General features: G+C 33.9%; 6 protein-coding genes across 10 annotated transcripts; 3 read left to right on the top strand and 3 right to left on the bottom strand.

Moving 5' to 3' along the window:
• Positions 1-12652: 12652 nt before the first annotated feature.
• Positions 12653-15035, top strand: LOC105960125 (uncharacterized). Its single transcript, XM_088814596.1, has 4 exons — positions 12653-12833; positions 13620-13918; positions 14091-14529; positions 14638-15035. Exons 1-4 carry the CDS (start codon positions 12653-12655, stop codon positions 14886-14888), a joined length of 1170 nt encoding a protein of 389 aa, XP_088670722.1. The 3' UTR covers positions 14889-15035.
• A 3229-nt stretch (positions 15036-18264) lies between these two features.
• LOC105960116 (uncharacterized) lies at positions 18265-24540 on the bottom strand. 5 transcript variants are annotated; one of them, XM_088813799.1, is made up of 17 exons: positions 24055-24540; positions 22698-22799; positions 22551-22617; positions 22272-22456; positions 21850-22110; positions 21346-21429; positions 21195-21242; positions 21039-21106; positions 20894-20951; positions 20530-20788; positions 20136-20257; positions 19635-19715; positions 19479-19553; positions 19173-19227; positions 19010-19070; positions 18793-18943; positions 18265-18699 (listed from the first exon to the last, which is right to left on the bottom strand). In XM_088813799.1, the coding sequence occupies exons 1-17, from the start codon at positions 24523-24525 to the stop codon at positions 18499-18501; spliced, it is 2349 nt and encodes a 782-aa protein (XP_088669925.1). In that variant the 5' UTR covers positions 24526-24540; the 3' UTR covers positions 18265-18498. The 5 variants fall into 5 exon arrangements, 4 of the variants coding, with proteins under 4 accessions (XP_088669925.1, XP_012839746.2, XP_088669926.1 ...); XM_012984292.2 differs by having other exon boundaries at positions 19419-19553; positions 24055-24517; XM_088813800.1 differs by having other exon boundaries at positions 22320-22456; positions 24055-24517.
• Positions 24541-32071: 7531 nt separating this feature from the next.
• On the top strand, positions 32072-39884 carry LOC105959735 (smr (Small MutS Related) domain-containing protein). Its single transcript, XM_012983877.2, has 11 exons — positions 32072-33120; positions 33543-33568; positions 34529-34639; positions 35565-35644; positions 36722-36951; positions 37546-37622; positions 37729-37785; positions 38593-38660; positions 38745-38851; positions 38946-39016; positions 39421-39884. Exons 1-11 carry the CDS (start codon positions 32592-32594, stop codon positions 39541-39543), a joined length of 1479 nt encoding a protein of 492 aa, XP_012839331.1. The 5' UTR covers positions 32072-32591; the 3' UTR covers positions 39544-39884.
• Positions 39885-40924: 1040 nt separating this feature from the next.
• LOC105959754 (protein EARLY FLOWERING 4) lies at positions 40925-41579 on the top strand. The gene has a single exon (XM_012983900.2). The coding sequence runs from the start codon at positions 41023-41025 to the stop codon at positions 41368-41370; it is 348 nt and encodes a 115-aa protein (XP_012839354.2). The 5' UTR covers positions 40925-41022; the 3' UTR covers positions 41371-41579.
• A 4860-nt stretch (positions 41580-46439) lies between these two features.
• ROC7 (rotamase CYP 7) lies at positions 46440-48546 on the bottom strand. Its single transcript, XM_012983888.2, has 7 exons — positions 48379-48546; positions 47751-47829; positions 47537-47584; positions 47444-47467; positions 47179-47361; positions 46914-46989; positions 46440-46772 (listed from the first exon to the last, which is right to left on the bottom strand). Exons 1-7 carry the CDS (start codon positions 48448-48450, stop codon positions 46634-46636), a joined length of 621 nt encoding a protein of 206 aa, XP_012839342.2. The 5' UTR covers positions 48451-48546; the 3' UTR covers positions 46440-46633.
• Positions 48547-49839: 1293 nt separating this feature from the next.
• On the bottom strand, positions 49840-54435 carry LOC105959727 (phosphoinositide phospholipase C 4). The gene is made up of 9 exons (XM_012983864.2): positions 53751-54435; positions 52994-53190; positions 51754-51889; positions 51427-51672; positions 51114-51328; positions 50910-51027; positions 50630-50782; positions 50455-50541; positions 49840-50354 (listed from the first exon to the last, which is right to left on the bottom strand). Exons 1-9 carry the CDS (start codon positions 54066-54068, stop codon positions 50061-50063), a joined length of 1764 nt encoding a protein of 587 aa, XP_012839318.1. The 5' UTR covers positions 54069-54435; the 3' UTR covers positions 49840-50060.
• Positions 54436-72089: the final 17654 nt, after the last annotated feature.

Raw genomic sequence — 72089 nt, 5'->3', positions numbered from 1 at the left:
CCTTGCCATCAAATGATGCCACAGAAAATAAGAAAAACAAGTTGCACGTCGACAACAACAGAAATGAAGCACACAAGTTACACATAGACAGCAACACAAAGAGAAATAACACCCACATGACTAAGGCAATCACAAAAGATGGTCACAGAAGCTCACACAAGTCAAATAGGGTGCATAAAGTAAAGTTAACGGTTTCGGACAACAAGGCCATCTTAGGCTACCTCCATCCCCCAGATTCTTGCGACACTAAGCGGTTCGGGTAATGGGGATTTGGTGTAGTAAGTAGCCTGAGTTAAATCAAGCTCCAAAATATATATATATATATATATATATATATATATATATATATATATATATATATATATATATATATATATATATATATATATATATATATATATATATATATGAGCGGAAGTTTTCTCAAACCACTGCAGATCTACCACAGGTTTTTCAGGATTTTACGCAGAAACAAGAGCGAGTGAGAACGTAACCGATTTTTACAGCACGAGTATGTTAAGAACAAGTGCCGAATTGATGCTCTGATACCACTGTTAGGTAGAAGTTCCAATAGTTCTAGCAATAAATTCGTTATAATAGAAAGATGGAAATAGATAGAAAGCAAGGATAGCTCAACTTAAAACTGCATGTATAAACATCGGTTCAGTTCCCTTTTCCAGTGTTCAGTTCAGAAGATTCAAAGTTTGGTGGCGATTCCAAAACGGAAACAAGCACCAAGTAACTGCCACACACCTGAAACCCTAGATTTACCTACTCAGATTGAACGGTCCGCATCATTAAATCTGCTACTCGGAGGCAAGGACATCCATTGTTCGGAAAGGCCTGCGATGGGTGTCGACGAAAAACGACAATGGTGACGAAGTACTGTAGAGAGAGGGGGTAAGAATAGAGAGAAACGACACAGTTGAGAATGAATTGCTAGAGTTGAGAGGAAGAGTGAGAAAGAACAATGTGAAGGACCAACATCAATCACCAAAGATGGACATAATCAGGTCAGACTTAAGCAGTGGGCTTAAGTTGTTTAAGCTCAATTCGCTCAGTTGGGCTGCCACAATTATATAAGACCGGCCATATCCAAAGTTTATTTGTGGGCACAATTCTCGACCCCCAAGACATTAAAAGTTAAAAGCTAAGGACTAAGGTCTCGATTTTTTTTTGGGGCAAATAGCAAAAAGGGACATTACAAGAGACTTAAATACACATTGGTCCACAAAATAAACAGTCTTTCAAATAAACTCATCCCCATGTCTTTAGTCTAAAATACCCTCCATAATATAATTTCTATCATTCCCATTCATTATACTCTAAATTCCTTAATATTACACATTGACCCCATATTTAAACAAATATATCACATTAACCCCCATTTTAATAATTTTTTGAAAAAATATTTTTTTTCTAAAAATAATTTTTTTCTGACTTTTTTTCCGCCAGGTCAACCGCCATTGACCGCCGGTCTTCGACGTTGACTTTTTTGTTTTTGATTTTTTTTTTAAATTTTGTTTATTCTTAGAAAAAAATATTTTAATTAATATTACTGTCTTGACTGCTAAATTACTATCTCATACAGTAATATTACTGTTTGGGACAGTAATATTATGAATATTATTTTCCCGAACAGTAATATTACTGTCCCAAACAGTAATATTACTAATATTACTATCCCAAACAGTAATATTACTAATATTACTGTCCCAAACAGTAATATTATTGCAGTAGACAGTAATATTACGCTCGTATACAGTAATATTACAGTTGAAGACAGCAAAAATGCAGGCCAAGACGATAAAATTAATTAATACAGTAATATTACTGTCTCAGACAGTTAAATTACTATTGGAGACAGTAATTTAGGACAGCAATATTAATTAAAATATTTTTTTTTAAGAAAAAACAAAATTTCAAAAAAAAAAAACAAAAAGTCAATTAACAGTTAAATTAATGTATCCGACAGTTAAATAACTGTTGGAGACAGTAATTTAGCAGCCAAGACAGTAAGATTAATTAAAATAATTATTTTAAGGAAAAAAAATCCAATTAATAGTTAAATTATTGTCTCCGACAGTTAAATAACTGTTGGAGACAGTAATTTAGCAGCCAAGACATGAATATTAATTAAAATATTTTTTTAAGAAAAAAAAAGGTCAATTAACAGTTAAATTATTGTCTCCGACAATTAAGTAACTGTTGCAGACAATAATTTAGCAGCCAAGATAGTAATATTAAGTAAAATATTTTCTTTAAGAAAAAAACAAAATTAAAAAAAATTAAAAAAAAAAAAAAGCAATCAATGCTGGAGACCCAACAGTCAACGGCGGTTGACCTACCGGAAAAAAATTTCATAAAAAAAAAGGTCAATGCCGGAAATCGGCGATCAATGGCAGTCTCTGGTGGTGGCGGGTCAAAATTGAAATTAGGGTCAAAATTGGTTAATTGGTGAAATTTGGCTAAATTTGGGTGTAAATCATGAAATTAGAATTGAATTGGGTTTCAAGGAATTGGGGGTAATTTTGGTATATATAAAAGGGTTTTCATTATTTGTAAATAAGTTTGAATGAGCTGAAAATATTTGAAAGACAAAAAAGTTGGATGTCCTTTTTTTTTTAATTAAGTGCCCTTGTGAGGCGCCTTTTTGAGATTAACCCTTTTTTTTTTGTTATATATTTATATAATTAGGATTATTAGTGAGAACCCCCAACACATTAGGATATATTAAAGTGGATCCACACCCTTTTACAATATTAGTGAGAATCCCTTTAATTGTTTAATTAAATTAATATTATTACAATTATTAAATATTATACCTATATTACCCCTAATCACCAAATCTTATATTTACAAAACCCTAACCACATCATCTGTCACAAACAGATATGCTGGTACTTTTTTTTTTTTTTTGTTCTTCTAGTTTTGGAAGTATTCCTGCAATCCTCGTCGGAAGACCACTCCACCACTGTTGTCATGGAATCGATGACCTCGAGGAGGATGTCGAAACCTTGGGCTGCATTTTCATGTGAGAATCGCGCCCGTCGATGCCCTACCGTAACCTCGGATGCCGTTAACATAGGCAGATCTGCTTCGTCCGTTATGTTCGGTATTGTTTGGGAGGCTGATTATTCGTTCAATTAATTGTAGAATGTATGTTCGTTTGTTGAAATTGTGTTCATGTTACTCAAAAATATATAGTTGTTTTCGTTACAGTTGTAGTTGGTTTCGATAATGGTCGTTGTTGGAGTTCTGGTGTGATTTGTTTGCTTTTGTTTTAGTTGATTTTAATAATTTGTAATTGATTTAATATAGTTGTTTTCGTATAGCAATATATTTCCGCACAACAATATTGTAGTATTCATTACTTTTTAGTTGGTTTGAATAAATAGATAATTTAACAAATAGTTGTTGGAGATGCTTTGATTAAACAATTAAGTAATCTTACAATGAAAATAATGTAATATATAATTAATTTATAAATGGGCGTATAGTTGTTTTAATACCAATTGTTTTTATAACAGTTGTTTTATTGAAATATAGTTATTTAACAGAAAAATTAAAAAAATATATAGTAAAAGAATATTTAAAGAAAAATATTAAACAAATTAAAAAGAATTTAATTTTTTTTTATTATTTTTTAAGGACAATTAGTGAAACCCCCTCTAGAATTTTTTTAATAAGGATGGATCCAGCCTATTTTTCTTTATTAGTGATAGGTCCAATTTTTCTCTTATTCCAAATTTACCCTCCCTACTAACTACCCACTACTTTAATGATTTTATAATTTCTTTTAATTATAATTTTCATTTATTTATTTATTTATCTTTTATATTTATTTAAAAATATTCTATACTTAAACATAATTAATCTTTTTTTTTCTACTGTTGGATTTGCAAATCAATTATAATATTTTTGAAAACAACTATAAAAATTCCGAAAACAACTATAAAATTTTCGAAAACAACTAAAATATTTCTTAAACGACTAAAGTTTTGTTTTTCGTTTCTCCTGTTTTGGCTATTTTGTTCATAATCAGCTATAAAGTGACCGAAAACAACTATTTTTCTTTCTCGTTTTTTTATCCGAATCAACTTTAAGAAAACTCTAAAACAACCATGAAAAATATTTGTTTTCAATGGCAGGTTTACCAAATAAGATCAACTAAAAATTAAAAAAACAACTATAAAAAAAATTGAGATCACCTATAAAATATCGAAAACAACAATAAAATCTAGTTGTTTAATGAAATCAACTAAAAATTATCAAAACAACTATAAAATTAGTGAAAACAACTACAAATTTTCAAAATCGAAAACAACTACAAATTTTCAAAATCAACTACAAAATAAACAACTCCAGTTTTAGAGAAAACTTCTATAAATTCATTTCTTCTACTTTGCCATGGCTGAGATAGGAGTTTTCTTCCAGAGATATGGCCAACGTACAACTCCGATCATATGAGTTTTCTTCCACAGATCTTCATAGATTTCGAATGTGCTATGCATAAAATAATCCCCATGTCCGCAACTATTTCATACATAAAGACAAACACAAAACAATTCAATAAAAAATCAAATTACAACAAAGAATAATATCCAAAATATGTAATAACATTAACAAATTGCTGACTTTCTATTTAAACAAAAGCAAGACTCAAATCACAAAATTAATCAACAAATATGACATGATAGAAATCGAATCCTACTGTAATTTGACAATTGAATCAAGACAATAACACCATAACAATTAATCAAAAAAATCAATCAGTTGCAAAATAAAACTAATTAAATAATGAAGGAATTTGATAGACAAACCTAAATAATCTCGCTTGCTTCGATACAGATCTCGTCGTCACCGACGTTACACCGTCATGAAGGCTAAGAGGTTGTCGATGTCAGATCGGATTCAAGTGACGTTGGAAGTTGTCCCCAAAAAACGGCGGAGAAATTGATTGGAGAAGAAGCCTCGTCGTCTTCTTCACAATTGCCCTTGACCATGGGATTCGCACATAAAAAGGCTGTTGGGGGAGAAGAAGATGGTGAAGAAAAATAGAGAAGATCGTGGGGCGGAGGTGGGGGAGAGGTGGCTGGGAGAGGCTACGTGGCGGAGGTTGTTAAGTGTATATTTTTACACTTTATCGTATCTTTTTATTTGGGCTTTTGGTGTGTTTTAATGATAATTGGTGCTTAAAAAGTTGATTTATTGTATTTTAGGTGCAAATTGACGAATTGGCAACTTATGGGGTGAAAACTGCAAATTCAGAGAAAAAGTGGGCCAAAAGTGAAAAAATAGAAATTCTGGAGAATTAAGAACCGGACGGCCGTCCGGATTTTAAAGCCTATTCTCGCACGGCCGTCCGGATTGACGTATTGGCGCAGTGAAAGGATTTTAATTGCACAAGGAAACTGCCTTCTTCCCCAAGTTCTTCACCCTATATAAGACCAATCCAAGCACACAATTAAGGATCCCTTTTTGACGCAATTTCAAGAGCAACAAAGCAATAACGAAGACGAAGAATTCGAAGACTCCAAGCATAGATTTATCGTCTATGATTTATTTTATTTGCGTTTTTCCTTTAATCATGAGTAGCTAAATTACTTATTTCTAGGATTTTATTTGGAACCCTATGTGGGATTTATAAACCCTTTTCTATGATTTTATGCAAGTTTTAATTCCGGATTATTTCTTCTACTTGTTTCATTAAGTGCATGAATTTGATCACCTTGTGTGCTTTTATGTTATTGTTAATCGCATGAATCGGAAGATCGGGTTAATAATTAGAACTGTGGTAGAAGAGCCTTTGTTGTATTAACATAGGAATATAGTTAATCTCTTAGGTAGCCATTATTGAGATTTGTGCTTAATGCTGTGTTCTAGAATTCACTGCATAGGAATATAGTAATTGAATCTAGAGTATTAGAATCGTAATACACGCGGAAGCGGGTTATGATTATTTTAGCATCTCAGGTTAATAATCCGGGTTAATTGCTTGCATAATTGAAGGAATTGGGGGAATAATAATCACATAGGGGGAAGAATAAAATCCTAGGCTTGCTTATCTTGATTAAATCTTCGTTTTAAATTGCTTTCTTGTTTTTGCTTGCTTTTAATTTAGTTTAATTTAGTTAATTCTCTCTAAAATTCGACTGTGTAGGGTGGGCTTGATAATAATTGGTAGAATTTAGCGTCTAGGATTAGATAATTAAATATTCCCTGTGGGTTCGATATCCGGACTTTTAGTCCACTATATTACTTGTACGATACGTGCACTTGCGTGTAGGTTTTCGACCAACAAGTTTTTGGCGCCGTTGCCGGGGAATATTTTAATTATTTATTTTATTCTAGCTCTAGATTTGAACAATTTTCACGATTCACCCATTTAATTTTTGTTTTATTTTATTTTTGTTTTAGGTACGGTGTATGCCTAGGAGACTCGATCTTGCTAGAGAACCGTTTGATCCCGAAATTGAACGCACTTTTCGAGCCGCTAGGAGACGTCAACACGCAACCAATACAATGGAGGACGAAGAACGCATACGCGCAGAGGGTAATTTAATCAATGCCAATGGAAACCAAGTCCAAGACCCACCCCCTCAACTTCCGTTACAGCCAGCACCTAGGCCACGAGCACTTCAAGATTACATAATCCCAACTCTAGACGGATTCCGCCCGAGCATCCAATATCCACCCATTGAGGCGCACAATTTTGAGATCAAGCAAGGCCTTTTGACGATGCTCCAAAATAACGGGCTATTTAGTGGGTTGGCAGGTGAAGATCCCCATCTTCACATTGTCAATTTTCTAGATACCTGTAATTCCCACCGTCAAAACGGTGTTTCCCAAGAGGCGCTTCAATTAATTCTCTTCAAGCACTCCCTACAAGGAAGAGCTCGCCAGTGGTTGATGTCCCAAGCCCCCCACTCTATCTCGTCGTGGCCTCAACTCCTCAACCTTTTCATGAAGGTTTATAGCTCACCCGAGAAGGACGAGAGAATTCGACGAGAAATTCACAATTTTGTCCAAGAGCAAGGCGAGCAATTATACGAGGCATGGGAGAGATTTAAAACTCTTTTGCGGCAGTGTCCAACACATGGAGTCGAACAATGGCGGCAAATCCACATCTTCTACCAAGGGATTAACCAGAATGCACGAACGGTCTTAGATGCATCAACCGGGGGAAATTTTATGAGTCAATCGATACCGGATGCTTTCATCATGTTGGATCAAATTGCTCAAATCGGTTTGCCAAGTCAAGCGAAAGGACGGTTAGTGGAGCTAAGAAAATTCCCGGAGTGTTGGAGTTAGATGCAATTACGGCCCTTCAAGCTCAAGTGACCCAAATTGCTCAACAAAATCAACTCCTTCTGCAGCACATCAAAGCAAGTCCACCACAACAAGTCAAAGCAATCGAATCTCCATGTTGTGAAATTTGCGGTGGAAATCACTACACGCTCCAATGCCAACAAGATGTGGAGTCGCTCAACTACGTCAACAATGCGCCTCGCCAATTCCAAAATCAAGGGTGGAGATCACAAGGGCAATATGGAGGAAATCAACAAGGCCAAGGGTATCAAAGACCTCAAGGTCAATTTCAAAATCAAGCCCTTCCCCAACAAAGCTATCAAGGCAACAATCCACTGGCCCAAAAATCAAGCACGGAGGAGATATTGGCCCAATTCATGACTGCTACCCAAGCCTCGCTGCGGAATTTGGAGAATCAATTCGCTCAATTCGTTGTGAATCAAGAGAAACGCCCGCCGGGAGCATTGCCATCGAATACGGAAGATCCTCGAAATCAAAAGTTCAAGACGTGCCAAGCTATCGATTTCAAGATCAAGAAAAAGGAAGAAATTCAAGTCAAGCCGCAAGTCACTGTAGCCGAATGGGTCGAGCCAATCCCATATCCACAAAGATTGCTAACGAAAAAGATCGAGGACGAGACGTGCCAAGCAGTCACCTTGAAGAACGGGAAGCAATTGGAGGAAGCCCCACGAAAAGAGAAGAGAAACACGGTAATCGAGAAGCCAAAAGTAAATGAGGAAAAAGAATCAACTCATGAAGAGCCACCATCAACGGTGCCTTCACAAGCCCATCCAATTCCTTATCCTCAAAAGTTTATAATGAAGAAGCTCGATGCCGAATATCAAAGATTTTTGGACAAGTTGAAGGAAATTCGCATAAATATTCCTTTCATTGAAGCACTTCAAAAGATGCCAAAGTGGGTGAAGTTCCTCAAGGACCTCGTGAAGAAAAGTAAGAAATTGCAAGGGAACGAGATGATCCAACTCACGGAGCAAATTAGTGCAATTCTTACTCGGCCTCTTCCACAAAAACTCGGCGATCCAGGTAAGTTTACTATTCCTTGTACTATAGGAGGTAAAAATTTTAGGTCACTCATTGATTTAGGTGCTAGCATTAATCTTATGCCTTATTCCACTTACAAAAATCTTGGGTTATGTGAGATTGAACCAACGGCTATAACCCTTCAATTAGCCGATAGGTCTTTAGTTTACCCAAAAGGTATTTTAGAGAACGTGCTAGTGAAAGTGAATAAATTTATTTTCCCTGTGGATTTCGTTATACTTGATATAGATGAAGATAGGGAGATACCTCTTATTCTAGGAAGGCCGTTTTTAGCCACGTCGAAAACTCTAATTGATTGCGCTAGTGGTGATCTTACAATGACAATGCACGATCAAACGATCAAATTTAACGTTTTTAGCGCTAATAAAAATCCATGTGATAATAATGATTGTTATGCGATTGATCTTGTGGATTTTACAAATCATGACGATTTTGACGTTTTGATCTTAGACCATGGGAAAGGATCTTTGAGTTCAGGAGATGGTGGCAGAAAAGATAGTCGGACGGAGCAAGTTTATTGTGCAAATTCAATTTCAACACCTCTAAGAGATAGTCAAAAGAGTTGGGGTGCTAACGGTGATGAACGTGCAATGAGGATGAGACCACCAAAAAAATCAAACGAGCATCATGGGGGAGAGGAATTCAATTGCCAAGTGACTTCGGTCACGTTAGCTTGAACAAAGAAGCAGACAAAGTCCGGCTGAAGACTGTAAACTTAGCGCTTCTCGGGAGGCAACCCGAGCTTTCGTTTTTATTTTTTTATGTTATTTTAAATTTTTAGTTTTGTTTTTATTTTATTTTTCTAAAAAAAAAAAAAAAAAAGTTTCAGGGGCACTAATAAGAAGTTTTTATTTTTCAGGGACCTAATTGAAATTATTCACACGGCCGTGCAAGAAAAAGGCAGGAATCTCACACGGCCGTGTGAGATTTTGGTGATGCTACTGCCCAAAATCGCAAAAGGGCACGGCCGTGCGGATTTTACACCTAAATCTCGCACGGCCGTGCGAAATTTGAAGAGGCTACTGCCCAATTTTGAGAAAGGGCACGGCCGTGCGGATTTTTCACCTAAATTTCGCACGGCCGTGCGAAAAAAAAAAAACAAAAAAAAAAAACAATTTCCATAATTTCAAATCCTCTCTCTCCCCCACTTCGAACCCTAGCCTTCCTTTTTCGAAATTTTCCCTTTTCTTTGACAAATTTCACCGAAAATTTACCAACTACACACATATAATATGTAATCAAGGTGGTTTGTTGTTGATTTGCGCCGGTACCCGAGCTTTCGGATGATGAAGAAGATGGTGACGCTCATGCGCAAGGTGGAGTTGGTGAGCAACCCGACGATGGTCCCGATGCTTAAAAACAGGTGTTTTCTATCCTTAAACTCAGGGCGAATCACATTGAGGGCAATGTGAAGTTTAAGTTTGGGGGTGGTTAACTACTTGTGTTCTTTTATGTGCGCTTTATTTGTGTTTTAATTTTTTGTTTTAATTTGCATGCATTAGGTTTTATTCGTTTCTATTGTTTTTCTCGTTTTTCGGAAAAAAAAAAAAAAAAAAAAAAAAAAAAAATTGCTTGAGTCGAATGCATCTATGATTTATGATGATGAGAGATGATCAATGTTTGATGATGAAATTGCTTGTTTTATGTGATAAGGATTTGATGTTTGTTTAGCTTTCTATTCAACGGGACTTAGAAGCGAATTATTGCTAGGAATCACATTTTGTGCATTGCTTTTGTTGAATGTTTTGTATTCTAAATTTGGAATTAATTTGTGCTAGATCATGCTATGTTCGGTTTTAAGACTCACCTTAGGAAATTTATGATACGAAGTATTGAGTAGTAAGTGATTTGGGATATGATTTGGGCCTTCTTCGATATTAGTAGAGTAGAATAATTTGGTGAGTATTTGGAGTCAAGCATATGCATGTAAGTATAAATTTTCTCTATTTTTAACTTGCAAATATTGGATACTTGAAGCAATTGTATGATTTGTGGTTTTTGGTAATGGTGAGTGACTAAGTGTTGTTGAATTTTGAGCTTGCGAATGCCTAAGAATTGTCATTATAATTACAAGTTCTGAAAACGTGAAGTTGGCCATTGATCTATGTGATGAGATGTAATAGTTGTGTTATTTGCTTATCGGTAGATTTTGCTTGAGGACGAGCAAAAGTTCAAGTTTGGGGGTGTGTTAAGTGTATATTTTTACACTTTATCGTATCTTTTTATTTGGGCTTTTGGTGTGTTTTAATGATAATTGGTGCTTAAAAAGTTGATTTATTGTATTGTAGGTGCAAATTGACGAATTGGCAACTTATGGGGTGAAAACTGCAAATTCGGAGAAAAAGTGGGCCAAAAGTGAAAAAATCAGAAATTCTGGAGAATTAAGAACCGGACGGCCGTCCGGATTTTAAAGCCTATTCTCGCACGGCCGTCCGGATTGACGTATTGGCGCAGTGAAAGGATTTTAATTGCACAAGGAAACTGCCTTCTTCCCCAAGTTCTTCACCCTATATAAGACCAATCCAAGCACACAATTGAGGATCCCTTTTTGACGCAATTTCAAGAGCAACAAAGCAATAACGAAGACGAAGAATTCGAAGACTCCAAGCATAGATTTATCGTCTATGATTTATTTTATTTGCGTTTTTCCTTTAATCATGAGTAGCTAAATTACTTATTTCTAGGATTTTATTTGGAACCCTATGTGGGATTTATAAACCCTTTTCTATGATTTTATGCAAGTTTTAATTCCGGATTATTTCTTCTACTTGTTTTATTAAGTGCATGAATTTGATCACCTTGTGTGCTTTTATGTTATTGTTAATCGCATGAATCGGAAGATCGGGTTAATAATTAGAACTGTGGTAGAAGAGCCTTTGTTGTATTAACATAGGAATATAGTTAATCTCTTAGGCAGCCATTATTGAGATTTGTGCTTAATGTTGTGTTCTAGAATTCATTGCATAGGAATATAGTAATTGAATCTAGAGTATTAGAATCGTAATACACGCGGAAGCGGGTTATGATTATTTTAGCATCTCAGGTTAATAATCCGGGTTAATTGCTTGCATAATTGAAGGAATTGGGGGAATAATAATCACATAGGGGGAAGAATAAAATCCTAGGCTTGCTTATCTTGATTAAATCTTCGTTTTAAATTGCTTTCTTGTTTTTGCTTGCTTTTAATTTAGTTTAATTTAGTTAATTCTCTCTAAAATTCGACTGTGTAGGGTGGGCTTGATAATAATTGGTAGAATTTAGCGTCTAGGATTAGATAATTAAATATTCCCTGTGGGTTCGATATCCGGACTTTTAGTCCACTATATTACTTGTACGATACGTGCACTTGCGTGTAGGTTTTCGACCAACAGAGGTGCACACGGAGAGAAAAAGAGAGAGATGTGCTGGTGAAGAGAAGTGAGGGGAAACATAGGGTTTAAAGATAATTAAGGGTAATATAGAGATATCCCTAAAATTCGGATTTATGGTAAATTGAAATATATAATGAGGGGGTTTTCACTAATATGCAAAATGATGTTATATCCATCCTAATATAACTAAATGTATTGGGGGGTTTTCACTAATAATCCCTATTTTTTAAACAAGAAACAAATAAAAAAACCGAAAATGAAAATTAAAACAATACATCAAACTAGTCGATAATGGGTAGAGAATAGTTGGAGGGTAAATTTGAAAATATAAAAAAAATAATGGGTCTCTCACTAATAAAATTAGTTTTAGCCCTTGCGCAACACTAATTAATTTTGATTTTGATTTTGATTTTGATTTTGATTTTTTCCACATAATTATTTATTTATTTGCTCCAAGGTTCTGCAAATCGGACCTATTTACTGCTCGCGATTATTCATTCACCGATTTTCTTCCGTCAACTCGAAGGTACGATTTCATCGATTTTCATTTTGTGTAATTGCATTTGATTATTGTTTTTGTACTTGAGATTGATGAAAACCCTAGGGATAGCTTTATTTTCTGTTGTTGATTGATTGTAGTTTGCCGGGCTGCCATATTCATGATTATGTATCAATTTATGTGTTACACATATTTGACTCATTATCCCTATTTTGACTCATTAATAGCGTATTTTATACTTTATCTATTAGACTCCACTAAAAACAAAACATCTCATAATCTACATGATCGACTACATCTATCTATCTATCCACATATATATATATATATAAACACCCCATGAACGTACAGTACTTATTCGCAACTCATAAATAAACACGAGAGAGAGAGAGAGAGAGAGAGAGAGAGTATGGAGAATAATCATCAAGATTATGAATCTGCGTACCAATATCCACCAGGTTATCGATTTGCACCAAAGGATGAAGAGCTAATCACCGAGTACTTGGTCAAGAAGATCAACAATCAGCCGATCCCCATCGACGATATCAGAGTTGTCGATTTTTACAAATATAATCCTGATACTTATTCAGGTTTGTTCTTTAACTTCATTACTAGCTAGATCGATATTTCTTTAATTTTTCGTTCTTGTGTTCATTATATGATTATGTTGATGAGTTAGGGTTTACTCAACGATCTTCGCCTAGGGTTTTATTAGTTACGTATATTTCACATGCATGCATGCATGATCTCCTTTCTTTTATATATATTTATTTATTTATTAGTAATTTTTTGCTTTGTTTTTATGATCAGATCTAGTTGCGTTAGGGTTTAACTAATGATCTTCGTGTAAATATGTACCCTGAACTTCGTCTAAGCAGGATATATCATTCCTGATAAATTAGGGTTCCTAGGCGAGTTTTAAGAATTCTTGAAAATAGAACCCTATTTGTATTGTATAATATCACATAAATTCATTCTAATTAACACGATTGAACAAGATTTTTTTATTAGGGGTTAAGACTTTTTTAGAAAAACGACTTAAATCTTGACGAAATTAAGGTAAACCAAAAGTTTACGGGGTTCAAGGCAAATCCCACACTTTTTTTTTTTTTAAATAGTCATAGAAATATTATTGAACAAGTAAATATATGTAACATATTTTTAAATATAATAAAATAAAATATAGTATTTCAACTTATCAGAACTCTTTGAAGTTAGAGATAACAACGTAGATTATTAAAAAAATGCAAATATTGCGGAGGAAAAAGTTTAAAATCTTGAAATATGTGCATGTTCTGGTCTAGGGTTTGATTGATTAAATTTCTACATGCAAATATATTGAACGTGAAAATTAACCCATGTGTTTATATATATAGGTGGATATCCAACACTTGGAGATAATGAATGGTATTTTTTCACATTGAGGAATAAAAAAAACCCGAAAGGATCGAGGCCCGATCGGACGGCCAACAATGGATACTGGAGGGCTAGCGGAGCAGATACACCTATTAAAAATATTGATGGTGTCACTATTGGATCAAAGAGGTCTTTGAATTTCTGGGAAGGATTACATCCAAATAGGTCAATTAAGACTGATTGGATTATGCACGAATTTATTGCTGCTACTAATAATCAACAACCTTCTCGAAACAAAAGGGACAGAAACGACACGAAGGTACGTACGTGTATATATATATATATATATATATATATATATATATATATATATATATATATATATATATATATATATATATATGAAATTAAACCATGTGTGTCTAATGATTTGATTGTTAATGAGTGTAATTGATCATTAACTTTCTTTTTTATTTATTTGAAATTTGCAGTTTGACGATTGGGCGTTGTGCCGTATTCATAAGAGAGCTACGAAATTGGATAAAAAAGCAGTCGCTGCACACGGCCGCCAATTTGATCAAGAAGTTCAACAATTAGTTGCACCAGCACCAGCACCAGCAAATCTACTTCCCGGTTTCGACATTCGTGTGCAGTCAGAAAATCTACTTGCACCAGCACCAGCACCACAGAATCTACTTCCCGATTTCGACATTCGTGTGCAGTCAGAAAATCTACTTGCACCAGCACCAGCACCACAGAATCTACTTCCCGATTTCGACATTCGTGTGCAGTCAGAAAATCTACTTGCACCAGCACCAGCACCACAGAATCTACTTCCCGATTTCGACATTCGTGTGCAGTCAGAAAATCTACTTGCACCAGCACCAGCACCACAGAATCTACTTCCCGATTTCGACATTCATGTGCCAGAATATCTACTTGCACCAGCACCAGCACCAGCACCAGCACCAGCACCACAGAATCTACTTCTCGATTTCGACATTCATGTGCCAGAATATCTACTTGCACCAGCACCAGCACCAGCACCAGCACCAGAGGGCGAGTTGCCGTCGGATTTGGCATTATATTGGAGTAGTATATTGGAGGGATTACCGATTGAAGAAGGAAAAGAACCCGCAAGAGAGGCGGCTGATTTGCCGTCAGAAGATTCAGCCAAGGAATTTGCAAACGATGATGCGTTTTGGAGTAGCGTTTTGTATGATGATGAAGAAGCTCAGGGCGAGGCTGCCTATGCGGTCGCCGAAAAGACAGACATTTATAAGTTTTGAGTGTTCATAATCCAAATCGAAGAGATCATCGATCACTTGAGTCGTTGTTGTTGAACCGTAATAATTCATGTTTTCTTAAGTATAAATCCAGTGTAGATTCGAAGATTCAATTCCATGATGTAAGATACGCTTCTCGTTGATTCAAGCATGTTGGTTCTTGGAAATTCGTATGTATGTACTATAAATTTCTAACAAGTGGTATGAGAGCACCATGTTTTGAATCATTGGGATTTCTCAATTTTGCTGAATTTTATTAAATTTCGCATTATGTGAAATCTAGTTTTTTATGGATTTGGTTCGCTAAGTGATGTCCGGATATTGATTATGAAATTCAATACAATTATGAAATTAGATTTTGAAATTTCAATTTCACCCCAGATTTAGGGTTTCTGTAACTTCAATTTGGTCCCCGAAGTTTGGTTATTCTTGATTTTGACTGGGGTCCATTTGAAAATATTTACAAATCTGATTTAGGGCCCAAAGCTTCCGAAAAGTTCATCTAAGTCCCCAAATTTAGAGTTTCTTTCAAAACTGCAGTACATTTTTTGCAAATATATTTCCACACACAAATTAAGTGTTTCTGAATCTCTGGTCCGTTTTCTCTCAAAGACTTTTCTTTCGAAATTTCAATTATGTCCTTTAAGTTGTAAGATTTTCTGGACTCGGGGCAAGCGCAATTTTTAAGGAATAAAAAGTTGATTTAAGGTTTTTTGGGCTGTTTAAAATATTTCAATTATTTTGAGGGACCGAACTAATATGTGAATTCTTTTATATTCATTTAAGGTTTTGTTTGGTCAATAAAGTGAAATTCATTTTGAATTTCAAATTCGGTTTTCTAATGTTAATTTGGGAAATTTTCAAATTTTAAAGTTCATGCATTATTAGGCTTAAATGTTTTAATTAATGGGTCGAAATAAGGATATGAATTAATTTATTAATTCAATATGTTTCTGACCGATTATAATTCAAACATTAACGAATCAAAATATGAATAATGGTTATTAGTTAACCAAGTAAGTTTTGATTCATTCGGGATTTGAGTCGAAACCCCTGTTTTAAGTCTAAATTGAGTTACTAATATAGTCCAAATCCATATAAACGTAGATTTATTTTTAAAATTTATTTTGGCCTCTAAATTAAAATAAGGTTGAATTGTATGCCCCACATCATCTTTAGCTCAAATTCAATATAAAAATGGATTCGAAGTTTTCAATTCATACTCATTTTTTATGAATAACCATATTACTGAGTTTGATTCGAAAACAATACAGCGAGGCAACCTTAGTGTTGGATACACACTGTTAGCGCTCAGGTGATGTCTTTAGAGCCTTAGCGTTAAACAACGACTTTAAATTTCTGAATAATTTTTTGGGTACATCTAATGACTTGTTATTAAGTTGTCTGACTTTTAAGATAACTGATTGAAGCATGAAGCCACCAAAGTGACCTCTCTGTGGAGATTAGCTTATCGAGAATGTTAAGATGTTATGTGTATTTAAATTCATGCGAATATTTAACTATACCCAAAGGTAGGTTGATATTTGGCCGAACCACATGTGCAACTGTGGTAATAAGTGCGTGACAATTGTTAAGTTTCCATGTGAATAATAAGTGACATCCAAATATGGGCTCATTATTTGACAAGATTTATCGCTAGCACTTGATTACTACAACAAGAGTGTCACTTACAGTTAATATTACTGTCCAAAGACTTGATATTAATGTTGTGCTAGGCATCTTGAGATGTACTCCATAATTATTTAAAATTGAAAAGTCACCTTTGGATTATAATGTCAGTATATTGGTTTTATTTACGTTATCTATTTAATTTATTTATATGCTTACACATTATCTGCCTATAATACTTTTGTGCTTAATTGCACAAATATTTGTATTATTACCTATTATGGTGCATAGACCTTGATTTTTTATTTTGAATAGAACAATAGAAGAACCTAGAGTATATCGTCGTTCTATTTATAAAATTTAAGATCATTACGTGCATCAATTTTAATATTTTCTTTTGGGTGTAAGGTTTGATTAGGGGCTATGTACTAGAGGGTTCCTTAAGGATACGTTTTATTTGAAAATAATAAAACTGAAACAAATGAGATTTTGACATATCTTGTTATAATAATATATATAGAAAGGAACATAAATGAGCACACATTAAGTAATAGTGGCTATGTTTGTTAACGTTTTCAAATTCTTTTCACACTTTCCCCGAAATGAAAATTATGTTTCTACACTATTTTCAGAAACTTTCCCCAAAACAAATTCAAATATTTCTCTCTCTAACAAACATGATGTGACCGCTACAGTGAAAATTGTCTTCACTAAAATACAAAATCAAATCACTTTATCTTTGAAATTCTTCTTCCAAAATACATTTTCCCAACACCTTTCAGACATGATTTGACTTGCTACAATACAAATTATCTCCTCTCAAAACACAAACAAACTTTATTTAATTTTCAAATTCTTCTCCCAAAACATCTTTCTCCAAAATAAAATGGAAATGGAAGCTCAAAAGCTTACCAAACATAGCCAGTCTATTCTTATAGAACTTTAGTTAGTGTGGTTTCGCTGACTTAAAAGTGGATATGGTTTAATTTATTTTTCTCCGTGAACGGTCAATATAAGGTTTGTCGTAAAACATAAAGAATAAAACTTTGACCGTAAACACGAAGAATAAATAATTAAGGAAGAAAAGACTAAGTGCTCGATTGTAATGTTCCAGCTACACAAATATTCGGAACTTTGCAAAACTAGGGTTGGACAATCTTATTGTTGCGGAATTTTACCTCAATTTGAGGCTTTGTGTAGGAAATTTGGGGGTAGGGTTCTGCGTGCGGGTTCAACATATTAGGAGTAATGAAAAAGGAATGCGCGCTGGTGAGATTGAAATAGAGGCAGAGAATGACGTGCCACTTCACGTCATATTTTTCGCCCAGATCAACATAGAGTGTAAGTCATGTTGATGTTTAACGGCCAGATCGCGTCACGTGCGCTACACGTGATATTTCAATCCAAGTTGACTAACGAAGTTGACGGAAAAACATAAATTGCTAAAACTGGTAAGTTCGATGACATATTTCACGGACGAAATCTTTTTGGACATAAATCGTTTTAGTGGCAAAGTTCAGGGACATAAAATGTAACTTTCCCTATTTAATTTTATTTTTTATCAAAATTAATTTGTCAAACTTTGTCTTAACCAACTTGTTATCTATAATTATCCATTGCTCTATTTTATTTCTACTAATCAGCCGAATAGGAACAACCCTACTAATTTATTGATTTATTTCGACCAAAAGTCAATTCAATATGTTAGTACCATAATTTAACTAAAAAAAAATTGTTGCCCAGCAAGACCTTGTAGAAAGTTTAATGTCAATGTCATCCAGAAATTAGGATACACACAATAAAAGGTAATATGTGCAAATTCCTTAGTATCAATCAACATTCAATAGCAATCAATGGCTGAGATCTCACCAGATACATACAAACAACATCAAAGTACAGTACATACAAACAACACAGAGCAAAAGGCTAATAATACCAAAATAGACTAACTATTCAATCAAACCAATAGTCACTGTTGTTGTAATCATGGTAGTGGCTTAATCAATTTTGAGTTATGTAAGGCCCTTTTGGCCCAACCCTGACTGTTATGCTCTACTGATCTTGCAAGTGCATCACAAGCTTCAGCAAGTTCGTTTTCCGCAATAATGGGATCGTCTCTTTTAAGGGCAAATATTATCTCGACGAAATCTTGGTCTACATAAAAGTGATAGACATTGCTAAAAACCTGTCGAATATCCACAAACGACTATGTATCAAAAAACATATCCAAAGAAGAAAAATAAATCGAAAAAAGAAATGTTACTTCAATTGTTCTCACCCTTTTCAATTTCGAATACACTGCACCCTTCACACTAGGGAACTTCGAGACCAACTTAAAGATGAATAAACCTTTATCAGAAAGAGAATCTTTTACAGCCAAGAAAAAAGATTCCTCGACAAAGTCTGCCTCTGGACTGATTAAACCAGAACTGCGCAATAAAACAAGTCTGATGAATAAAATGATGACAAAAAAAAATAAAATGATTTTTGATTACCTTGAGTCTGATGAATCCACATCAATTATAAGTAGATCAACTTTGAAAGAGTTGTTTCCTTCTGCATGAATTACGGTGTGCAACCATACAATTACTTCTCGCCGAGCAACGAGCATGACATTTTATCCTTTTATATTACTACAACTAGTTGTTGCTACTTTACCTTCCTCTGAATTTGCTTTCTCTTTGACAAACTTAGTTGCATCAGTAATATGTACCTGAAATGCTTGCAGTTGTTCAGAATTTTATATAAGCAGGAAATCGTTAACTAATCTTTTCTCTTGTTTTGAGAACAAAATTCGAACTCTTTTACCTTAAATGCAAAATGATACGAAAGAGTTTATGTATTGCATTTAATTATGATACAACTAAATGAAATGTGGATGTTCGAACCGAAATCTTTTCACACCCTTTTTGCATACTCCACTTTCTGTTTAGTTGGTACAAATGTCAGAAAGCAGAATATCACCTTTAAACGTTCATCTTCTATAAAACCAAAATATTCGCTAGCAACATTCAGAACCACGGGGTCCAACTCAACGACCTGTCAAATTAAGAATTAACATGAGGAGAAGACGATTGAAAAATTTGTGATTAATACATACAGCCAGAATTTCGTTTATACCTCAATCCTTAGAGTAGGCAGGCAACTTCTCATAAACATTGGAAGTGTTCCTGATCCAAGACTAATGATCACTGTTTTGACCTGGAAAAGTGGGAAATTTTCAGTTCCATGCATCGTTTTGAAACTGAACCCGTGAATCAAATGCTTCAAGGTTAAAGGGAGCCGTTCGATGAACATATCAATTTTCAAAAGGTCATATAAAGTAAAACATTTTGTAATACTATTCCCCCGTCTCTTGCACAGACCACCCCACCCCCGGACAACAACGAACGATGATGATTATACATATATTCATTTCCATCACATGGACATCTGTATGAAAAATGAATCATAATATAATAATATGGACATTCATCATCAATGGCAATAGACCAATAGTAATTTGTTGTAATTTACTCACGAGTGATGCAGGTTTTTGCCTCTATTTTTTGGAGAATCGTTTAAGCTAAACAAGAAGATGTAGTAATTAGTATGTGTTTCAAGAGAAAGCTGATGGCTCACCAGTCCACCAGCTGAGGTAGTTCTTTTTGAATGAACAGAAAACAACATTAATCCAGCAATAAGCCCCTGGTGGTATCCCCTTACCGTAACTTTGCGCTCAAATTTCGGTTGACCACTTGATGCTGTCCCACATGAAAAAGACGATCAATTGTTAATGAAGGTGAATAAAATATTGCTATAGGACATGCAGTTGATACTTGGCAGCCAGAGATACTTTTATAAGAGTTTCAAAGAGTGGAAAAATGACATAAACAGCATACTGTCGATGAACCAAAAGATGCAAGTTGTTCTCTTCATTTCAGTTTTTAAGTAACATCGTTTCAGGAAATATTGAAATCGAAGTAAAGCTATCTAGTTTCTCAAAATTTAACCAACAAAGAGATAGATATCAGACATTCACTATGAGAACCAGATGAGTGTGAATCGATTTTTTTTGGTTTTCCTTTCTTGCGGGTTCTGAAAGCTGCCGGCCCTTTCTTATCCTCAACTTGACCAGAAGTTTCATTTGGTTCTTCTGTGGATAATAAAACTTCAGAATGCACCCAACTCTCAGTTCTTTCAAAACAAAAGCGACGGAATATGACATGCTTAGGTGGATGCATATGTAACATCACGTCTTCTACATAGATGGTACCGCTCAAGGCAGTTTTAACCTGGATGAACCAAAATAGACGGATTTTTAAAAGGAAAAGAGGAGATGGGAATACATAAAGAGCAGCAGCAGATATGATATAGGCAAGAAATAGTAGTTCTTCAACCTCGTGCACAATATTCCTTTGCTTAACCCCATCAACCAAATCATCTTCACATGTAGAGCTACAAAAGATCCACTTGATAATGAGTTCTGATTTTGGATATCTTACTAGTTACTACTGGATAAGTAGATGCTGATTGGATACTTACGCAACATGATTTATTTCATAACCGGTTTCCACTGGGGTCAATTGCTTGACAAAACAAGAGATACCCTTCTGAAAAAGGAAACTTATACAAATTTAAGAATCCCTCAAATATACAGCTCAAAATTTAGATTAGCTATGGAAATAAATTTACAATTACCACTATATCGTCCCAGGTAACACTAGAATGACTAGAATCCAGTACAATCTAAAAATCAATAATCATAAATATGTGAGTGAAAAATGAAATATGAAGAGACAAGATACAGAAGAATGTACACTATATTAAATCGGTGGTTGGAAAGATATACCATCAACAGTCGAGAAGCTTTTAAGGTTCCAATAAGGAACCACTTTGGGAGTTCTATTGCAAGCATCTTCTGGCAAGTTTGCGCCTGAATTCCAAACCTCAGTCATATAACAGTTGGACTGGTAACAAACATATAAGTACTATATGAACTATATCGAAACGTAAATCTAAAACTATTAAAAAGAAAGGCAAAAGATTACCACATATTAAATACAGATATAAAGAGGAAAAACAGACTCAATGTCGTCCAGGTTGAAATAGAAATGTAACTGACAGGAAGGAGATAGAGCTTGATTATTTAGCAAATAAACACAATTAGCTATCATTTTAATAGGGTTTATCCAGAAGAAGAGGATGCTCGTATTTTATTAATATACTCGTTATGCACAACTTCTTAAGCAGTTTAAGTATGTCTATCTTCAAAGTTTCCGGAACTCAGAAGAGCATTAGAATCAGCTGTAACTAAAACGACTAGTGAAGGGCTAAGGGGAAGAAAAGTACTAACTTTCCGAAAAACTACTACTCGAAATCGATCGGAGAAAGGTGCAAGACCCCGTTCAGCATCAAGAAGTACACCAGTATAGAAAAAACGGGATACTCCCGGTTCACCTAAAAAGAGCTTTACAGCACGACCAGGTTCAATCTCTCGAATGTCTCCTTTCACCCCTTGCTTCAAGTCTTCAAGTGAGTACCATATATCAGCACCGTTGGAGTACTCTGCACGAACAGTATTTTCTCTTTCAAGTGCTTCAAATACTTTTTGAACCTATAACATGTTCAAAAAAGTAAAATTTTTTTCTTAGCTTATATCATCTGACAAAAAAGTAAAAATAATCCGACGTGCATGCTCTTTTTTTTGTTCAAACGAATTCAAGTTGTTTCCTTCTTTTAAAGAGGAGCATGGATAAAAAGAAAAGGTGCTTTCACCTGATAACCGTGGGATTCTACAGAACATTCATCCATGAATGATGTTACCTGAGAAACTACAGTTAAAATATATTTCTCTGCGACCAACATAAATGTATGCTGTTTGATGGTTCCAGAAGATGGTTCTTGAGCAATGGCATAAAGATTGACTTTCCACCCAAATCGAAACTTCCGAAAAAGTAGACCTGAGAGACTCATATGATTGAAACGAGGCATAAGGGTTGAATTTCAACCAAAAAATCAGCACATGAGATACTGAATAATCGGGAGGAACAATACCTAGTACATGAGGTTCTGCCAAGGTGAGACAAATATATTTTCCTCCAGCTTTTAACAGTCTTTTAACCTGTTAACGAGTCAAACTTTTGGACCACAACAAGTAAGAAGATCGAAATTGTGTCATTATAAAAAAATACTATCATAAACCTCAGATATATATAGTATTCCTGATCTGGAGTCAAGCTCAGATTCCATCAGAGCATCCAATCCTCCCTTATCGACGATGGCATCAAAGGTCCCATTTTCAAACTAAATCAATTACAAATCATTAGAAAATGAAATAGATAGAGAAGAGAGTTACAAAAAGTAGAATACGAAATGAGTTCATGATGCTGAGAATAGTTGTTAACGACTAGCAGCTAGATGCAATAGCTGAATCAAAAGAAAAGAAGCTCAATGAAAGTAAGCCAGTAAAGTATTCATGCTCAACTCTGTCATGCCAGCGTCATAAGGGTTATCGTAGCAAAATTATGATGAAATAAGTTTAAAAAAAATGATACCGTAACTGCCAATTTAGCACAGATAGCCAATAAAAAAAACGCTTAACTGTGGAGCACTATAATTTCCAACTCATTCACCCTACATCACATTCACATTGTAGACTGTAATTGCACTTATATAGGCTCTTACATGGTGATAAATAAACAAGGCGGCAATTTCTTCAGAATGTGTTCTAGTACATCGGTAATCCTCTGTCCAATAGAATTTATCATAAGTATATTGTCAATTAAAATGCTATATTTTCTGCCTTAACCCCATGCCTTACTCATAAAAGCAAGCCCTGCCTCCATTGACTCGTGACTAATGTCATCGAAGCGAAGTACCTTGTGTCCCTTAACTGACACAACATAAATCGATTCAAAAGATAGTCTAATTCTTGATTTTAGTAATTCACATAAATATGGCCAAAGAGTCGAGCGCAGAAAATTACAGGCTAATTGACACGGAATGATTTGATTTATCATTTGACAGACGAATACCAAACATTCTACATTACAAAACCACCAGATGCAGCTGCGCTGATATCCTAACATATCACCAAATTGGAACATAGATTATCAAAGGTCTTCACGAGCAAGTTAGATCTCCAATCAGTCAGCGTACGGCACTTTATACACATTAATTAAATATCCTAACTACATTAATTAGTCCTCCTACTCAACTACCATGAACATTCTCTTTCAGACAAGACGGCGAACACATTGCAGGCGCCGATTCCTTCCCTTAAAAAATTCCACATCATAAAACCAGATTGGACTCCCTCTCACCCCACATCACCACAATCACAATTTCAATAATCAAACAAATACGCCAGCCCGTATTTCATTATACATACCGGCTGGGAGATTTCGCAATTACAATCAACTGAAAATCTCAGAATTCATTGATTATTACGAATCAAACCCCTGGATAAAATTGCATGGGTTTTGAAACTAATAAATATCACCTAGGGTACAGAATTGGGAATCAGAAAACGAGCTTCGATGTGATTTTTGTGTTCTACCTGAATATTAGTGATGTCCATCACGCGCCACTTCATCGCCGGCCGTCCTCTCAAATTCCTCTTCATCATGGCTGAAATGACCACCTTCGAGAAATCGACATTTATTATATTCCTGAACCCTTCGTCGTACAGATTCTCAGACAGCCTGGAGTTCCCGCACGCCGGAACCAAAATATTCAGCTCCTCCGGCGGCGGCGGAAACGAGAGATTGTTCCTGAGTAAGGTCCGGAGTTGGGGCCAATCGGCGTACCACTCGGAGAAATCATCGACGCCTCTTAAGGTGAAGAAATAGTCCCAATTCTCCTGCTTTGTGAAGCTTCCGAACGCCACCGGCAGCTCCTTTGAAATGTGGATGCAGTTTTCCTCCATTTTCACGCGTGCTGCGTGTTCCTGTGTGAAATGCGGTTTTGTTATCTGAACACTTGAAATAAATAGATTATATATATAGCAGACTGAAGTTAAATATCCCATTCCCGCCCAAACAAACGTAACAAAGTGCAGTTATATAGTTATATACTTATATATTCCAATTCCGGCAAAAAAAATTCTTTTATATATAAGATGAAATAGTTAGTTGCTTTAATTCCTTATTTTCTCGGTTTTATAAATGTTATATTCCGATCAATTACACCGAATAGTTTTGCACCCATCTCTACATGTTAAACATGACCGAGGGTCCGGTTCGACCGGATAAGCCCGAATTGTGTCAACGGGTCGATGAACCGGACCCTAATTAATTACAAAGGGCGGGTTTGCAAACTGTCATATTTTTTTGCAAAACATATCGAACCCAAATTTGAAAAAGATAAATTTAAAAAAAAAATCATAAGGTCTGGTTTTGCAGAATGGGCTGGTCGATCAGGATACCTCCGTCCAATTCAATGAATGGACAAACGAGATCGATCAACTAGCCGTTGACGACCAACGGCCCAAATATGTTGTTGTTGGCCGGCGACTATTAATGAACAAGCCGATCCAGTTAACCGCTAACTCGGCAGGGCTGGTTTTACTAATTTTTCATTCCTCTTATTTTACACCCATAAATATCCAACTGTTTGATTCATTTTTCTTCATCAATTCACCAACTCTCTTTCTCTCTCTTAGAGCAACTCCAATGGAAGATATCAAAATGGAGTATTAAATATTCATTTGATACTTGATATAATACTTTGATACTTCTTGAAAAAAAATTCACTCCAACCACAAGTATCAAATAAATTATCAAATTTTAAGTATATGAATAATTATATTTTTAAATACCACGTGTCAAATAGTGAGAGGTTATTTGGGTGGTTATATTTTTGATACCTCATTTTTCAGAGAGTATTTTTGCACCTCAGTAATTGAGTATCAAAATAATTCTCCCTTTAATGCCTCCATTGGAAAAGGATTTTTTAATTTTAGAGCATCAAAGTGGTAGTTTTTTAGTTTGATACTTCATTTAGTGTCTCCATTGGAGTTGCTCTTATGTTTTTTACTCTCTCTTTAAGTCTCAACATATTCAATTAGTAATATCATTATATACCCGCATGGGTATAGCTCAACTGGTTCCGGGAGCAATAAGTTGGTACAAGGTCCTAGGATCGAATCCTGACAGTCGCAATGTGGGAATTTCAACTCCAATAAGGGTTGGTTCCTTGTGGGCATGCGGTCCAGGTCCGCTACCCTAACGGACCGTTGAGTCACCATGATTTACATTCATCCATCAATACTTGTCGGACCAAGGGATGGCGGCCCTGGCGCGAGAAATTTCGTCTGTTGGTACAAGTAATATTATTATCTCTTTTTAATTTTATTTATATTTTCTTCAAATTCCAATATTTATTATATAATAATTTTATTTATATTTTCTTCAAATTCCAATATTTACTATATAATTTTCAATACCATATTCTTTCAACATGTCTCGTAAAGGAGGTGGTTCTTCCAAATCCAATTCGTAAAGGTGGTTCTTTCAACATGTCACTGTTCAGAGCATGTTATTAATTAACAGAACATTTATGTCAAGTTCTTAAGGGCTACTCGAGAAGTATCACGCCTTCGTTTGTACAACTCCAAGCTATATTTTTGTAACTTCAAACAAGAAATCCTCTCTCGAGTTCATTCCTACTTAACATCAATTTGACAGGGGTGATCAATCAATCATAAGAATTTCTTACTGAAAAATGTAAACAAAATCAAAATAAGGCAAATAAATAACATGTCTAGAAATCAAAATCAATATATACAATGTTTCGTTTCCTTATAAGAAAGTGTTACTTTCGTTACCAACATAGCATCAATAGAAAGAAGACAAGAAATCATAAATTATTGTAAACAAAAGACCTAAGAAAAATCCGAGTCGAAACTTCTCGCGAAGAACAATCGAAAAGCGAAGAAAAATTGAAGAGGAAGCTTCAAATGAATAGGCCCTTCTATTTATAGTGGAATGCAAAGCTTCTTGAGGAAACTTTTGAAAACTAAATAGTTGGTCTCGAAATTTGTGCCCAAATTGCTATCCGGATTGGGCTGATCGCGAACTGCATAGAAGTTATTTGCTACATTGACACAAGCTTAAAATGTCTCCATGTCTAAATCAAATTCAAATGAATGTTCCTTGATACGAGTATAAACTATCTACATGTCCAACCTCGTACACAAAATCAAAGCTTCTCGATACGAACATAAACTATCTATATATCGAAATTCAAGTCAAAGCTCCTCGATATGAGCATAAGCTACCTAAATGTTTTCTTTATATATAAGAAAAATAAGATGAAATAGTTAGTACTTTAATTCCTTATTTTCTCGGTCTTACAAATGTTATATTCCGACCAATTTCAATTTCACTATTTATTTACCAAAATAATAATAATATTATAATTAAGTTACATGTAGCATTATGTTAATCTTATAGTTGCTAAAGGTTGGCATAACTTGTTAAGATTAGGGTTAAATACACTTTGCACCCCTGAAGTATAGCTCATGTAACACTTACCCCCTTAAAGTATCATTTGTAACACTTACCCCCCTCAACATCAATTATTTTATATTTTAAAATTTTAAAATAATAAACATAACAATCTAATAATTAACGGTTCATAGAAAATTGAAAAGTAACTAAAATTAATTGTTGAAAAAAAAAATAAAAAGTAATATATATTGAGTACTAATGAATGAAAATATATTTAAAAAAATTAATGAACTAAAATAAATTTAAATACTTAATATTTATATTAATTATGTATTGATTTCTTAAAGTTATAAATCGATAGAGTATTTTTGATTAGTTGGTCCAACAACAATTAGATGTTATTTATTGAATAAGTATCCAATGCAAGATAATATTTTTCAATTTTTAAATATTGTATTTTTCAACAGATATTTTTAGTTGTATAATTTCATTATTCTTTTAGTTATTCCTTTCAATAAAATATTTTTTTAAGCTATTAACATTTAAAATACAAATTAAATTGTGCTTGAGGGGGGTAAGTGTTACAAATGATACTTTAAGGGGGTAAGTGTTACAGAGGGTATACTTTAGGGGTGCAAACTGTATTTCACCCTTAAGATTATACCAATATTGTGATTTGTTGTAGATTACGTATTTTTTAGTGGATTTCAATAAGTTTGTAGTTGTTTGTATATTTGTAGTTCTTTTTGTTATTCTTATACTTGAATTTATAGTGGACCAAATCTTGATGCATGGGTATCTCTATTACTGTCGGCAGAGGCAACGGCATTTTTTGGTGCCCACCATTCCATTTTTTTATAATAAAACAAATAAGTAATTCTATTAGAATTGTTTAAGTCGTAAGACGAAAAAAAAAAAAAAGAATCGTTAAAGTTGTTTTTATTTCTCCTTGTAAAGCATGTTTACAAAAGTTTCATATCCAAAAATATTAATTTAGTGGATTAAATAAATTTGTAGTGGTTTACGTTAAATTTATAGTGAATTATGTTAAATTTGTAGTGGATTACGTTAAATTTATAGTGAATTATGTTAAATTTGTAGTGGATTAACATTAATTTTATAGTGAATTTCACCAATCTATACTGTATTCGATAAGCGTGTAGTGGATTTCAAATTAATTAACTAGTTGGAAAAAAATTATTTAACAAAAACTGAAAAAACAAAGATATTTTTTTAATTGAAATTAAAAAAACGAAAAAAGTAAAAAAAAAACAAAAAAAAAAAAACCAAAAGAACTGAAAAAATATTCAAAAAAACATTTAAAAAACTAAAATAAAAATAAAACCATTTTTTTTAAGGTAATCAAAAGGAAAAGTGTTTTTTTTTACAAGTTCCTGACCATTTATTATTCTAGGTTAGGGGTTATATCTCTTTCGCCAATAATCTCATCAATTAATATGTATTATAAATAAAGGAAAAATTAATGTAAATGACAAAATTACCAGAAGGACAATTTGGGAAGAAAAAATGCCACATCATTCAAAGTCAAAGTTTTACCTTTAAATTCATTAATGAAGGGGGTAAGTGTTACATTTGTAAGTTTAAGGGGGTAAGTGTTACCACCCCTATACTTTAAGGGTGGAAACTGTATTTAGCCCTTTAGTTTTTACACACATATGGACAATGTGTGTACTTTTTTATAAAAGAGTTTTTTGTCTGGACCCATTTATGAATAAGTATGTCATGATGGGCTTATTTGTAATAGACCCACAGGCAAAAATCGAAAAATATAATTAAGATTTAAGAAAAACTAATTTAAAATAAAAAACTAAAAATAAAAATAATAATGAAACAAAATTAAAAAAATATAATTTTTTTTGGAGAAGGGTCACATCCATAATAATAAATCCCTTGGACTTGTTCGGAATGATAAATTTACAAGGAATTTCAAAATCCACACTCTTAGTTTTTAATTGTTTTTTAGCAATTGTGGTGAATTTCAAATAACTCCAATTGAAGTGATTTCAAATTCCTCCTCCAAATCCCTTCCCCAAATCAAATCAATTCTTCATCATCATCATCATCATCATCATCATCATCATCATCATCATCATCATCATCATCATCATCATCATCATCATCATCATCATCATTATCATCATCATCATCATCATCATCATCATCATCATCATCATCATCATCATCATCATCATCATCATCATCATCATCATCATCGCCGCCGCCGCCGATTTCAAAATTAGAAGAAAGAAATCATCAACTCAATAGGCTTTTCGTTACCATACAAATGGTAAGGGCAAAAGTGTAATTGCATAGTGTTTTTTAACACCATCAAAAATTCGAGCATTGGTTGTTAAAAATAGGGGAATTTTGTATTTTCTACCCTCAAGTTTGCACATTTTTTTTTATTTTTGGTTCCGCTGTCAACAAAATACACACTAATGTTGTCACATTTTAACATATTGAGTCCCTCTGTCTGTTTGACCGTCAAGAAGTAATAGGGTCAACTGTTGAATTATGGCTGAATTTGTAATTTTTCATTGAAAAAATTGCACTCAGACCCCTGCATTCTTTTAAAATATTCTAAAAACCCCTAAAATTATATTACACTCTAATTTAACCCAATTTCATCATTTAATCATTTTTGACAAACGACCCCTCATCGTCACCACGCTGCCGCCACACTATACCATCACTACCCCATTTCCATATTCCGACAATTTTAATTAGAAATAAAGTAAATCACAACCCGCACCACGAACCCAAACAAAATCACCACCAACAAAACTACCAAAACAAAGCCATCCAAACCCAATACAAGAAAAAGCAAGGACGCAACAGCGGGCGACGAAGAAGAAATCTCGCAAACTCGAGAAACTGTGGATAATGGGAACACTACTTGGGGTATTCGCGAGCGCGGGATCCTCAGCCTCGTCGTCGCCATGGTCTCCGCCGTGGATTTTCAGAAGTTGTTCGTGATTTAGGCCATGGTGGTGGCGGAGAGTGGAGATAGAGGTCTGAGATCTAAATATTGAGAAGAGAAGCGGAAGAAACAACACAAAGGGAAAAAAATGTTGGAAATGTAATAAAAAAATTAGGGTTAAAATAGTTATAATCAAATAAGGGTAATTTGGAATTATGATAATATTATTTGACTCGAATATTAGCTAAATGAGTTTTCTCTAATTATTTTTTGAAAAGGGGTTTTCTTTAACTTCATTTTAGGGTAAATTACACCCACACCCCAGAGGTATGCTTAAATAACTTTAAGGTCCCTGTGGTATCGATAATTACACTGACCCCCTTGAAACGTAGTTATAAACTCTAATGGAATAATGCATGGTTTCAGGAAGTGGTAGAGACAATAAAGAGTTATGAGTGATTTAAGAAATATTGGGGGAGCCATGTCACCCCATAACTCCCCATAACTCTATGTTATCTCCACTAGTAGTTAAAAGCAATGTTTTGAAAACCGGACCGGACATTGAACCGGCTAGTCAACTGGGTCACGGTCGAACCGGTTCAACCGGGGTCCAACCGGGTTTTTGAATATTTTTTATTTTGAATTATTTGTGAATAATTATAATATTATTATCTTTAAAAAAATATAATTTAATAAATTTATTCGTCATAAAAATTCAATACAATAATATTAAGCTAATTTTGAATTAATTTATTGAACATCTACAAAAAAGAAATAATTTAATTAACTAAATTTATTAATATATTTAAATAGTTTTTATTTATACCTATATTCTGTTTTTTTTTTCATATATGATTAATTCCTCTCTCTCTCAAAACAGACACATCACAAACTCCAAAGCACCCCAGCCACCTACCCCACGCCAAATTCTTTTTCTTTTCCTCCTCCATCTCGTCTTCTTCTTTCTTCAACCATTGTAGAACTTATATCCAGATCGGAGCAACAGCCCTTCGTCTATTTCAGCGGCAAACTTGACTGACTTTTCTTTTTTTCTTGTTTCTCTATCATCTTGCTAATCAGATCTATATACATTTTTTTTAAACTCAGTCAGATCTATAAATTAATTGTCTTAAAATTTCAGTTAGTGACGAAACCCGGGTTTTTTCCGGTTCGGGATATTCCGGTTCAACCGACGGTTTTCCGGGTCGTTCGCCTTCCGACCGGTTTTTTGGAGCATCCGAGTTTTCATGCTTAACCGGACCGGACTGGCTTCCGGTTCCCGGTTGAACCGGTCGGACCGGCCGGTCCGGTCCGGTTTTAAAAACATTGGTTAAAAGTAATAGTCCATTAGAACCCTATCAGAATAATGTATCCAAAGTATTATCCTATTAGAGTTTCTAACTACGTTTCAGGGGGTAAATGTAATTATCGATACTACAGAGACCTTAAAATTATTTAAGCATACATCAGGAATGTGGGTGTAATTTTCCTTTCATTTTATAGATTGGGGTTTCTTGCTAATTTTTCCATTAAGATATTCTTAACATTAAAGTTTAAACCCAACCTAACCCCTATAAAGAAAACTTAATTAATTATCTACTCAATATAATCCTAAATTTCTACTAATTCAAAATACAGTTAAACTTCTATAAATTAATACAGTTTGGACCATCAAAATTCCATTAATTTAGCGAAATATTAACTTATCGATAAATTAATAATTATTAATTTATACATTAATTAATAATTTATTAATTTATGAAATTATTTTTATTATTATTTTCAATAAATACATATTTTTTTAATTTTTTTACGTGTATATTATTCATTTACCATTAGTTCAATGCACTACAAAGCCCGTTTCACGAACAGAAGCTCTTTAAAGCAGCAATGGTGAACAATTTATGTTGAGCTATGAGAAGACTATATCGAAAGTTCTAACCATGTTAAGCAAAGTCAGGGACGAGATTGATGGTAATGTGAACTTCAACAAGAAACAAACGACAATTAAATTATATTGCATTAAGCATTTATAGATGTATAAAATATGTACTGTACCATGTAATTTAAGAATTATTTTTATGCATTATTAATTTATATATTATATGGGGCTTTTTAAATTTTTTGAATGTGTATTATCTTATAAATTTAGCGAATTATTAATTTAGCACGTTGTCCCCGAGTCGGGACCGGGTGGATAAAATTAAAAAAAAAATGAAGAAAACAATAAAATCTCTCAATCTAGTCCACACATCAAATTTCACCTAATTTCTCCCGACCACAACCTTTTAGATTCTCTTTTGCGCAATAAAAGGGCTCCTTTCATGAAAAGGAAAACGAATTTCACATTGATCCAAATTTTCATAATTGGGGATTTTTATTCTATACTACTTTTTTTTCGAATTGAAATCCCCGATTTGCGATTTCACCTTTTGTTTTGTTCTTCCCGTTGAAGTTTCCCCTTTCAGGAAAGGAAATCACGTTGACCCCAATTTTTCGTTTTAGTTTTTTTTTTTTGTTTGATTTCTACACAGTTCATACCAGAGGAGAAAAAGGAATACCTGAATTGGTTCATCTGCTGCTACCGATGTGATTCAGACTAGCTTTTAGCTTTTAGATGTAAATATACAGCATACCGTGTTGTTACAGATTGATAAATTCCTCCATAGTTGTGTGAATCTGTAATTTTAGATAGTTCGAGAGATGAAGCAAGCAAAGAAGAAGAACAAATCGAGGGTTTCTAGAAAGGGTAATACTGAAAATCACGCCCAAACCGCTGATCAGAAGGAGCAGAGGGCTTTGAAGAATTTGCTGGAGGTTTTCGTCACTTTGTCGGTGGAGGAAGTTTCTTCAGCATACAGAGAAGCCAAAGGGGACGAAAGCAAGGCTGCGGAGATACTTGCGAAGGTCGAAGCGATGGAGGATCTGAGCACGACTTGCTCGAGCTCTAGTGGGAATTACGATGTGGGTTCGAGCTCCAGTTCGAATGCGTCGGATGTGTTTGGTTACGAGTTTAAGCAGAAGAACAAGTCGAAGAAAGTCGTTGCGTCCGCGGGCACTGTGTCTGCGATGTTGGGGAAGGACTACGTGAGGTCTGTCTCGAAGAAGGGTTCGTCGAAACTGAAGGGTTTTCATGAGGAGAGTTGGAGCAAGGAGGAAGCTGAACAGTTCTTGTGCTCCATGCTTGGTGATGACTGTGAATTAAGCTTGGCTTTAGTTAGTGATGTATTGTGTACGTTGCCTCTTATCTTATTTTACGGTTTTCCATATCATTATTTGAGCTTGCTATTCTTGGATTTCTTTATTTATTTACTTGGGGGTGGGGTAGCTTTATGCATTTTCTAATATGAGATTCTTGATATAAACATTACAGTAAATTTAGATGGGTAAAGGTATTAAAAATTTGAGCCGAAGATATATAACGGAGGGTCTATGTTATTTTGGAAACAGGAATGTATTAAGTACCTTATTATATCCTAGGGTTGCTTCCATTGAATAATTACTAATTAAAGTGTAAAAAAGAAATCGACGATGTTTGATTAGAACGAAAAATGCACAATTTCACAGGGTTGTAGATGGTAAACTTGTATTGAATTCTATGTGGTGGATAGTTCTGGGCTTTTTGTGACTTGAGATCGTCTTTACTTTTTGCAGGTCAATGCGGATATAACATAGATAATGTAAGGGCACTAATATTTCTTCTTCCTTTTTATTTTAATTGTTATGTTGTAGAAACTACATGAGCTTTGGCGTGTTGCTAGTTTAAGGTTTTTATCTTGTGGCTGCTCGAACTCTTTCGAATGAATATTAGTATTATATCCATTCATCTAAGATTGTCAAAGCACACCATTTAAAATGATCAAGGTGTTTATAGAGCAATATGTGTTGTCCTTTTTCCTATCATTTATAGCTTCTGTTTGCATTGAAAGACCTTTAGTTTGCCAAATAAATAACACGAGAAGAGATTTTGACGAATACTGATAAAGATAAAAGCCTGGCTCTTGGGAAACTATACGTATGAGCGCATTATTAAGCTGTAATATGATCATGTGAGGAAAAAATAATCAAATGAAAAAAAATCCCCTAGACGAGACGGACGGCAACAGAGCTTAATTAACTGTAACTATTGATTATCCTATCAAAAGTACTGCTGCTACATTTACATTAATGGTTATATAAAATACTTAGTTTTATGTTCGCTCCTTTATGAGTGGGCTACGGCTGTTGATTGTTAGTGTGCCTGAACTCAAATTGGTTTTGATCATGGAAATTTTTCGTTTCACTTTAGGATTTTGTTTTATCAGTTTTTGATTTAGATTTCGGTTTATACTGAGTTATAGGTTCCTTGTTTAGGAGTAGCAATGATGAATTATTAACTAGAATTTGTGTTTTGCATGTTATGGGCGTAAAAAAAGTATTACAACTTGTATCTGCTATGTTTCATTTGTTAAAATATATGTTATATTAGTATTAAAGTGATGCATAGACTTTCTACAGTTTTGTTTTCCTTTTTTATGTTTCTCCTTTTTCTACAGTTCATAGAGATTAGAGAAACTACCGTGTTTTCCTTCTAAAGATGTTGGAAAGAGAGGACCTAAGTTTCAATTATTTATTTGGCTTTTGACGCATTTATTTTCCAGGCTTTAGATGCATTGCTTGAATTATCAGCTTCCTCAAAAGAGCAAGGCAGTGGCTATTTTGACTGTACTAGGAGAGAAGATGCTCAGTATCTTCGTGAATCAAATGACATGGTATGCTACATATAATGAGCTTAGATGTTTGCCAGTGTGTGATGGAATATCCTTAAAACCTTTTTAATTGTCTTTGCTATTGTTTTCGAGTTTTGTTGTGCTACTGGTCTAGTGTGCATACTATCTTGCTTCCTGGAGCATAACATGCCAATGGTCTGGATAGGTCACTATTGCATTATGAAACTGATATCTCTCGAAATCCAAAATGGGGAATATGATATTATAAATTGTAATTTTTAGAAATTAATACTATTATTGGAGCATCACTCACATCCCTCTGGCATCATGTGTTTTAAGCTCATTAGTTTGACTTTCAAATATTTTCCCTTGATAATTTTTTTAATGAATCCCATATTTTTATCTTAATTAGACCAAGAGTTTGGCATTTTTTGGATTGTCTTGTCGTACATGTGCAATTGTGGTTACTATTAGGAGTTGTATGTGGATGAAGTTATAGAACAATGTGGACCATTAGGCCCCTAGTGCCACATGTTGGTGATCTTAATCTTCGTTACTTGATGACAAAATCCCATCGTGTTTATTAGATATAACCACTGAACAAAGTATGTTAGAAGCATTAGGCTTTTTTGGCTGTAATCAGCTATCTCCATTTTTCATTTTTTTATCAACTTATTTTTCCGTTATTTATTCTTCACATGTTAGCTGTTCTTGAATTCAGCTTTGTGATTGGTACGCCAAAAGTTGATCTGAAACTACACCGTACGAGTTTTGGGGCATGTATTGGTACCATAGCACTTGATTGCTCTTTTCTCTTTTCCTGTTTTGGCTTCAAGGTGCATTTAGAAATAAACATGTAAATCAAAATGAAACGATTTTACTTTGAACTAGTGCTAATTATAATGGATTGTCGAAGCTAATTTCCTTCAGTAATAAATATCTTACTTATGTTATTGTTGTCTTGCAGCTTGTTGACAGAATATCTGACTCAAATTTTTGGTCGTCGGATGTCGAACTTCAAGACAATATATGGTTTACACGAAACAGGTAAGGTTCTCTTCTTGGTGATTCAGTCCTTCCTCTCAATGTGAAGCACACGTATAAAGCATCTTCTTGGTTTTCTAGGATGTCAAACAAAGAGATTGTTTGTTTTTTCCATTAAACCAAAAAAAACCATTAGCCTTATTCCCCTTTTCTATAGGAGAAAATGGAATGCACCCTTTCCTTAAGATAATACCCTTTCAACACCCCACATACTGAATATTTTTTTGCTCCACTGGTTTTAGAAGGAATGGGGAACAAAATTTAATTTATTCCAAGTTTATTAAAAATGGGTAACTTGATGTTTAGTAAATCGAGGACTAACAAAGTGGTTCAAGGGCACTCTGTGTTTATGAATAATGATAATGACTAAAAAATAATTAGAAAAATCTGCGAAAAAGGTCAATTTCTTCCCAATTGAGGCTAAGTGAAATATAGAAAGAATTTGGACTGTTAATGGTGGAATAGACCTTTCACTTCAGGTAAAATGTTTTTTGAAGATTTACCACGTTGTTTTAAAATATTCTGTGCTACTGACTGATTTGTACATGAGACTTCTACTGTATTATTGATACTTAATTTCGTAGATGGCCCTTCACTTCTTTTGGCTTATTTTCAGATAATACTTTGACTTTGTTGAAGAACGAAAATTGGTCTAAATTACAATTTTCGGCTGTTACTGAACAGAAACCAAAATAGGCTCATTGAACATACAATTATCACCAGAAAGCGGACAATATTTGTTTCATACGATTGTTTAATCTGATGCTTTCATAGTTAGTGTCATCAATTTGGTCAAGACAGGTTGCTGCTAAAATTTGGATATTGAATGATTTTATGAACACAATCCATCATTCCATCTAACTAAATAAGAAAAATGACAGAATGAAGTAAATATTTTCTATGATGTGTATGTTCAACTAATATACATTGAACATACTGTATATCTCAGTTTAAGTATACTGAAACTGAGAGGCACTCTAAGTTGTGATATTTGCAATACTGTATCTCTTACTCTAGGATACTATAGAATTGAAGTATACCCGAGAAATTTAAATAGATATATTGTTTTTATTGCTTCAGGAATCCTTCAAAAATTTCCGAATCCACTGAATCTCACCCATCGACAGAGACAGGGAACATGGAGTCAGAACTTCCTCACAAGGTGTTGGAATCCTTATTTAATATGCCTAGTCCCAAGTCTACTGAACATCAATCGAACACCATGAACTGGAAAAATGTCGTAAAAAAATTGACATCCCTGGGTCAAAGACTTGAACCTGATAACAATGGAAAAGGGCAGCTTAGTCATGGTACTTATTCTGATGTATCTTTACTTAACTTATTTTCTCTTGTGAAAACTTTAATTGTGCTGATTCCTATGTTGACACTTCAATCTTTGGTGCTTCTATTGCGTCAGTTTTACCTTCTGCCTCTATCTTGAACATTTAAGCTAATGACAGGCATGAGTTCATGCATGTAATTCAATATTTTCTGATAAAAGAGAACGCCAAGTCATAATTTCGTGTTTTGTGATATAGAATTTGAAGTTTTCATCTTAATCGAATGATCTTACAAATTGAAAACTGTCATTTTACTTCTGGAACGCGTCTAATAAACCCGTGCTTTGTACTTTTATGTTTCTGTGTAGAACATTTGCTGCTACTACAACTTTTTTTATTCTTCTAATGTTGGAACTGATACTGGGAGTTTGTTGGTTTAATGTGCGTGTGAATATTAGAAAACTGCCTCTATCTTAATTGAATCATATGAGCGTCATTTACAATGGTTCTCCTTGTAGTTTGTTTTTTATGCTTCTCGTTTCATCCACACCCAGTTTCTGGGCTTGTGTAATACGACGTGCCATATCTAACTGATTGTTTATTTAACTTATCTCAAATGTGTAGCTAATGGAGATGAATATCATGTGCTCAGAGGAGCTGCACAGCAGCACTGGGATTCAATGAAATCGTACTATCAGAAGGTAGTTTCTCTGCGAACGTTGTTTAGTTTGTAGACCAAGTATAAGATAATACTTTTGGTATTCCGTTGGGATATTGTAAGTCTGAATAAAGCTGATTTTTCTGCAGGCTTCGACAGCGTACACAACTGGTGAGAAAGAATATGCATCTTTCCTTTCTGAGCAGGTATTTTTCTAGAGATGAGTTCTCGAGTTTCTGTTATCTTCTATCACATGTTAAGTGATGTTATGAACGCATTCTATATTTATTCATGCGGTTCTGATATGTAAACCCAGGGCCTAGGGGTCGGGGTTGCAAATAATTCGTCCTTCTAATTTAAGATGCAAATTAGTTTTTTAATTCTGCACTGGTACAAACTTACAGCACATTCCTTCATCCACGTTTTGATGTTCCCAGATCGTCTCAGAAATGCCTTCAAATAATACTGTCTCCTAAATTAATTTATTATCAAACATACTTCTAGTTTTACTGGTTGGAATTCTCCCATACTTCAGATCAGAATCTATATTTGAGTTCTTTTGAATGGGAGAAAAAGACTCGGGGATATGTATAAGACAAGGAAATTATAATATTCCTTTTTGATGTCTGAAGGCGTGTTCGATCGTAATTTAGAGCCCAGGATTGTCTTAGATTGTAAATCTTTTATATAAAAAAATGGCTTCCCCAAAGATAGTTTACGTTGCTTGACTAAGTAAATGATGCTTTCCGTTGTTTTCTGTATTGTTTTTGTATTAACGACCCCGTGTAGGTAATTGTTACCCTTGTGATTTCTCTTGAAGAAATTTGTTTTCTGTGATTGTCTTAATTGCTGCATGCTTCTCTTACTTTCGGATTACCTTTTGTCTGATATAATATATTATATATTATCGCTCTCAGAAATCTTTGAGTTCACAAGACGGAACGAACATAATTACTCGGTTAAACTTAATTTGACGTAGCAATACTAATGACATAATCTCTGAATTGTTGCAGGGGAGGTTAAAGAGTAAAATGGCTCGAGAGGCAGACGAAAAGGCAAGCCAGAATATATTTACTGCTAGGTGGGTGTTGCATATTGAGAATTAACCGAAGCCAAATATAGTCAATAATCTTTTGTGCTCTCGCACCTATCTCTTAAACTGCAGAAACAAAAGTATAGAAAACATGATAACGATTGATCTCCATGGACAACATATTAAACAAGGAATGAAGCTATTGAAGCTCCATCTTCTCTTTGGAGCATTCGTGCAATGTAAGAATCTGTGCCATTTTCGACTGGATTTTATACTATTTCAGAATCTAATATATTTGAAGGATGTTTTCTTTTCTTGACGCGGAAAATGTAGCTGTGCGATCATTTAGGGTTATCACTGGATGTGGGAGCCATGGTGTTGGCAGGTCAAAGCTGAAAAACTCGGTAAGGTTTACTTTTTTTTTTTCCACCGTCACATTAGAATTGGTAATTTTTCTCCATGTATGAGTGCAAATGATGCTGGTGTCTAGAAGGATTCTTTTAGCACCTTGGCTCCCGTTTTTTATTTTTTTATTTTTTTTTATTTTTTTTTAATCTTTTCCAAACAATGAATTACAAATTTGATTATCTCTTGATTAGCCGTAATAGAGCTTCCTTGGATAAATTAATATAATAGGATTTCAAATCCTCCGCCGTCAATTTGAACTGGTTTTTAAGTTATTGTGGACTTGTGGTTGATTTGAAATTCGCTTGTTATGGTGTCATTTGAAATCATTCAATCCAAACACGGCCTAAACTTTAACTCGTTGAATTTCGTTTTAATAGACAAATTTGTTTCACAAATGCAGGTTATTAATCTTCTAAAGAAAGAAGGTATAGCGTATTCCGAAGAGAACAGTGGAACACTTCTCATACGTCTCGACGGACAGACGGATTTCAGCTTCTTAGATACTGGCAGTGACAGTGAATAATAGCCTTTTAGCGCAAAGAGTCGATTTACCCCTTTTTTTTGTCTTGCTGTAAGAATTTCGTGAAAGCATTTGTTATTAGCTGAAGATTGTAGCTGTAATAACATATCTTAGATTAATGCTGATCATTGGTAGGTTTCTAATTCCGACTTCTTGGCGGAAGGTAGACAAATTGTTGGCGGTAAAGGTAGAGAGCACAGTTACATACATGATGTATGTATGTATATTTATTTACAACTTGTAAGAGAGGAACTTGTTTCCTTATTATATGCCAACTGAGTTGATGGTTGTAAAGTTGTAAACAATCTTTTGATGTCTGGATAGATTTATGGGGTGTTTATTTCCATGGTTATTTAGTAGGGTAAATTACGAACACCTCCCGAGAGAAGGCTAAATTACAGAATAGCCCCTTTTGTTTTTGAAATTTTATTCACCCCTCTCAAACTCATGTTGTATCAGTTTTTTTTAAAGAGAACGAGTAAAATGTCTAAATTGCATGAGAAAAAAGGAAAGAGTTAAAAAATAGAAAATTTAAATTATGTACTCCCTAAAGCATGTCTAAATTTAAAAAAACCTTTTTTTGTTTGTAAAATTACATTTGCCCAATCAAACTAATAAACAGTAGAACCTTAATAAATTAATAACCTCGTTTAGATAATATATTTTTTCCGGTCCATGTTTAGGGACAACAATGCTTAATTGATAAGATAATACACATTTAAAAATTTTAAGAAGCCCCATTTAATGTATAAATTAATAATACATAAAAATAATTCTGAAATTACACAGTAATATACATATTTTATAGATCTATGAAGACTTAATAAAAAATGATTTAATTGTCGTTTGTTCTTTGTTGAAGTTCATATTACTATCAATCTCGTCTCTCACTTTTCTTAACATGGTTAGAACTTTTGATATAGTTTTTTCATAACCCCACAAAAAAATGTTCAATTGCCGCTTTAAGAGTTTCCGTTCAAGAAACGCGATCTATAGTACATTGAATTAATGGTACAATAAACAATATATACTGCTTTAAGAGCTCCCGTTTGAGAAACGCGCTCTATAGTACATTGAACTAATGGTACAATAAACAATATATATGTAAAAAAAATTAAAAAAAATGTATTCGTCGAAAAAAAAATCATAAAATTAAAATAAACTAATGTATAAACTAATAATTACTAATTTTCGATAAGTTATTATTTTGGCGAAATTAATAATTGATTTATAGATATTTGAATATCGTTAATTTTTTTTTTTGTAATTTAACTTTACTTGGAGGAGAGGAGGTGTCCTCAATTAACTAATAAAAAGAATAATAATATATAACAACTGAAATTTTCATATTAATGTTTAAAATTTTTAATTTTTAATTTTCAATAAATGCAACCGCCATCGGCCAAGGTGATGTTCACCGCCTATTTGAACGGATCTTGTACAGTTTCCTAATTAACCTTCCCCTTCGTCTCACAGTAGACAATGGAATCCTCCTCTCAGATCTCCGATGGCACCGCCGTAAATCCCAGCGAAATCCACGGCGGAGAAGAAGAAGAAGAAGAAGAAGAAACAGAGTCGATCTGCGACTCGGAGGCGTGGGAAATCCTGAGCAAGAGCTTTGCGGAGGTCCAATCGCTGCTTGATCGGAACCGCCGCCTGATCCGGCAGGTCAACGACAACCACCGCTCCAAAATCCCCCATAATTTGGCCGTCAACGTCAAATTGATCCGCGAGATTAACTCCAATATCTCCACACTCGCCGCCCTTTACTCCAACCTCTCCGCCAATTTCTCCACCGTCGTTCGCCGGCGGCTCTCTGCCGGAAAATGAACATCGAGTAATTAATTTCCTCCACTCTACTCTGTCTTAAAAATAAATTAGATTTCAGCCATTTGATTTTTCTAAATAAAAAAATAATTGAGTTTTGTTGTGTTGGTTGATTTGTTAGCTAGTGAATCTATTTATGTAAATTTACTGCATGAATTTTGAATATCGTCGTGTAGTTTAGTTCTACGTGTGCTTAGTGAATGTTTATTTAATTTCGAATGATGAAATTTTTACCATCAAATTTCTCAATTCACCATAAAAAATACATGAAATATTACAAACACTCTTTGATTTTTACTCCATCGCTCTTCCTTATAATTTATTTCTAACTTTTTTCAATGAAATATTTATTATAAGATATTTAAACTTGTATACAGTGGCGGAGCCAGGAATTCGAGACAGGGTAGGCTTAACATTAACGGGGGTTCGGGGGCAGCGCCCCCGATTTTTTTTTTTTTGATTCATTCACATAAAAATATAGCACAAAATAACTACAAATTTATAAACTTAAACTAATATAAGCTATATTAAATTACTTGGGTTGGTGGGTGGGCTTAACATTGACGGGGGTTCGGGGGCAGCGCCCCCGATTTTTTTTTTATTCATTAACATAAAATAGCATAAAATAACCACAAATTATAAACTTCAACTAATATAACATAAATTTTTTGATATATAAACTAAACTAAATTACTTGGGTGGGCTAAATTAAACTATTTGGGAGGCTAATTATATATAGATATAATATATAGTATAAACTTTTAAATAATGAGAGTGGGCTGGAGCCCACCCTTGCCAAAGGGTGGCTCCGCCACTGCTTGTATATCAAATGACCTGCAGGTTATGTAATTTCTTTTTTAGGAAACGAAATTATACTATTTCAAACTGGCCAATTATGGAGGAAGTTCAAGACCTTTCATAAAAGCACTCTTAAATTATTTTCCCAAGAACATGAATTCCTCCTGCTCTTTTGACATTCGAAGATGTTTTTATCTGACAAAAGTATTGTTCACTTAAGGTGGATAGGGTGGAATTTTGTGGTAAAAATGCCAATGAAAAGTTTTGAAGTTTTTTATAAATATTCTAGGGCAAATTACGGCAAACACCAAATTATGAAAAACCCCTCTTGTTTGGGTAGTTACAGCCACCCCTGATTTTAAATATTTTACATAAAATTTATCTAATTCAATTATTTAGCGAACCAAACCATATACGATATGAAATGTTGGCGTACCGAAATTTCGGTTTTGTTTTACCGATTTGACATTCCTAAATTTATCTCAGGAGGGGTCTTTTCGTAAGATTATTATAGTTGAGGGGTGGCTGTAATTACCCAAACAAAATGGTTTTTTTTGTAATTTGACCATAATTTAGGGGTGGCCGTAATTTGCCCAATATTCTAATTAGTTTAGTGTCGGATGGTTTATGAATTTGTACATAATATAGCAAGTTGGTCATCCCGTTATTTGTTTATCACATCTAATCTCCATCTCTCCACAAATCTCGCCACCAACTTTCCTAGTATCTCGAAAATCCATTTCATCGTTTTTCTCTTGATCTCCAAAAACTGCAACAATGGCTTCACGTTTAGTGTAAGAAAATTTGCATATTTTCGGACAAAAATTTCTTCTCGTCAGAGCAAACAACATACATATATTGGTTCAACGCATCACACAAGCTTTTACGGTAAAAAAATGACGAGTTTAGTGATTTTTCTCTATTCAGCCATTTTACTTACATCAATTAAGCTTTCGCCACACAACTAATACTGTATGCGCCATAGTAGATTTAATAAGTGAAAATGACAAAATCCAATTTGCATAATAGTTGATTTAGCAAAATGGAAATGTCAAAATCCACTAACCACAATAGTGGATTTACTAAAGAAAATGACAAAAACCACTCTAAGCAAAATAGTGGATTTAATAATGGAAATGTTAAAATCCACTATGTGCAATAGTGGATTTGACTTTGCCGTCATCAGCGACAACTCCGATACGGACGAGAGCAAGGTTGTAAAAAGTGATACTCGGGTCAGAGGCGGTTAGGCACCGACCCACGATTAATCGGTGCGGCGGTGATTAATCGTGATAAATCGGAAATAAATTGGTTTTTAAAATTTAATATTATATACTTTTAGATATAATTTATAAATACTCAAAACATATATAAAAAGATATTTAAACATAATTATGTCTCCATCATATATCTTATATATAAAAGAAGGAACGCTGGACAACCCTAAAAAAAACCCTAATGATATTTTTGTAATTATTTATTTTTTATATTTTTTCTCTACTAATTTTTAACTATAATTTTTAACAATTATCAAAATTAAAACTAACCCGTGAAGAATCCTACCTTATTGCTACTTATGTAATTATTTATTTTTAATATTTTTTCTGTACTAATTTTTTAACTATAATTTTCAACAATTATTGATCTCCTAATTTTCATCAATATATCTCAAATCTTAAGAGATAAAGCTAGAAATTCAATATGAATAATACTACTGTTAGAGAATATTATATTATAGAACTCTTGTAATATTAGGATTCTAGTATGATTGAGTTACCTAGATTAGTTAGGATTTAGTTACCTAGTTAAACTCTATTACCTTGCATTATTTCTCTATATATATTCCATGTAATCAACCCATAACATAATGGGGGGTTTCTATTATATCACGTATTATTATTTCTCTCTTTCTCCTATTCTATTCTTCTGGTATCAGAGCACCTGGTTTAGGTTTTTTAACCTAGCCGCCTTTCTCTTCTCCATGGCGGTGAAAACCTAGCCGCCTTTCTTCTCCATGGCGGTGACCACCCAATTTTCTCCCTCCCACGGTGGTGGTACTCTAATATTTTTTTCTTTTTCTATCTTTTCCATGCACATCACCCGAATTTTCTCCCTCCCCCGGTGGTGCATCTTCTTTATCTTTTCTGTTCTTCTTCTTCTCCATGGCCTATGGCCTAAAACCTAGCCGCCGCCTCTCTTCTTCTCCATGGCCGGCTACCACCGAACCATTTCTCTCCCTCTCGGCGGTGGTACTCTTCTCTCTATTTTTCTTTTTCTATCTTTTCTATGAACACCGTTTCGACTGCGGGGGCGTGTTAGAGAATATTATATTATAGAACTCTTGTAATATTAGGATTCTAGTATGATTGAGTTACCTAGATTAGTTAGGATTTAGTTACCTAGTTAAACTCTATTACCTTGCAACTACATTATTAAATTTTACTATGTTAGTATACTATATTTTCTTATTATGTATTAAATTGATTATTTATTTTTCACTATTTAAATAATATCCCGTGCATCGCACGGGGGAAAATGCTAGTATAACTTAATAACATAATAAAAGTTTAATATTAATAAGGTCATAATACATAAATTCCTTATAAATTATAAATAAAAAGGCAAGTTTTTTGAATTTGAATTTATTCTTAACATTCCTACATACATCATTATGTTATTTAATAATAAAAGTTAATATAAACAAAATAAATTATAAACTCATTTTTCTAAATTCCAACTTTTATTTTGAAAAAAAAAGCTGATTTTGATCGATTTTTGGCCGATTTTTGCCACCGAAGTTTGACCCGCCTTCAAGGTTTGACCACCTCATACCGCCTAAAACCGTCTCACACGCAAAATCCGATTTTTCAAACCTTTACACTAAAATTGTAAAGGTTTTGGACTGTCTCCACTTCAGAGACCGATTAATCAGCCGCATAGGTCTTTTTAGAACACTCATTGTGAGTACGAGATCCAAAACCCACGGACGAGGACGTTGATCACGAGTTTGTCTGCGGCGAGAGGGTAGCGCAGGTGCTATGGCGTAAAAGAGTGAGCTTTCTAGAGATGAAGATGAATATCAGAATTGAGAAATGAAAATCAGATTTGTGGAATATCAATGTTACGTTAAAAGTAAGATAATTAAAGAAAAGATAAAGAGTATTTAATTCTCAATTACACGTCTAACTACAAATTAAGGGTATAACAGTAAAGCCCAAAAAAAATATTAGTCAAATACGTTTTGAATTTTGCTTAAAAACTAAATAATTTTTTTTTTGTTTAATGAAGGAACCTGCAGCCAGCCAATCATATAGGTATACTGGGTAAACCTACACCCTTGTATAATAGGTTGCAAACCATACGAGAAACGTAAACCACACTAGACTAGCTTGCAAACCATACAAGAGATGTAAACCACACTACACTAATTGCGAAGCTCGACCTAGTGACCATCGGCAAGAGAACTTGAATTTTAATCAATTGACACAGAACCACTTACTCCAACCGTTAGGCCATCCCTTACCGGACACTAAATATTTTTTGGGGCCAACTATAACACCACCTTTCTAATGGGGGGTTTGACAAATTTTCCCCATAATAAATGGCTATTGATGAACGTATTTATACGATTAATAATTAACTATTTTTAACTCGTGATGTCTACACTCTACAGAATTACCCATTATTAACTCATTATACAATATACCATTTAGTATTTGAGGGCAAAATGGGTTGTATTTCATCTCTTCAACAAGTTTAATAATGAGGGTTATTTCTATGCTACACCAGGTGAAGGTTACACCGGGTGATTTTTCACCGTTGATCTACACACACCAATGTGGGTGTGTGTGTGTGTGTTTGTGTGTATATGAATGGTAAAGATTTACCCGGTGTATTTCACCCGGTGTAGCATAGTATAAGCCCGTAATGAGCATAAATGGCCCTATAGTTCCGATGTAGTATAAAAATATTAAGAAACGTAATACATTCATCCTTTTAAAGTAGGTGAGTTTAACGTGCCAAGCTTCTTAATTTCGGGTTCCTTCATGCTCAAATCTTTACGGGGGTTCATTCCCGACCCAATTACGAATCAAAAAAAATATTTCTTTTGACTTGTGAATCTCGAATTCGATCAAAATACTTCAATTGAACTTGTGAGGATAATCATTTCTGAATATAATTCTGGAGATGAAGATACACATCGTATACGAAAAATAGCTCTAGCTTAACTCATATCTATCATGTATCTTGCCATCCCATTACTACACTATTCCTTCATACCAATCAAACCAAATGAGTTCTTATATTTAAAAAAAAAAACACGTCAATGTCAAATTTGCGACACGATTCTCGACTGTTGAATTTGGCGACGTAATGTCAGTTTATAATTAAAAATCTCATCCTAGTTATGGTAATCAAGAAAAAAAGAGAGATTACTGAAGAACATGTAATAATGCGCTGAGGCGGATTACAAGGGGAGTTCGCCACTGTCAGAAATGACAACTTTGGATTTCGGTGTTCCGTTCTGTGTCCCTTCGGCTTCCATCTTATACACCACATCCATTCCAGACAATACCTTCCCGAATACGACATGACGCCCATCCAACCTGTACATACATCATCAACAACAAATCTCGTTTAAAAAAAAAAAAAACGATATGGTACAAGTTCATTGATATCGTCTTTTTATGAAGCAACAAACCAACTTCGGTTCTTGAATAAAAAATTCATCGATATTTAAAATTTACCAGCTGGTTGTCACAGTTGTGATGAAGAATTGGGAACCGTTTGTGTCGGGACCAGAATTTGCCATCGACAGAAGCCCTGAAAATTAGACACGCAGGTCGTTGACAAAAATAGCAACTCAGTTTTAATAGTCGGTTAAATTTAAACTTTAAAACTTAATTAGCTTCGATGAACAGAAAAATGTTCTCCTACTTCTCCTTTATTTTTACAATTTTCGTTTTATTTTTCGTCATATAAAGAAAATACGCATTGCCATTATTGACGTACCAGGTCCTGTGTGCTTGATCTTGAAATTTTCATCGGCAAATTTCTCCCCGTAAACAGATTCTCCGCCTCTTCCATCACCTAGAGTAAAGTCACCCCCTTGGATCATGAAGCTCGGTATAATCCTGTGGAATTTGCTACCCTTGTAATGCAGAGGTTTTCCTTGCCCTCCGATTCCATGCTCCCCTATATTTACGTACAATTATTATTGTGTAATTCAAACACGGAATGGTGGTTTAAAAAAGAAACACGGGAAAAAGTTCTATACCTGTGCACAGAGCTCTAAAATTTTCTGCAAGAAAATCAGTTATAAAAAAGTTAGTGGTTTAAAAGAGATGTGTGGATTGTATACCATTCATACCAGCTGTCTTAGGAACGGTTTTTCCAAATAGACCCATCGTAATGCGACCTAAAATAGACATATTCCCGTGTTAAGTGAAATGAAAAGAAAAATTAAAACAATTATCTAAGAGGGCAGAGGCGATGAGATAAAAATGTATAATAATTGTCGAGAGATTGAAATAACGAAATCATGATCACTCCCACTCGGATTTCAGGTTGTGTTAAAATATTACCAGCAGGTTTTCCATCAATCTCGACATCAAAGAAGACTTTGTGAGTCACTTCTTTTAAGTTTTCCTTTGATTTTTTCGCCTGCAGCAGGAGAAGGAATAACAATGGTCCTTTATTAAACACGAAAAATTCAATAAACCATCTATGCTGAAGGAGAGGCAGGCTATCAAATTTTACATCACAATTCACAGATCAAAACGCGAAAATGTAAAATAATAAATTAAGACCTCGTTTGGTTGCCAAAATAAGATTAACCAAAAATAATTTAATGAAATTCGATTGGAAGGTCCAATAAAAAAAATATGTCAAGTCGTGATAACATAATATTCGCCGGTCGACACGACAAGTTATTGGGATACCAAACATCAAACAAAGTCCGATTATTTAGTTAATCAAGGCTAATCTCCCCAAACCAAACGAGGCCTAAAGATCTGTAATTATCGGATCAGAAATAAGAAATACGACAATTCGGAAGGTGAAATTTCAAATTTTTTTTTTCCTATTTGCAGGTTCATCATGCTCACAACATTCATTACCCAGAAAAAATAAAAAAAAACAAAATTGATTATTTGTGAAATTAAATCGAATGAAATAACAAACGAGGATAATAATTAGATGAGAAGAAGAAACCTGATTGGGAACTATGGATAGAAGGAAGAGAGAGAGAATGAAAAGGAGATGCAGTCTGGTTATTGTCGCCATTTTCGTTTCTTCGACTGATGAATAATTATTATTTTGCTGAAAGTTTCGATCTTGAAAAGGGTTTGGGGTTTGTTTTTGTTGCTTTTTTTTTTTTCTATGATGGCCAATGGAGGGTTGACACGTAGTCATTTTGATGTAATTTTTGACCGAAAAACGAAAAAAGAAATTCCCTATTAACATAATGAGTTTTTGTATTATAATATTTAATATAGTTGATTAATAAATTAAATTTACTGGATTTTTGGATTATGGCTTTGAATTATATAATAAGGATTGGAGTGATAATAATTTGATTAAAAAGATTGAGAATTATTCGAATAGGGACACGATATTAATACCAATGTCATATTTAACTTTGATACTCATGTTTTAATTTCAATTTTTGTTTTTTTGTTTTTGTTTTTGTTTTTTGAGAGCAAATATTTGGAGATTTCATTACCGCAAAGAATTAATGTGTATAACTTGGAGAATAAAATTCGACAAGACTTTAAATAAAATTCTCGTTCATACGAAAGTCTAGCAATTTCATGAGCTGCTCGGTTTGACAAAAATTAAAAGATTCAAAAATTTGTGCTAATTCGTTCGTGAGCCCATCTCTCCCACTATAGAGGCAACAATTATGTTTGAATCACCTTCCAATACAACTTGATTTCAATCGTGGTCCCGAGTAAACTCTAATGCTTCATAAGCTGACACAACCACCGGCGAAGTTGTTTCTAGGAGACGAGAGCATCCATTAGAGAACAAACCAAGACAACTACCATCAGCAGACCTCGGTATACCTCCTAAATCACAACCATGTTCAGCCGAGTATAATTATGCATCGATTTTTATTTTAACCTCCTCTCATGAAGGGGCTTTCCATCTAGATTGTTACTTTCTCATAGAAAGACAAAGTTTCCAATGAAGAACCTCAGAGATAGACTCGCGCATATTTGTGATGAATTTCAATTATATTGACTAAAACATGATACATGCTAGTAGCTCAACTCGTGTGATGCAAAAAAAAAATATATTGTTATTTAAAATTTGAACTACAGTTTTATGTATTACTATAAAATACCCATGTAAAATTTGATGGAGAAGAAGGGAGAAATATCATCCGTACAATATTTAAAATAAGCTAACCAGAAAAATAATTAAATTCTATATCATCTAAAAATAGTGCAATTGACACCCTCCTAGTTGAAAAATAGTATGGAATTGTGGGTGAAAATTGATGAAACTTTTAAATAAATATTCGCAAAAGTATAGATTCATGTGTACGTTTACTGAATGCCGAATGGATAGTTATTATACAGATCTATGGTGCAAAATCACCCCATGTTTTTCACCAGATGTAGCATCTCATATACCATACATTAACAAGATAACCAAACAATCAAAAACTGGACAACACTTCATTTCACTCATAAATAACCTGCATTTAATTTTCTGTATATTATATAAACAAAGCACCAAACCCAAAACCAGGATTTAAATGCAAGAAAGAAAAATGGAAAGAAAAAAAAAAACACTCGTTCTCCCAAAGAAAGCCTGCAAGAACAAATCACAAAGCCTCTCCATCACAACCATAATTACTAAAACAGCAAGAATACAATATTATATATTCATAAAATCTCGAACCGCATAAGAAGCCTAACAGAATTCAGCTTCTCTCCTTTACGGTCAAAAAGAGGAACCGCACGTATTCCCGACTTCAACTCCGAAACGGGAAGGCATGTTTGGCCTGCAAAATCATCCTTTTCGGACATATCATACTCGTGCACTTCAATTCGTAATAAAGCCAACTCAGGCACAGTCAATGGGAATGTAAACTCTTCACCCCAAACAGGAGTCCAATCATCCTCTTTTTTCTTCGTCTTTTTCATTATTTCATCTGCCGGTGCACCAGCTATGCCAACCTGTATTCCACGAAAAAAAAAAATTAATTGTGATTTTTAGATCTTTTTAAATAACATTTATTACATCTTTGGGGTACAAAAGTAATTCAATCAAACTTACCCTCGTGTAGAAATCGGGCGGTGAATATGAATCGAAGTGAGTTTGCTTAAAAGCCATATGCCATCCGTCGCCCATGTATACTTTAACCTATAATACAATTAGTGATTTTTAGATGAGAAATACAATATTTGAAAGTACACATGATCAAAAGCCTTTTGTTGACACGGTTATTTACCTTTAGAGTTTTTTTGACTAGTGACTTCGTTTTAGGATCGAAGACTTTGTTATTTGAATCAATGTTCATAAGAAAATCGGGCTTCTTCACATAACCGCAGCCTCCGTTTGATCTGAACATTCCTTGCATCAACCACAGATATCTACCGTAACCCTATCATTTCCACCACCGCCAAGTAACGTTACTCGAAAACCAGAGAAATGGGATTACATGATTTACACTAAAAGTTCAAAAAACACACTCTGCTGTTGAATCTGAAATTCGAGATTTTTTTTCAAACCTGCATATTGAATGCAACCATTTGGGCTCCGTGCAACCAACCAACTTGCGGCTTGTAGTTTGACGAGTTAAACCGAGTTCCCTTAGGATATACTCTAAGAATATTCTTCTGTGTGAACCTATTGAAACAATTTTTCATTCATTAAAAATACCCCGTAAAAAGAAATATATATTTAAAAAAAAAAAACTAATTAGAGAAAGATACCTGACAATGTGTGTTCCGTGAGATTGAGCAGCCTTTTCAAGAGCTTGCTCACTAAGACTTAATCGCCTCACTTTATCTGGTTCTACTTTAAGAGCTTCCATAATCCCGCCTTTCGGTTTTCCCGCATGAATAGCTATAAGTCGTTTGTATTCAGGTGCTTCAGTATCAGAATCTTCTTCATTGTTTTCGTTCAGATCCGTAAGCTCATTATCCGACTGCAAAAAAACGATAAACGAGAGATTTACCACGCAAAAAACAGAGGTGTTTATAATACAGAAGAAGTTCATTTCATTTCATTTCATTTATACCGTACCGTTGTATCTTCGTCGTCTTGATCAGCAGTAAGGCTTGAAGGCTCGTTTCCCCACACATCTTCATTGAAGTCTTTCCGCTTTATATGAATATTCTCGGTATCCTTAATTGACTGGGCTTCGAGGTACTCCCTTGGAGGTTTTGTGGAAATAATTACGCGGTATTTCAACTCTTCCGGTGAAGGAAATTCTTTTAAGCAATCCGATTCGGGGTAGAAAAGCATCTTGCCAAATACTTGGGAGAGCATCTATAATAAAGAATACAAATGTGAATAATTTTAATTTATATAAAAAAAAAAAGATAGAACAGAGTCGTATAATGAAATTACCTGAGCGACTTTAGCTTGTAGGCCGGAGTTTAGGTGATCTTCGAGTGTTATTATGACAGGGTACGGAGAAGCGGAAAAGGCGTGCTCCTTTATTGATTTTAAGCATCTTATGAGTTCCACTGGTGTTGTCACAGTTCTGTGTTAATGAGTGATACAAAAGTCGAACAAAATCAATGAGCCAGCATTTTGTTTGAATAGTGATTCAAATGAACGAAAAAGGGCGAATCTCTATACGTAGGCCGATTTTGTTTTGTTCTTCTTACATGAAATGAATGTGGAAGCAAGTTTATTACAAACACTCTACCACCAGGCAACTAACTTCAGAAGAATGACACAATTCGAAAGTAAATTACAAGTTTACTAGGGACAATACAGTGGGGAAATTTCAGCTAGTTTTGTGCATCGTTTCGTCTATAACATTCTACCGTTTGAAACATAATTTTCTTTCGTTTTTGCTCAATCGTCCTAGTTATGCATAAATAGCTGATGAAATTTCAATGTTAAGCAGAAGAAATTGACTTGACAGCTACAAATGCAATTGTATTTGGATTTATAACGGGCAAACACGAGATCTCTGAACCCCTGTGTACCTGTAAATTGCTAAACAGACATTATGTACTGTGCTAAGTGCAACTTGCAAAATAACAACGGCCCTCAATTTCTTAGTTTGTGTAAACCTACACTGTATCAAAGTCTCGAATATGAAATCTCTAAAAATCAAGTTGCTATAGCCGAAACCCAAGCCAGAGGAAACACCTTCATCAAGTGGCTCCATATTTATAACTTCTGTGTTCATCGCTACTAACTTGTTCTGGCATTCAGGATTGACTCGTACATAGGTCCCAAAACGAACTCTAGTTAATCAAGATTGAGCCACAAAAACTTGTTTGAGCTCAACTTGTTGCTCATTACTTAATTATAAAAACCTACGTCAATTGATTACCGTAATAATAAACAATAAGCAAATGCGAAACGTCACAAATACTATTATAGCTCAAATCCCGTTCGCCTCACCTAAAACTTATTCATGCTCAACGAGTCGTCAGCAAATTCATGATATTTATCAAGCTCAATAGAAAACCCGAACCGAGTTTGTACCATGTGTAGTTACGCCTTCATTCAATTCATAAAAGCCCCTCACCACTCAGTAGATTTCAGATCATTCATTTGTGATACATGAATTCATTATAATCGAAGAAGAGACTAGAATTCAATTAAAACGTTGATAAATTTCGTGTACCTTCCATGAAGAACATGCACATCGTCCTTTGTAGAATTAGGCCAGATATCGAGCTCTATTACCCTCACTCCCTTCTTCAGTGCCTTTATAACCGGTACATCGCTGCAGTCGCTTGTAAGCTGATTTCCGGTCAGGTAAGAGTTATGCCCCGTGAATATGTAATAATGAGACAACGGAGCTTCCATATCTTGGTGAACCTGTAACCACACTACACTCGATTAGCTTTACCGATTTGAACATGTTGTTCTCGTAAATGTTTCACGGCATAGCATATTACCACGATTTACACACACACACACACACACACACACACACAATTAGTGTCTTCATCACAAAAAGACAGAGAAATTGTTTCACGATCCCCAAACAATTCAGTGTTCAGTCACTCGCAGCAAACTGTACAGGTGCACAGGGTAAACCTACACTCTCTTATAATAGCTTGTAAACCATACGAGAGACATAAACCACACTGGACTAACCATATGTTACAAGTTCCACCTAGCAACTGTTGGCAGGAGGATTCGATCACATGTTCACTTGCTCCAACCGCTAAGCCATCCCTTACGGGATTCAGTCACCTTTTTTTTTTCCGACTTTATCTTGTGTGGATTCAATAAAGCAAAAATATGACCATTTCTTTTTTTTCCATCAAAAATTAGAAATAGAAGAAACCAAACCAGAAAATTCTATTGAAAGAAATATCTAATTAAACCATCTCGAAAAAAAATATTAATTAATTAGTTTCCTGATAGTGTACCTTATAGTGGATTGGGGGATTAAGGTCGGCGGAGAAGAGGTAGTGGTGGAAATCTTCGAGGGTTAGCGCGTGGCGCGCAAACTTGGTAATGTGGTGTCGTTTCTGGAGGATCTGCTGCAACACGTCCTCCGCCGCGGCGGCGGCGGCGTCGTCCGATTCGCCCTGAGCCTCGACCAGGAACCTCCGCAGATGATCCGCCGTCATGTGGGTCCCACCGTCGGCGTACTTACCGAACGCCTCCTTCACGTCATCCGGCGGCTCCGCCTCCGTCACCCTGAACTTCCGCGTGAAGCACATACACACTCTGTAACTCCCCATAATTAGATCTCTCTCTCTCTCCTCTCTCTCTATCTCTCTCTCGTACACACACAGTGCAGTGTGTATATAGCAGTTGAGTGTATTTTTTTTTTGATATTGAAAAACAAAAAATGGATTTTAGTGTTTGTTTTTAAAAAAAGGTAGTGGGGGGTGGGGGGGCCGAGGTGTTGGTTTCAAATCGATCGCCATAACTTTTCTTTTCCATTTTTTCCGAAACGGCAAAACAGATTGAAACGGCTATGAAGAAACTTAAATGTAACAAGTCTTAGTACCGACGGAGCTGAAATTCGGAGAAGATCGTTTTCAGTATTAATGGAAGTATAGTCTGCAAATACAGATACGCACGTGTGTGTTTCATGTGTAGGTAAGCACGGAGTTGGACAAAAGCGTCACTCTTTTTCCTCTCGGAATTGCTTTTTGCGGTTTGAAAATTGCTATTTGCGGTTTCTAACAAAACCCTCCAAAAAAAACACTCTATTTCACTAAAACTCCAAAACTTTCCAAAAACACCCCCCAAAACGCGTAAACGCCCAACTTGGGCGCCCATTCATGCAGTGCACGCCCAAGTTGGGCGTGCAAGCTGCATTTGGGCGCCCGGGTTGGGCGTCCAGTGCAAAAATTTTTTTTTTTTTTTTTTTTTTTTTAAATGTTCGAACGCCCAAGATGGGCGCCCAAGGCGTGTACGAACGCCCGGAACGGGCGTTCGTACACGCCTTGGGCGCCCATCTTGGGTGTTCGAACATTTTTTTGCGAAAAAAAAAAAAACCCTACAAATTGATTTGTAGGGCTTTTTAACATGAAATTGGTTCCGTAATCGACCTACCCAATGCATGTTACACATAAAAGAGTCGAAATTACATCAAAAAATCGAAGCCCAACCCTTCTTCAAGCTTGATTTCGAATTTTCGATTTTTTTTTTTTTTGCTATTTGCAGTTTTAGGGGGTTTTTTGATATTTTTAAAAGTTTTGGGGGGTTTTGTTTTTTTTTTTTTTTGAGAGCGGGGGGTTTTGTTATAAACCGCGAATAGCAATTTTGTGACCGCAAATAGCATTTTCGTTTTCCGCTATGTTTGGAAATACTTTGAAAGCTCATTTGAGTTTTGTTTTTCGGAATTACACTTTTTTTAGAAAAGGAAAAAAATTTAGGACCATTAGATATGTTCCCCAAATAAATTTTTGTCATATCCTTTACTAATTTCATTCCCAAATTACCCCTAAATCCACTAAGGTTCAATTACAGAAAGGGGCGGCTATTTGAAATACCTTCATGAAGGTGGTGTTTGCAAATGCTTTTTGAAAGTGATTATGCGATTTTTTTTTTGCTCATAATCTGTTTTTAGGTGTTTGCAAAATCAACTTTTGCTTTTGTTTCTCTTATAATAATCTGCTTTAAGCTATTTTTTTTAAAAGCAGCCCTAATCCTGTTTTTTCAATTTTAGTTCATTTTCCGAAATATTTGCAAACACCCCAACTTTTAGAAATAAGCACTTAAAACTAACTTAAATCACAATCACTAACTTCTGCTTTTAAATAATCATTTGCAAACACCACCTAAGCATTCAATTACATAAAGAGGGACGGCTATTTGAAATACCAAATATTGATCGTTACAAGATTTTCTCAGTATTTTCTTAGTATAATACAAATATACCATATTTTTTTGTATTTTAATATTTAAGACAGTACAAAAATAAACCTCATCGAATATTCCACTTATTCAGATTTCAAACCATATATTTTTGCCTAATTTCGTAATGTGCAATATCGAGTCAAAAGAAAAAAAAAAACAAAACAAAAACCGATGGGAAGCACCAGCCCACTAACATCGCTGCTGGAGTTCAACCGCCACCGCCATCATCGCCGAGATCTCCAGCATTCTTGCCTTACCATCGCCGAAAGAGCACCATCGAACTACAAACATACAAAGATTTAAGTAATTTTTTTAAAGTTTTCTTTGAAATTATTTGAAATTGCTTCGAAAGTTTGTTAAATTAGGCAGTGTAGTATGATTATTCGATAAACACCTATGTTGAGCATTGAATGTTGGTTATTTTTTGGTTAGGTGCCCTTCATTTGGTCGATTTTGTGTTGAACTTTGTTGAATGTTGACACAAGCCTTTTTCGACGTCTAGATGATGAATCTTTTGAAAATTATAACATCTATATGTCGAAATTTGTGTAACTTTCGACATAATGGGGTCGATTTTTTTTCTTTTTTAAATCGACACAAAACTGTCATTTTTTGCATAAATTTGGACAGCTACAGCATCATTGTTCCTTTATTTATTAAATTTGTTTTATTCTCTTTTTTTTTTTTTTGCAATTGTGTATTTACTTATATATTTTTTTACTGTTTGCAGTGGAACCTCGCATACCACCGACCGTTTCCAACCGCAAGAAAAAGGCCATGGCCGAGAAGTGCAAGACCAATCCATCTGCCCATTTTATTATTTATAACCATAATTTAAAAGAAAAATATATATTTTTATTGAGTTATGTTCTTAACAAACATGTTAATGCATTTAGTTATTTTATTAGATTTTTCATTTAATAAGTGCATAAAATATAATTGATTCGATTAGAATAAGATGTCGAATCATGTGTTATTTATTCTTTTGAAGATTCGTATGTGTATTATCATTTTTTTTTTGAATTTGAGCAGCAAATTTACCAAGCAACACATTTTATTTTCATACACAGATGCAATTCAAAATACATAATTATTATTAGGCTGCGGCTATATGCAATACTAATTCCACTTGTGCAAGACCAAATTAATTTTTTCAATGTATAAATACTATAATACCCTTACTTGTTAAAAAAATAGAAAATTCCAAATGTGCAATACCAAAAACTCAAAAACAAGTAAAACTCTATCACAAAACCACAAGACATGCTTTCATCTTCTCCAACAAAACTTTTCTCATTCCTCATCTATAAATCCACAAAACCTAAACCTTCAAAATCATCAAAACTCAACAAATCTTACAAAGATGGTAAATATGGAGTCATAAGACTTCAAAATAGAAGAGTCTACGATGGAAAAACCCAAGAACGTATGCATTTATGTGTTTTTTTAGCTAGAATATCGTTTTTCCAAAAAATCCCGCGCAGACGCAGTCGACATGTACATGTCGAATTTTATAGGTAAAAATCGATATTGAGATGTCGATTTTTTAGTACAAAATCGACACCTTAGTGTCGAAATTTAACTATTAGCAAATTAGTCCAAATATACTAAATTTCGACATTAAGGTGTCGAATTTATGGACATATATTCGACACCTTAATGTCGAAATTTAGTTGTTTCATATTTAAAAAAAAAAAAAAATCCCACGCAGACACGGTCGACATGTACATGTCGAATTTTATAGGTAAAAATCGACATTGAGATGTCGATTTTGGAGTACAAAATCGACACCTTAGTGTCGAAATTTAACTATTAGCAAATTAGTCCAAATATACTAAATTTCGACATTAAGGTGCCGAATTTATGGACATATATTCGACACCTTAATGTCGAAATTTAGTTGTTTCATATTTTTTTTATTATTTGTTATTTGGTCTTGCATGAGCAAACAAAAGCCAATTTAATTTATGGGTGTATTTGTCATTTCATCTTAATAAAATGAAATCTTTTGGAATATTTCTTTAATTTGATATGCACAAGTGAAATTAGTATTGCATATAGCCGCAGCCTTATTATTAATACTAAAATTCATGAATGTCAATATAAACATCAACTAAATACGTTGCAAAACATATCAAATCATCTCCACGCTCGTATTAATATATGACCACAATTATGCAGAGATTAAAGTCTCTCTCTCTCTCTCTCTCTCTCTCTCTCTCTCTCTCTCTCTCTCTCTCTCTCTCTCTCTCTCTCTCTCTCTCTCTCTCTCTCTCTCTCTCTCTCTCTCTCTCTCTATATATATATATATATATATAATTTTCATTTTATCAAAGACGAAAATCATTAAAATTTGATGTTATGGTCATGATGTTGTATACATTTTATATTATAATTGAGCAATGTCGCAATTCCAATAATAACTCTTCTTTAATATTCTTGAAATAACTATTAGTATTTTGTGTGTCTATTTTTTTATTTTTCTTATTTTGTTGTCTAGCTCTTCTGACATCACTATTATATAGTTTATTAATTGAAAATTCAATTTTGTTTTATTAAATCATGATAAATTGGAAAAGCTAAAATAAATCCTCAACTAATGCATATACATAGTGAAAATAATTATTGAATTGGATTGAAGACATTTTAATTTTGATATAAAAAAAAAAAATTTAATGACAATCTTAAAATCAGTAACCTTATCCGGTGGTCTTGACCCCTCCCCCAAACGGCATTGTGCACGGACTCCATTCTCTGGTGGAGCGAGGAAGCAATTCACATAAAAGTTAGGCCGGTGGACGGCGAAGCACACGCAGTTCTTAAAGTAATTCTCAAAGCCTCGGCGAAAGGATGGTCATTCATTATTGTCGAAGGAGATTCGCTCCAAGTTATTACTGCAGTCCAAAAGAAGGATCATCTTCTCTCGTGGTTTTGATCCTACGTAGAAGATATTAGATCTTGTATGCGTTCTTTTCATAGTTGCCTGTTTTCTTTTGTGAAGCGTTCGTGTAATAAGTTAGCTCATGCTCTTGCGAGCTACTCATACATTGTTAACATGGAGGGTTCATCTCTTCCTCTTGATTTGGTTTCGACTGGATAAAATTCTATCTTGTTATCAAAAAAAAAAAAAATCATATAATTTTGAAATTGGAGTTCAATAAAAAAAATCATCAAATTTTCGTAACAACACCAATCATGCAATTGTAAAAAGGCAACATTTCGAATTGAATTTAACTAAATTCAAATTAAACCAACTATTGGTAAAATACTAAAATTAAATTCAAGAATAAATCTATTTAGAGTTTCCAAGAATAAAAAAAATTGTTTGAAGTTGTTTAGGTAATAAAACAAATGACATGAAAATAATTAAATATAAATGTAAGTGGTGATGACATGTTTTTTGATGATTTATTTCCACCAATCAATTTACTACATTGGATGAAATTGAGGACATGTCACCAATTAAAATTACCAAATGTCAAACAATTAGTTGTGGAATTCAACTTTATATATTATATAAATATAGATAGATAGATAGATAGATAAATATATATTATAATTTCTATTTACTTTGATCTTGCGAGTAAAGGAGTGCATTACTGTAATTATGAAAAACATGAAAATCTTATTAAACAAGTTAACAAACACGTATTTAAAATGGTTATATATATATATAGGGATAATTAGCAATACCCCCCTCATCTAGGTAAATGAGTTAAGAAAAACCCCCCTCCCAAAAATAATTAGAGAAAACCCCCTTACCTAATATTCTACCCAAATATTATTTAATAATTCCCAAACCACCCTTTCTCACTCTTATCTCTTCTCTCTCTTTCTCTCTCTCTCTCTCCCCTCTTTCTCTCGCACACATAAAAACACACACACACACACACACAAATTAGTGAGAAATCTCAACAGGAGAAAGCTCAACAGGAGAGTAAGGAGGATTCTGCCGCCGCCGCCGCCGCCGCCGTCGTCTCCGCGCACGCGTCAGCTGGAGTGAGATTTCGAGGACGTGGGATCGGAGCGCGTTGGGGCTGTCGCGCGTGACGATAATTGGGGGCTTGGGCTTGTTCTTGGATCCCGGAGGACGACCGCGCGGGCGGCGGTTGGCGGAGGGAGTACCCCCGGAGCTGGTGGTAGCGGCGGCGTCGTCGTCCTTGGAATTAGCAGACGGCTCGTGATGAATTTCAAGACGAGAAGAAGGCAACGGCGGCGGCCTCTGCTGCAAGTGGAGGTCCGTCGGTGGTGTGAGAAGCTGATGAACGTAGCGAGAAGAATTACCACCGCCGCCGGAGCCTTGCTGATGTTCGTAACCCGCCATTTCTATACATCAATCTCTCTCTCTCTCTCTCTCTCTCTCTCTAACTTTCTCTCTCTAGCAAATAGAAATGAAAACGAACACAGAAAATTAAAGTAGTAATAAAGAATGAATATAATCAGTTATATTCTCTATTCTGGTGTTGCTTTTGGGATTAAGTTAATTTAGGATTGGGATTAAATTAAATTAAATTAGTTTTCTTAATTGGTGGAGCTGAACATGCTCAAAATATGACGGGTTCGGCCATGGCAGAAGCTCTGGGTGGTGTGGGGACGATGTGGAGGCCGATTTTGGGTTTATTTGTGGCTGAAACCTTAATCGACTATGTACATGTTCATAGTCGATTAAGCTAATCGACTATGTTCTGGTATTCGATTAAGGTTGATCGACTCCAGTTTTTTTTATTTTTTTTGGATTTCTTGTTTATTGTTTCAATTGTATAAATCATTTATAACGTTTGTATATTTTTTTTTCTTTCTAAAATATAGTTGATTTTGCATTTTTTCGCAGTTGTAATTTGTTATGTTTAGTAGCAGATTCTTAATCGACTATGCTTCATCATAGTCGATTAATACACCTGATATAGAAAAAAAAAATTAAAAAAACAAAAAAAAAATTAAATAATTAAATAATTTCCTTAATCGACTATGAAGCATAGTCGATTAAGGCTTAATCGACTATGCTTCATAGTCGATTAAGAAAAAAAACGGAAAAAAAAAAAAAAAAAAAAAATTGCTGAGCGTGACCCAGTGATGATGTGGCGGGTGGGGACAAAGCTGGAAAGCATAATGGCTGAAAATGGGTGTGGACTTTTCTCAAATGGACTAAAATATTTTGGACCTCCCTCAATTAAAAAAAATAATGAGGGGGTTTTCTCAAAGAGCCCCATATATATATATATATATATATATATATATATATATATATATATATATATATATATATATACACACGTTACAAAAAAACAAGTTTTGGGGAAAATGCAAAATTTATTTAATTTTTCCAGTTTTGGTCCTACCTTTCACCATTAATAACAAATTACCACCCTCTTTTTTGCCCTTGTCCACTGATTTTCAACCCTCCTTTGTCTATATATATTCAATGCATAAGTGCTTTACCACTTAACAGTTCAGAAACAACTAGTTTTAAGGAAATAGAGTGTGTCATTTGTGTGAAGAAAATATAAGGAGAAAAAAAAAAAAAATCACAGGCTAAAATCAGAAGTAAAACTCGAAGATGGAAACACGAGGAAGATCAAACCAACAACACAATAACACCACAATCGAATCCACATCTGCAGGTAAACATTTGCAAAAAAAAAAAAAAAAAACCCTACCATTTTTATTTTGTAGATAAAAAAGTTATGAACAATGTACATTGAATTTTTTATCATGTCCCTTTTTCTTTTTTTTTGAAGTGATTTTCTTTTTCATATGTCTTGCTAGCATGCATGAAAAAAAAAAGATTTTTAACTCCATGGATCTTGGTGTTTGCTTTATTATATAATCAATGTGGTACGATTTCAGTCGCAGATCTTTTAGATGATTTCGTACCGTGAATCGAATAAAAAAAAAAAGCGATATTTTGTCGCTTCCGTCTTTCTATCAAGATTTCATTTATGTCCGACATCAACTTTTTTTTTCTAATTATGGTATATCTTTCTTGATTTATTAGCGATGCGGAACACGTGTTCGTTGTCGTAATTAGTTTATTTTGAGTTTTTCATTTTCATTAATATTTTTTCTTAATTTTTTTTTGGTCTTAGCTAGATGTTTTAAAAAATATTGATTTACTAACATGAATTTTTAGGACTCTAATCAAATCAATCAATTTTTCCAAGAAAATCCCTTTTTTTTATTTTTTTTTTCTTTCTAATTTTGTCATTAAAATTGTAAAAGGTGTCTCCATATATGTTTGTTTTCCTTCAAAACTCCATATATGTTTCATGTGGTGTAAACATGAGATTTGCTACTAATGATGCACAATTGATGTGATGAAGTCAAAATAGATGTTTTGCTTTAAAGAAGTATTGTATAAAACATGAGAATAAAGCAAGTTTGCCTTGCTTTTTTACATGGTGTGTTTAGCTACACGACAAAAAAAAAAAAAAAAAAAAAAAGCTTTCTTACCAATATATGGCATTTTGTATATGAAGTTAGCTATGTCAACTTGTCAACAATCAACAATACTAGCAATTAATATAAATCAATATTTTAAAATTTTCATTAAATTTTTTCATAAATGTATATTCAATTAGGAACTTATTTTTATTTGCTTGTACCATGTACCAAAAGTTGAAATCCTTCGCCAGATGAAATTATTTTTATTTGCTGAACGTAAATTCGCATGGTAATAATAAAAAATAAATATATATATTTTTGCTACCCTAGTTAATTAATATTTTCAGGCATAGTCATTGGAGAGGGAGAATCGAATCGGCCGCAACCGTCGATCAATCGAGAAGCTGACCGACACTTACCCGCGGCAAATATAATTCGAATCATGCGCGGCGTTCTCCCGCCGCACGCAAATATATCCGACGATGCAGCGGTGGCAGTGCAGGAGTGCGTCACCCGGTTCATTGGCCACGTCACCAAGGAGGCCAATAAGAGGTCAAACAGTGACTACCGCAAAACGGTCAACCCCGAGGACTTAATGGCGGCCATGGGGTCGTTAGGGTTCGCCGACTACGTCGGGCCCCTAAAAACTTACCTCAACAAATATCGAGCTCAGGAGTCCGGCCCGATGGATCGGTTGCCGGCGACGGTCAGGCGCCGCCGTGCGGAAGCCCAGCTACTGCCGTCACCTACTCGAGTGGCTCGATTGTCGCCGGGACCACTTCCACCACCACCGCCACCGCCAGCTGATGATATCCAAGCATTGGACCCCGATGAGTATATTGGGCTGCCGGAAATTATAAGGGAATATTTTCTAGGCAACAAGAGTGGTGGTGGTGGTAGTGGTGGTGGTGAAGGAGGCTCACAATTCTAGTAGAATAATATTATTATGGTTGAACTAATTAAAGAAAAGGAGAAAAACGTTTATTTCGTTGGAGTTTTTATGATGATTGATTTTGTAATTCGAGGAATACAATAATTAGTTATTTCAAACTTTGCAAGCAAATAGATAATTATTTTTAGGACAAAATGCACTTTGTCCTTTGGAAAATTGTTTTCGCACTTTCTCTTCTACAAATTGAAAAATGAGACTTTCCCTTTCCAAATTTTACTATAGTTGCACGTTGTCCCAAATGGGACTTTCCACTGTATTTCTATATATACAGCAGAAACATTATTAACATCTAGGTTAAATTACAAAAACCCCCTGAGGTATGGTTAATTTACGAAAAAAACCCTCTTGTTTGGATAATTACATCTACCTCCCCCAACTATGATTTCTAATTACACATCCACCCTTATGGTATCAAATTCAACATAATCATCTAGATTTCGTGGAATGTGCTCTAGTTTGTACTCATTTTGTGTAAAAATACAGTTTCTGATGCACCACAATCTGATGTATACAAGCCAAAAAACACATATTATGATCATCTTGCTTCAAAATGTAGAGTTCGAATGGGATAAAACGGGTACAAAAGTGATAATATTCCATATAATCTCGAAGATTCCACTAAATTTAAGGAGTTGAGGGGGTGATTGTAATTATCCAAACAAGAAATGGGTTTTCGTAATTTGACAATATCTCAGGGAGGTGGTTGTAATTTACCGTAACATCTATATGATGTTTATTGATAAAATAAAGCGTGAGATGATACACAAACTACAGTAGGGAGTCATAGTTATATGTATAAATATTTGTCAATATTCTTTTTGTTGTTAAACTAATTTATAAGTATAATAAATTGGGGGATTATTTTGCTCTTTAGATAGTGATGTTGTACGATTCCACGTCACGTTTTGCAATTATTCCCTCGCACTTCTTGATTCCTCGCGTACGATTTCACGTCACGTTTTGCAATTATTCCCTCGCACTTCTTGATTCCTCGCGTGGGCACTACCTGCATCACAAAAAGTCGTTAGGGCGCCGGGATTGGTCCCGGCGAAAACCCTCCGACGCTCAAGTCAGCTTTGTATGATAGAATAATTCAGAGAATTCAAGAGACTGCTCGGGAATTATGAATTGCGTACCTTTAATTGTGAGGTTTCCGGGTATTTATATGGAGATATATATTCTCATGGGCCTAAGCCACTTAATATGGGTCAACTTGGGCCTAACTGTTTAGATCATGCCAGTTTAGGCCTTAGCCGACTTGGGCTTGTACTATTATCTTTAGTCGATTTGGGCTTGGATTGTGTGCCTCTATGGGCTTGTAGATATGGGTCTTTGGGTGTGGACCCATCAGATAGTATGTTAGCTACTCGACAAAGGCCATCCATCAACTTCCACCAATATAATACATGGCCATTTATTCATGAATAATATAGAAGATGGTCAGAAAATGTGACCAACATTTTTTCCCTTTCAAAATATGCATACATAAAAAACATCACATTTTTTTATTTTATATTTGTCTTTTGAATTATATATGTTTCATACATTAAAAAATTTGGTAGAACACAAAGAGAATTTAAAGGGATTAGAAGCCATTAAATATGTCATGACAAAGGCCATCCTCATCCCGTTCACCCAAATATTACTTTGCATTTACTTTTATGTTCTTTAAATAGGGCTGCATCGATTAAATAGTGTTTTTTTTCTTTCTCTAATTTCTTTTTTCAGGCCCAGTCATTGGGCTATTGTAATAAAAAATAATATATTTTATTATAAAATATAATAATGACTTTCACCACTTTTATGAAAGTCATTAGATCACTATTTTGAAACTTTCAAAGTTATTATTCTCCTACATAAAACACTATAAATTCCTTTAATTTTATATTAAACAGATGTTTTATGAGGGTCATCTTATATACTATATAAAAGGGACATTGGGGCTTTGTAAATGTATGAGAAAAGATAATACAAGAGAAGATACAAAGAAATACTTTTCTTATATATTATATACGTATATTTTTGAGCTTTTGTTTTGTGTCGGGTGTAAGCTTCTGCTTCATTTGAACGTATTGTGTATATTATTGCAGCTAATTATCAACTGTGATAAGAGAGAGCAAATAGAGTACGAGCTTCAATCCGTCAATTTCGTGATCGTTCGTCAAAGTGCAACTGTGGTTCCTACACAGGGGCGGAACCAGGATTTTTCGATAGGGGGGCCGAAAAGTTTAGAGAATTAATAAAAATATGGCGGGGGTTCGGGGGCAGCGCCCCCGATTTTTTTTAGGGATATTTATGAAGAAAACCAACACAAATAAGTAATGAATAATAGATCTTTTTGTCAAAATAATATTCATAAACTTATATAAAATAAATTGCAATATAGTAACATTTAGTTGAATAAGTAAAAGTGTCTTAAAAACTAAAATCTTGAAATACATAGAAATTCGATAAAGTGAAAACTTTAAATATTGAAAAGAAAGAAAATAAATACTTTCTTTTTTATGTTATTTTTTTTTTATCATAAGCTTTAATAGAGATTAGGGTTTGAGATTGTAAAAAATATTTTATAGGATAAATTATAAAAGAAAATTAAATTTAAAAGGTGGAAATAATAATTTATTTTTTAATGTGGACCATATATAAATATTTGTAATAATAAATCAATATATAATAGTAGATAAAAGTTAATATACCAACCAATTACTAATTATTTGTGTATATATCTATCCAATATCTATAAATATTAGTATATATATATATAATAGTAGTAAAAAAAAATAAAAAATTATGGGGGGACAACAGCCCCCCTTGCCCTATTGTAGTTCCGCCAGTGTTCCTACAGGCGCCTTAACAGCCAACCTCTCTGCCGCAATTGCCGGTGATATGAATCAAGCGCCACCGCAAACCTTCAGATGCGAGCTGGCACTGTATGCCGATGGCCAATATAACTCAAATCATGCGCAGGGCACTCCCGCCACATGGAAAAACCGCGGACGATGCCAATGATACGATCAAGAGTGCGTCTTTGAGTTCATTGACTTCATAACCATTGAGGCAAATAAGTTTTCCCACCGCGACTACAGGGAAACTATCAACCCAGAGGATGTACTCGACTGACTGGGGTTCAATAACTACATCGAGCTATTTTTATGAACAAGTATCGGGCTGAGGACCCCAAGCGCGGCTCGATCGTTCAATTGCCACTTATTGTCAGGCGCGACGCCACCCACAGATCGTCGACTGCTCCAGTTGCTCCAACAGTTCCACTCTCACCTGCGTTGTTGCCGGGAATAATGAGTGATGGACTGGTGATAGTTGGTGATGATGAAGTAGTTTGTAACCTACAAATGGTTTTTATGAGTTTTATAACTTCGCCGAGTAAATGTATTATAACGGCCATATTTTGATACTGTATAAAAAGTAGAGGTCTTGCGATTTCAAATAGATGGGAAAGAAGAAGTGAAAATATACACTTTTCTAAGTTCTCTATTTCCCATTATAATATATAAAGTTTTTAATGGATGTCGGATGTAACTTCTACTTCATCAATAGTGCAGTATTGGTAGAAGACACTATCAGTGGGTGGGTTGTTGTATCCGATAGACGACACACTCGTTCCTTGCTGCACAAACATAATCGAAAGGATTCATGCGATTCGTCTTAAAGAGACCGAAATATATATTTGTGCCTCAACCACCAAACCTTGATTTATATATCTTCAAGATTGCAGCAAGGGTTTCCAACAAGCCCTGTATCTTGAATATGTCAATCGCAAACACCAGCAAAATCATGTATGAAAAAATAGACGAATACAGTATCAAGAGACAGTTGCATTGTCAACTTTCATGAAATTATATATAGATTTCTATAATTAAATGATCAAATATTTCAATTGAAAATCTTCTTATATCAAAGGGTACATGCTTTAAGTAACTTGTGTTGAAATTTTTTGCATGTACGATTGAATTCAGTATATGCAATTAGTACTATGATGAAACTATTTATGTCAACGACGTCGTATTAAGAGAAAGAGTACGTAGTGTTTATATTGTGCTTCTTAGATTCTATTTTTTTTTCTTTGCGAGTGCAGTTGCAGAAACAACTTGGTTAGTAACATATAAATATAGATACGACACTACTCCATGGGTTCCTACTATATCTGGGAGAAGTCCGACGAATTTCTTTTTCGACGAGAAATTAAACAAAAACAGTGGACATGTTTGCCCTTGTGGTCGAAGAAATTAGAATGTAAGAGATTCAAAAACCGAGTTGTACTATCTCATCATACTACAGTGTGTATTAATTAATTCATAGGATTGTTGTTTAGGGTCTTTCTTTCTACCGTGAAATCCCAAGAACACGACATATATGAGATACCCCTTCAGATTACGACACATGTCCCAAACAATGTTGTTAGAACCGGACCGGGCACAAAACCAGATAGGTATTCGATTCACGGTTGGACCGGTTCAACCGGGTTCGACCCGAGTTTTTTATTTTTTAATTATTTTATCAATTTTAATATTTTAAATCTATATTTTCTATATATGTTTTATTTTTTTATTTTACACACTCTCTTCTATTTACTATTAACTTTTTAAATATATAAGTTATTCCCTTTGTAATTTATCACACCCAATTTTTTCTTATATATTTTTTTCTCTTCTCTATCTTTTCTCCTCTCTCCACCTTCTCTCCTTTTATTACCTACCTCCCGTCTATCTCCACCTTTTTTTCCAGTTTTCTTCTTTTTTTTTTTTTTCCCATTTTCTTATTCTTCTTCTCTTTTATCACTTTTATCACTCCATATCCAACAACTCAATCTGTTACAGTCACCCACGACCCAAACTCGTCGAATTCCACCACCCACGGCAAGATCTATTGAATTACGGCCACCCACGGCCTACTCCACCCAGATCCGGCCACCTCCGGCGAATTTCGTGCAGATCCGGCCACTAATAATCACCGGTCGAAGCGGGTTTTTGACATTTGACCCGGGTTCTTGAATATCCCGGTTTTCGGCGTCAGATCGGACCGCTTTCGTGGCGGTTCGCGGTCGGACCGGTCCGACCGGCCGGTTCGGTCCGGTTCTTCTAACATTGCCAGCAACGCAACCTATTTTTTCCTCATTTATGTATTGTCGCAAATACCATTTATATAATTATTATTTTAAAAAAATCGGCAATTATAAATTATTAATGAAATGCCAATTTTACCCTCTCTATTTTAATGCAATTTTAAATCTATATTTATTGCTGAATTAAAATTTACAAAATTAATTATATCATTCTTCGTAAAATACATTAAACCACCCATCCAAAATTGCATCAACCTGAATTCAAACATGTGACATTTGAAAGCATACAAGAATACTTACCATTAAGACACAACACTTAATTGACATAAAATAACAATACGGATATATATCACAAAGCTACAATGTATAATGATTATAAAACTTATATAAATAATGCTAAATAAATTATTATTCTCATAAAATTGTTATTATATATTAAAAATATCTCATTCTAACAAATCTTTATATAATATATTTTAAAAATCTAAGGAAATGCTGATCAACTAGTGTAATTGAAAAATGAATTTCGAAAGAATTTAAATTAAAGTTTGAATTGAATCGTAAATTGTAAGATTTAATTAAATCGTAATATTTGAATCAATTAAACTCATGTGTTTTCAATTCAAAAACAATATTCAAAGATTTGATCGATTAAGCTCAACTCATTTCAATTCGTAGACAATATTCAAATATTTGAATCGGTTAAACTCAATAATTTACAATAGCGTATTAATCAAACTATGTATAGTTAAAGTTTAGTATTTTTTTTATTGAATTTTATCATAAAAAATAATAAAATTTAATTCGTAAAAATCGTAAGATTTAATTGTTCATGGTTAGATTCAATCTTATGATTTCCAATTTAATTCTTACTATTTTACGAATTAAATTATTATTTTTTTTGTTAAAATTGAATTAAAAGGATAGTAGACTTTAATTATAAATAGTTAACTCGATTAATACGTTCTTGTCAGTGGTTGAACTTAAACGAGTCAATTTTTTTAATAATATTTATAAATTAAAAGGACTTGCGATTAATTGATTCAAATCATACGCTTTAATTAATCTTATGATTTGATTCTTACGTAATTTATGAATTATTTTTTTATGATAAAATTGAATTAAAAATGTATTACACTTTAATTAATAATATTTAATTTGATTAAGACGTTCTTGTCAATAGTTGAACGCGCTTAATCGATTCAAATATTTGAATAATGTTTACAAATTGAAAGGACTTGAGCTTAATTGGTTCACATATTGCGCTTTGATAAAATATTACGGTTTACGATTATGTTTTTACATATGTTAGGAATTAAATTTATTATTTTTTATGAAAAAATTGAATTAAAAAGATATTAGGCATTACTTATAAATAGTTAAATCAATTATGTAACACGTTATGTCAATAGTTAAGCAATCGATTCAAATATTTGAATAATGGTTACTAATTGAAAGGATTTGAGCTTAATCGATTCAAATCTTACTATTTGATTAAATTAAATATTAAAAGAAAATTCACAATATAGTATTTGTAGTATATAATTTTATTTTAAAGTAAGAAAACTACTAATTGGAATGAGTTATAATTTTTTCTTCTTCTAAATAAGCATATTATTTTATTTTTTATTTGGATTTGTCACAATATCGATTTAATAACATAAGTGAGTTTGGATTAAGTTATGTATTTTTTTATATTTAATTGAACATTCTTTACATTTTTAAATGGTGGAGTGTATTAATATTTCTAATATTATATAATTAATGATTAATGTTTGGCGTATTGAACTGCAAATATTTAACAGTATTTATACAATTATGGTTTTGAAATTAGGCACATGACCCCCTTATGGTATGAAATTAGGCACATAACCCCTTTATGGTATTAATATTTTATTTAACAGTATTTATACAATTATGGTTAAATATATCATAATAAGTTAATGTGCTTGAATGGTTAGGAGCGATGAATATATATATATATATATATATATATATATATATATATATATATATATATATATATATATATATATATATATATTATAGTAGATTGCCTTGAATTTCTTATTCAGAAGAATTTGAATATAATCAAAATAAAAAATTAATGAAGAAATGGAAAAAATAAATAGAAAAATAATGTTTTAATGTTTGTTAATTATATTAAATTACGGTTGCATTAGTAAATTAATAAACTATTCAGGAACTGTGTAACTGTATACCTTTTCAGAACGAAGCCATTTCACTATGTAAAACATGCCTATTAAATAATGACAGTTAACATAAAAAAACTCAATGATGTTCAATTAGAAAAAAATCTCAATAGTTTGTAATATATTTACACTGACTTAAGAATAAAGAAAAAATGCTATAAAAATATGAAATTTGGAAATAACATAAACCGAATAACAAATAAATCAAATTAACTTTATTATTTTCTTGGTCAACTGAAAATTAAATGAGTTCATTGAATTTTGATAGCTGGCAAGTTAAAATTCATTGAATTTTGATAGTTGGCAAGTTAAAACAAAGAAAGTGAAAGGTTTTACAAATGGTAATTCAAATGAAGATAATGTGGACAATTTCACAGGATTCTTGAAAATGCTTTGGTGACGATATTTTGGGCTTCGGAGGGAGACAATATAATGGAATGATGGGTTTGCATAGAGACATTGAACGGAAATATGTTTTGTTAAAATGAAGTAAATGCAAATTATATATTACTCATTAGCAAAGCAATTAAAAAAATCTAAAAAGTGTGTGCCCATAGAGAGTGAAATGAATTTCAAAAAAGGTATAATAATAATATAATATTAATGATCATTTGTTCCTCTTTATGAATTGACCATCTTCAATTATTTGATTTTTTTTCTGTGTGCAGGGACTGGATCATGCGTAAGATGTAATCTAATTTTCTTACATATATATTTTTTGTTACGACAATCAAAATTATTTGTGGTACATGAGAAAAATAATCATAACTAATTATGTTGTACTGTGTAATCTTTTTTATTCTCCTTGTTGCTCAATCCATCTTGAAATGGTATAACCTATGTAAATAGTCATTTTTTCAAGTTTGTTAACAGTTAAAAGCTGACTAAGGGAAGTCAAAAGCTGACTAAGGGATTCGAGAGAAAAAGTTCACATCACATGGATTAATATATTATTTGTGCGTTGTATTTAAACTTTACATTCTTAGAGATGATCAAGTGCTTGTACGTGCTACATTTTTTCTTTCCATATATAAGAAATGCCTTTACATAAATTGACAACATTCAATATTAAATTTCTTAACGGGATATTTAGAGCAGTATCGTAGCTTCGATCTTCATACCTGATATAGCGGGCGGGATTTTTTGTCTTTATTTATTTTTTATTTTATTTTTTTATGTTTCTGATACTTTTTCCTTAAATATAAGGGGAAAACTAAGAAGGTCATTGTATTTCATAATTTCTTATGTTCTTAGTTTCTTTTATGTCATCCCCGATTTATTTAATTTACATCTCATGCTTCATCGTTTTATTTTCTATGTTCTCTGCTCAGCAAAATGTTTGTTTATTGACATATTGCTATTATTGTATGAGATTGAGGGATAACAATGGAAATCGTTGAGGATTAATCGGAGTTACTATCATGGACAATCATGGCACACGTAATTGGTGGAAAGTTTCAGCGGATGAAGTCTTACATATTCTGAAATTCCATCGGTGGCAATAGATATTACATTGTGGTATGAGATTTTCAATTTCTTCCTTGTTATATATATATTGGTAGCTAGATTAATTTTGGTCTGTAGTTTTTCAATTACATGTTTGATTGAGGTGAAAAGGATGATATTTCGAACTGGTGGCATTTACAACTTTGATTTGAATAACTACTATTTAAACATATATAATATAGTAGGAAACCAAAAAAATTATTCCTAATAATAACCATATACCTATCTATTATTAATATCATGCAATGACTGACTCTAT

The sequence above is a fragment of the Erythranthe guttata genome, chromosome 14 (assembly GCF_056151865.1).
Source record: "Erythranthe guttata isolate IM_541 chromosome 14, IM_541, whole genome shotgun sequence".
NCBI lineage: Eukaryota > Viridiplantae > Streptophyta > Magnoliopsida > Lamiales > Phrymaceae > Erythranthe > Erythranthe guttata.
The sequence above is the reverse complement of the archived record's forward strand: the minus strand, read 5'-3'. Positions and strand labels throughout refer to the sequence as shown.

Excerpts from the sequence above, each read along its gene's own strand:
- ROC7 (XM_012983888.2), bottom strand. The coding sequence starts at position 48,450 with ATGGCGACAATAACCAGACTGCATCTCCTTTTCATTCTCTCTCTCTTC. Across the intron at positions 47,830-48,378 it reads TATCCATAGTTCCCAATCAG|GCGAAAAAATCAAAGGAAAA; the intron begins GTTTCTTCTTCT and ends CTCCTGCTGCAG. Across the intron at positions 47,585-47,750 it reads GATTGATGGAAAACCTGCTG|GTCGCATTACGATGGGTCTA; the intron begins GTAATATTTTAA and ends TGTCTATTTTAG.
- LOC105959735 (XM_012983877.2), top strand. The coding sequence starts at position 32,592 with ATGAAGCAAGCAAAGAAGAAGAACAAATCGAGGGTTTCTAGAAAGGGT. Across the intron at positions 34,640-35,564 it reads TTCGTGAATCAAATGACATG|CTTGTTGACAGAATATCTGA; the intron begins GTATGCTACATA and ends GTTGTCTTGCAG. Across the intron at positions 35,645-36,721 it reads ATATGGTTTACACGAAACAG|GAATCCTTCAAAAATTTCCG; the intron begins GTAAGGTTCTCT and ends TTATTGCTTCAG.
- LOC105959727 (XM_012983864.2), bottom strand. The coding sequence starts at position 54,068 with ATGGGGAGTTACAGAGTGTGTATGTGCTTCACGCGGAAGTTCAGGGTG. Across the intron at positions 51,329-51,426 it reads AAGACGACGAAGATACAACG|TCGGATAATGAGCTTACGGA; the intron begins GTACGGTATAAA and ends GTTTTTTTGCAG. Across the intron at positions 50,783-50,909 it reads TGGTTGCATTCAATATGCAG|GGTTACGGTAGATATCTGTG; the intron begins GTTTGAAAAAAA and ends TGGAAATGATAG.
- LOC105960116 (XM_088813799.1), bottom strand. The coding sequence starts at position 24,525 with ATGGGATATTTAACTTCAGTCTGCTATATATATAATCTATTTATTTCA. Across the intron at positions 22,618-22,697 it reads GAATACTATATATATCTGAG|GTTAAAAGACTGTTAAAAGC; the intron begins GTTTATGATAGT and ends ACTCGTTAACAG. Across the intron at positions 21,107-21,194 it reads TTACCTGGGACGATATAGTG|AAGGGTATCTCTTGTTTTGT; the intron begins GTAATTGTAAAT and ends TTCCTTTTTCAG.
- LOC105959754 (XM_012983900.2), top strand. The coding sequence starts at position 41,023 with ATGGAATCCTCCTCTCAGATCTCCGATGGCACCGCCGTAAATCCCAGC.
- LOC105960125 (XM_088814596.1), top strand. The coding sequence starts at position 12,653 with ATGGAGAATAATCATCAAGATTATGAATCTGCGTACCAATATCCACCA. Across the intron at positions 12,834-13,619 it reads TAATCCTGATACTTATTCAG|GTGGATATCCAACACTTGGA; the intron begins GTTTGTTCTTTA and ends TTATATATATAG. Across the intron at positions 14,530-14,637 it reads TTTCGACATTCATGTGCCAG|CACCAGCACCAGCACCAGAG; the intron begins AATATCTACTTG and ends CACCAGCACCAG.